Genomic DNA, 72,089 nt, shown 5'->3' on the forward strand with positions numbered 1-72,089 from the left:
CCAAATGGTCACTATGGCCAGCACTGTGCCATCCGAAGCCAGGAGCTGGGTGCTTCCTCCTGGTCTCCCATGCAGGTGCAGGGACCAAGCTCCTGGGCCATCCTCCACTGCCCTCCCGGGCCACAGCAGAGAGCTGGACTGGAAGAGGAGCAACTGGGACTAGAACCCGGTGCCCATATGGGTTGCCAGCACTGCAGGGGGAGGATTAGCCAAGTGAGCCATGGCGCCATTCCCTATCTTTTTTTTTTTTTTAAGATTTTTTTTTAATTTATTTATTTAAGTTTTTTGAAGTCAGAGTTACACAGAGAAAGGAGAGGCTGAGAGAGAGAGAGGTCTTCCATCCGATGGTTCACTCCCCAAATGGCCATAACAGCTAGAGCTGAGCCAATCTGAAACCAGGAACCAGGAGCCTCCTCTGGGTCTCCCATGTGGGTACAGGGGTCCAAGGCCTTGGGCCATCTTACACTGCTTTCCCAGGCCATAGCAGAGAGCCGGATTGGAAGAGGAGTAGCTGGGACTAGAACCTGTGCCAACGTGGGATGCCGGCGCTTCATGGCATTAACTTACTGCTCCACAGCGCCTGCCCCAAATCTCATTATTAATGTGTCTACATAGGCATTCTTTTTAATCCCTAGATGAGAAAAATAAAATTTCATACTACCACATTGAATTATCAAAAAAAGTTCTTCCTGAGTTTTTCCTATAGGAAACTACACACCAAACAGTAATTATAAAGATGCAGGAAAAAAAAAAAGTATGACCTTGATTAGGCTGGGATATTTATTTGTTGATGAAAGAGAGAATCGTTAATTACGTAACCAGAAAAATAACTTAAAAAGCACAATTATATTCACTTGATACTCAAAAAGAAAAAAAAAAGTGGGTTGGATTATCAGTTATCTCAACTTGATATTCACTGTGATACGTATACTCTGTCTCTTTGTAACTGTTAAAAAGATTTAAAGTCATGATCACAGCACTTGAAAAGAACAATGCAAGTTCATTTGGGTTAATCTGATATCTTAAAATAGACCATCATAAAAATCACTTCAGAAAGATGAGAATCTATTTTTAAATGCTTCCCTAAAAACTCGGTCTATCATCCTCAGTTTATCAGCCCTGACCAAGAAGAATAAGAATCTCTAATTCTAAATCTAATTTTTAACTCTGTTATTTAATCATACACTTTTATGCTGGCTCTTAGTGGAAATGTGAACTTACTCCTCTCAAACTCTGGAAGTTTTCTTTGACTTTCATGTTTCTTTACCAAGGCCCTTAAAGCATTTGTATTCTTGGTCAATTTGCATCAGAATCATCTTATGTCTGTTAAAATACTGGTACTCAGGCAGGCATTTGGCACAGTGGGTAAAACATAACTTGGAATAACTGACTCTCCTACCTGAGTGCTTGGGTTCCATCCTGGCTCTGCTTCCAATTCTGATTCCAGTTTCCTGCTAATGTGCACTGGTAAGGCAATTTGGGTCCCTGCCGCACATGTTGGAGACACGGAGAATTCAAAATTAGTGACATCAGCTTGTCCCAGCCCTGGTTACTGCAGGCATTTGGAAAGTGGACAAGTGTACAGAATCTCTCTCTCTCTCTCTCTCTCTCTCTCTTTCTCTCTCCTTCCCTCTCTCTCTGCTCTTCAGTTAAAACAAATAATATTTTAATGAAGACATCTACTTAGATAAGAATATCTGGAGGAGATAACATAAAATCTTCCATTTTATTTTATTGCAGAAAGCCAATGATTTAATAATTATTAATGCTGAGAACTACTGTGTCCTGATTACGTATGAATTTAAACTAACCCTTTCATTATCATAATAATTCTATATTCTCATCCATTCATCTCTAGAAACAATGCATTATACTTTTATTGAAGTAGGCAGGTATATAGGTTAAAATCGATTAGGTTTGTGAGCTGGAAGACCATGCCTTCGCCACGCCCCTGTGAGACCTCACGCCCTACCTGATACCTTTGCCATGCCGCTGTGTGACCTCATGCCCCTACCTGGCCACATCTGGGTGCCCACTAGCCAGTCAGGTTAATTAACCACTCCCCTTTGGAAATGGGTTAAAAGCCTGGGACACAGTGTGTCCCAGCCTTCTCTTCTGTTTCCTGGCCTCTTGCCAGGAGGGGGCTGGTTGTAGCCCTGCTCCTCCAGGGCATGTGACCTCCGTGCCACACACACCCTAGGCTTCCTGGCCTAGATGCTCCTCCACGAGGCTGGTTCCTGGCACTCGGTATGAACCCAGATTTGCCCCCCTCTCTCTCTCTTAGGTAAAGCTCTCATTCTTCTATACATCTTTCTCACTAAACAAAGACTTAAAATGTACCATGCTGCCTCGTTTATCTGTGCCGGTATTTAGAATTCTTCTCTAAATATTAAGCAAGAACCCTCTTGGGCTTATTAATATTGGGGATTTATTAATAAGCACATGGTGTTATTGTATGGCACCCCAAATTCCGGTAGCATATGTGGCATCCCGGATGGCACTTCTAGGGAACTTTAAGGGGCCACATTTTGTATAAATTTTAGGGGGTCATTCCCAATATTGTAATGATATCAGCATTCAATTAGAATTGTCCAGAATTGTTGTTCACCGTATAAATCTATGAAGTCATTCAACAAACCCAACACATATCCCTTGTGACCCTTTCCTATTTTTAGAGGCATCAGAGATACAAGAGTAAAGCAAATAACAAATAAGGAATTTACTTTGTAATAAGGAGGGCAACAGACAACAAATAAAACAAATAAACACACTATTTAAGAAGATAAAATGCATTAAGGAAAGTAGTGATGCCAGAAGCAGATTACAATATTAAATAGGCAAGTCAGGGAGCAAATTCCTTTTCAAATTTTTGAATAAAAATTTAAAAGAGATGCAATGAAGAAATGCCCTGAGAAGATGTTCTGGGAAAGAATTCCTGTAGCAGAGAAAATAAACATTACGAAGGCTCTCCATCAAGAATGTCCTCTTAGGCTAGCAGATTAGCACGGGAGGCAGTGTGGTTGGAAGGAAGTGCTAGAGAGAAGCAGGCAGTGTGGTTGGAGAGGCTCTTTGTGCAGGACCTTGGAGGGGGTTAATACAAAAAGACCCGGCTACAGGTTTCATAGGTTTGAAAACCACCTCTCTTCTATTAGTGCCCACTTTCATATGTGCAACCAACTCCACTCACCTGACCTTCAGATTTTTATCCACAGGGTCCTGGCCATCTTCACTTAGATGTTTAATATCTTTTTAGAGTGCAAATGTCCAAAACTGAACTCCTGACTGCTTTCTTCATCCACAAATTTTGTTCTCCCCAGTCTTCCTTTCTCACTTTATGCTAGTATCATTCTTTAATTAGCTTAGACCACTCATTTGCCTTAATAACAACCCTCACCCAATCCAACTAATCCTGTTGGCCCCTAACAATACCAAAAAAAAAAAAAAAAAAAAAAGGAAAAGAAACATTTCTCAGCTCTTCCACTACCATCACTTAAAACTGAAACAGAAGCAACCTGGTTTCACCAAGTTTGAAAAGATTCACATCACTGCTCTATGGAGAACAAATTGCAGAAGGACCAAGGAAGGAAGTAGGGAAACCAAATAGAAGTATTACAATTATAGCTGGGAGAAATGATGGTAACCAGGACCAGGATAAAATTTGTTTATAGTAGCTCCATTCGGGACATGATTTAAAGGGAGATTGAAGAGAATTTTCTGTTTAATTGAATATGATGTATGACAAAGGAGATCATGGCTCCCCTGAGGTAGTTTGGCCTCATTACCTGGAACGATAGCCGTTGCACTGAGACATGGAACACTAGAGGTACACAGGTTTGGGGAAATAAAGATCAATTTTTAGATCAATTGAAGAATATGCCCCTGTGGACAAAATTCTTCAATTGATTTTTCAATTGAACAACTCATCTAGGCACATCAAACTCCTCAATTGTGATTGACTCCTGTAGGTCAAATTTAAACTTTATTTTTTTGGTGGTTTTAATTTTGAGAGAATTTTCATTTCACCTCTCCCAATGAATTGAGGTTTATTTCAGATACTGTACAGCCTATTATTTTTTTCAACTTTTCAAGCATTAAAGCCATTGAGTTCTTGAAGTTGTGTGATTTGTACTTGCATGGTTCCTGAATGCTGTTCATGTTACCCAACTCTGAAGGAGGATAGGGGCTGGTGTTGTGGTACAAATAGTCCAACTGCCACCACATCTCACATCAGAATGCTGGTTCGAGTTCCTGCAACATTGCATATGATCCCCCTCCCCATGAATGCAACTGAGAAACAGCAAATAACTCAAATGCTTGAGTTCCTGCCAACCGAAAGGAGTTCCTGGGTCCTGGCTTTCACATGGCCCAGTCCTGGTTGTTCCAGGTATTTAGGGAGTGAAACAGCAATGAAATACCTCTCTCTCTCTGCATAGGGACTGACATTGTGGCACAGTGATCATTACTTGCAAATCCACAAACTAAGTCACACATTGCAGCCATGCTCCTAAGAGGGAAATATGGTTTGAGACTGACAGATACTACTCATCAACCATCAACCACCTACTAGCTATTTCCTATATCAGAGCAATTTCCTTTTTTTTTTTTTTTTTTTTTTTTTGGACAGGCAGAGTTAGTGAAAGAGAGAGAGACAGAGAGAAAGGTCTTCCTTCTGTTGGTTCACCCCCCCCCCCAATATGGCCTCTATGGCGGACATACCGCGCCAATCTGAAGCCAGGAGCCAGGTGCTTACTCCTGGTCTCCCATGCTGGTGCAGGCCCCAAGCACTTGGGCCATCTTCCACTGCACTCCTGGGCCACAGCAGAGAGCTGGACTGGAAGAGGAGCAACCAGGACAGAACCGGCACCCCAACCGGGACTAGAACCCAGAGTGCCGGCGCCGCAGGCAGAGGATTAGCCTAGTGAGTTGCCGTGGCACTGGCCCAAGAGCAATTTCCTTTTAACTAACACAATGTTCTAATCTTTGGCTTTCTTAACTTTGTTAGTACAAACATTCACAGACAAATTTTTCAGCCAAATATGTCTGAGAGACAAATTATCCAATGGGTCCCAATTCTCATCACATTTAGTTTGGGAATTTAATGCAGCATTCAAGGGCAAATATCAAGTAGCCACATAAAAAAAGGGACCCTCAGTTTAAGGGAGTAGCTCATGTTTGACTGGAGACAGAAAAGGTATCAGAGTAGATGAAGGGAGGAGGAAGTAGTCTAAAGAAGTCTTGGAAATTCCAATTAAGCAGTCTGGTACCAGTCTACCAATTTAATGCTATTTATCAGTCAAGTCAATATACCGCTGAGCATAATTCACTGTCAAATGAATGAATGCAGATTTAGTGACTTTGGTGCTAGTTTCAGTAAAGTGAAGAATAAAAATAATAATCTGATTAGAGTGAATTCAATATAAAATGAAAAGAGAAATTTGTATCTTGCTCAGTTTTGCCACTTATGTGTCATTTAATTAACCTCTCATATATTTTGCAAGTTCTTTTTGATTCACTTAGATCAATTTTAATTTACAGTATAAATATAAATATACACTTTTAATGTTTCCTTTTGTGGATGAGTCAGAAACTGTATTATTAGCAATATTGTGGAAATTTGAAAAATCTATCACATCTTTTAGACAAGAAAATGTTTTTTGCTGATTTTAACCCAGGTTGTATGCATTCATATTTGAAAAAATCTTTTTTTCTTGATCTATGACATGGCAATTTATACCTTAGTTATTTCTCCTGAACTCAGTTAAATTTTTCAATTCTTATAACAACGAAATGCAACATGTACAAAACTAAGTACAACATTGTTTTGTCACAAACTGCCTCCCCATGATTTGTCTCATTCTGTTAAAAGCAGTGTTGTAAGTATCTGAAGACTTTTTAAGTTGAGTAAAATAAATTAAACTCCTATAAAAATATGCAAAAATACACATGGGTACCAACATCTAACCATAATATGTGCAAAATAATGTCCTTGTGTCATCAGTGCAATATGTATTTTAATTCTATTAAAGAGTATAGTGACTGACCATCTTAAAAATTATTCTCACTTGTAGTGGTTAAAAAACATTTTAAACAGCAAAGGTATAAACTCTTGACTATTCAGAATTCTCAGTCTAAGAATAATTCACTTCCAAGTATAATCTTGCTCAAGACTACAGATTAAATGTGTTAGTAACTGAAATAATACAATACTTACAATTCAATTCAAATATTCCGAGTCATGTCCACTTTTATTATTTCAACTGTTTAATTTTCCTCTGGGCACATATATTAATTAATTAATGTGCTGCCCTTCTTTTGTTATGACTTGCTTAGAAAGGTAGAATTATTAATAGAGAGTATTTCCTTTGCTTTAGCATATCTAGGACAAAGACCAAATGCTTGAAATATTAAAAACATCTTATTTTATGGTAAACCTAAAAAGAGTGAGAAATATGCCACAGATAAACTATGTAAAATAAATTTGAGGAGGAAGTGACTCAGAACCTGGATAGGAAAGAAAATTTGCATACACAAAGAAAATGTTTTCACCGTGCAGTTATTTTAAGTATTTGAATAACTGAAGAGCAAAATATAGTGAAATAATAATAATATTGAATAGAATAAGAGTTTGACTGACACAAAAGTATATAATGAGATGAATCAATCTGCCTTAATCTGAAAAACAACTAGTGATGCTCAAAAGTTACAACTTTCATTTTTAAAAATTACATTTGTAAAAGTTTGGGAGATGGAGAATGCTTTAGTAATCAAAGATGAATCATTGACTTTAACATAGCACTCTCATGAATTGAAATTATCCTCGTCTGAAAAGTTTCAAAACCTGTGATTTGGCTACCTAGCTTCTTTTGCTCATCATCTTAACTCTGTGAATATTTTCCATACAGATATGAACAGACCTGACTTATCCATTACACACAGCAGGCAAAGAAAGTCAAAGAAAATGTAATGCTGTAAGATCAGTGTACTATTACATTAACCGTGTTATAATATAATTTTGAATAGTGTCTAATGCAAGAAGGGGCCCATGAAGTCAAAAGTACTCAGGGCTCACAAAAATCATAAAGCAATCCTTGATTGTCAATCATATTACACAAACTAAATCCCATATTTATTCTATTCTCAGATGAAATCAATTTTCCTCCCATCTTTTGCAAGAGGTAAAATTAATTTTTTTAAGATTTACTTTTATTTATTTGAAAGACAGTGTTACAGAGCAAGGTAGAGACAAAGAGAGTGAGGTCTTCCCTCCGCTGGTTCAGTCCCCAAATGGCCGCAAGGCCAGAGCTGAGCTGATCTGAAATAGAAGCCAGGAGCTTCTTCCCGGCCTCCCACATGGGTGCAGGGGTCCCAGAACCTGGGCCATCTTCTACTGCTTTCCCAGGCCATAGCGGAGAGCTGGATTGAAAGAGGAGCAGCTGGGACTAGAACCAGTTTTCATATGGGATGCTGGCTTTAACTAGCTGCGCCACAGCACAGGCCTCTGTTAAATGTCTTTGCCTTGAGTTATCAAGAAGAGCAAAAGGTAAGATCTTATCCTGAAATGTTTCTTCCTGAAGGAAAAGCTTTCGTATGCATTTTTCAAAAAGTTGCATGGCTCATAGATAAAAGAACATTACGTCGAAACTTGCATGGACAGAAGAAGAATTTGATTCCCTTTGTGATAGAGAATAAGCAAGGTGCAATATGCAAAAGTCACTTTTTTATGGATTCATCTGAGATAATACTTCAGCTCTGATGCTTTTAGGTGTGTAAGTTTGCGTGACATAATATTTCTATGTCACTTTTCCTCTTTTAATTATGTGTATAACTAACCACATTTTTATGATATTGAATTGGCAAACTCCAAATACAAACAGACTTTTTCTACAATTTCTCCATAACAACGCTACCCATTGTTCACCAAGATATACAAAACAAAAATAATTATGCTGACCCATGAGTCCCATCTTTCATAGACTAAATGTAATCAGCCATCATATCCTATCAGTTCTGCATTTTCTCATCTACTCTTATGGACTATTTTGTTAGCCTTGAAATAGTTTTCCCAATTGTTGATTCTTTTATTTTATAATCTGCATATCACATATAGAATAGAGTTGTATTTTTAAATGTAAATATAATTATAATATCACCAACGTTTCCAAAATTCTACAGAATATAGAATTCAGAATAAATACAATATCTCTATTAAATCATGGTATATAGCATGACCTTTTCTAACTCTCTGAATTCATTCCATACCTTTCTAGCTATGATATGATTTTAAGGCTTTTATTTAAAATAAAATTTTTTTTGGAATAGTTTCAGGAAAGTTGTGAAGATAGCAGATAGTTCCCATATCTTCCATACTCAGTTCTATTACTGACATTTTACATTGGTATGGATCATTTGTCCCACCAATGAACCAGTGTTGATACACGACTATTATATAAGTCATAAATGACTCAGATGTCTTCACTTTTTACTCAGTGTCTTCTTTCTGCTTTAAGATATTATCCAGGACCTTAGATCACATTTAGTTTCATCTCCTTATAGTCATCTCCTGGTATGAGCATTTCTCAGACTTAACTTGTTTTAATGACTCAAGATTTTGAGGATGACTGGTTAAGTATATTGCAGAATGTTCCTGAAATTGAGCTTTTCCTCGTAAGAAGGCTCCATTATGGATTTTGAGAGAAATACCACAGGGATAATATGTATTTTTGAATCACAGCACATTGCATCATACCATGAGGATGTTTTATATCAATACGATCTACCTTTGTTGATATGAACACTAATCATTTTGCTAATGTTTTGTATTTTTCTCCAAGTTAATCTTATACTCCCCTCCCTTCCTTTCCAGATCACGTTCTTATAAAATATATACTGATGGGAGCTGGCGCTGTGGTCCAGCAGGTTAGCACCCTGGCCTGAAGCACCGGTCTCCCATATGGGCACCGGTTTCCCATATGGGCACCGGTTCTAGTCCTGGTTGCTCCTCTCCCAATCCAGATCTCTGCTATGGCCTGGGAAAACAGTAGAAGATGGCCAAAGTCCTTGGGCCCCTGAACTCATGTTGGAGACCCAGAAAAAGCTCCTGGCTCCTGGCTTTGGATCGGCACAGCTCTGGTCATTGCAGCCATCTGGGGAGTGAACCAGCGGATGGAAGACCCCTCTCTCTGTCTCTACCTCTGTCTATAACTCTTTCAAATAAATAAAATAAATCTTAAGTGTATATATATATATACACATATATTCTGATGGGATGATGGGAATCCCACATTTAAAGATAATACTTTTAAAAGGGAGTTTCACTCAATCTCTTTGAGAGTGAGTTGCCCACATGAAATATTTAAAATCCTTCATGAAGGACTTTTTAACTAGTGTCCTACTTATTAATTTTTGTATTTATATCAATATGCACTCACAGGAACTTTTTGTACTTTTTATTTGGTATTATAACCCAATGCCATTCTTTTTGTCATTCATATAATTCTATTGTTGACATTTTTTTTAGTTCAGTACTGTTTCCCTTTGATATAACCCCATTATTGTTGTGTTTATTCTCTTTTTTGGCACTTCAATTTCCTTACTTTTCTTCTTATAAATTATTTATTTACTTATTTATTTATGGGAAAAACACAGTAACAGACAGAGAAGTAGAGGCAGAACCATCTGCTGATTCACCTGCTACATGGGTGCACCAACCTCGGCTGGGCCTTGCTGAAACCAGGATCCAGTAGCTTCATCCAGGTCTCCCACATGAGGGGAGGGGCCCATGTTCTACTGTTTCCCCACATTAGCAGAGAGCAAGAATGGAAGTGGATTAAGGGGAACTTGAACAGGTACTCCAATATGGGATTTAAGTGTTGCAAGAGGCATTTTAACTCACTGTTAAAATGCTAGCCCCACTTCCTTCCTGACACTGTAAGTTGTTCTAGGCTTCCTGTATGTTACCTGCTCCAATTCTAGGACTGAATGCTTCTCTAAGCAGCTCCAGCCTTTTTTTTTTTTTTTTTTTTTTTTTTTTTTTTTTGAGAATAGTAGTTCAACCCAAAATCTGGGATATACATGTACTTACTGATACTATGGTTTCATTGCTACCCCACCCGCTCAATTGACAGAACAATGCAATAAATGGTATGTGTTCTAATCCATGATTGTGCGTGTATCTATAGTTTCTATTTATTTTGTCTATCAAGGTATGAGTTCATACTGATATCTCCAGCTCAATCCATATGGCTCATTCTAGCCTTCTATCCTTGTTTAATAGTGACCTATATGCACACAGAGTGGTTTCAGAATCCTTAACCTATACTTCTGTGGGAAACAACTTTAACAGTAAAAAACATGCTTATTTCAGTTCCATTCACCTTTAGTATTAGGCTCTACTCACTTTCAAAGTTACTTAGGTAACTTTTCTCCCAACAATTTTCCTTTAGATTATTTCATATGTTTGTTAAGTTAGAATCTTTTATCACAAATAATATGTGAAAATCTGTATACAGACTTACGGCTCACTTTCTGGCAGTAAAGATATCTTTGACAAATACATTGTTCTCTATCAAAACCATTACAGACATGTCTGATTAGATTCATCATCCTAAATATTTTTTGTGTTTCACTTATTCAACTCTCTATCTTCCTCAAATTCCTGGCAAACATCATTTTCTGTGTTTACAGGGTCTATAACTTTGTCTTTGCCAAAGTTTAATTCTTGTTTTTGTTAGCTGGATAGTACCATATTTTATTGCTGAATAGTTTCATTGTATAGGTGTTCTGTAGTTTATCCATTCAATTATTTCTATATTCATCCATTCAAGATATCATTCTCACTTCCAGTTTAAAACTGTTTAAAAAGTGGCATAATCTTTTTGTTCAGAGTTTGAGAAGACATATTTGCCCACTCAATTCAGGAAATACCTAGAGACATCAGTACTGGATCATATGATGGCCTCATTTAGCATTGTGAGAGGCTGACAAATGTTTTCTAAATAGCTTCACCAGTTCTCACTCACAGAAGTAATGACATTTGCAGCAAAAGTAAAAGTTCTTGTTGTTAAACATCTTGCTGGAATTTGCTGTGGTTAGTGTTTGAGATTTTAGTCTTTCTAAGAGATGACCCAGTCCAAGTTCAAAGGCCTCAGAATCTGGAGAACAGTTCTGAGGCTGAAGGCTTGAGGACCTGAGGTGCGCATGTCCCAAAATCTGAACGCCAGCAGACATGGAGTTCTGATATCAACAGGCTGAAGAAGTGTCTCAGGGTCAGTGTGTTAAGCCACCACCTGAACGCTGACATCACAAGTCCAAGATGCTGCATTTCCAATCCAGCTCCCTGTTAATGTGCCTAGGAAAGCAGTTGAAGATGGCCCAAGTGCTTGGGCCCCTGCAACCTTATGGAAGTCCTGGAATAAAGTCCTGGATCCTGGCTTCAGTCCAGCCCAGCCCTGGCCATTGCAGCCATAGGGGGAGTGAACCAGCAGAAAGAAGATATGTCTCTCTGTCTCATCCTCTCATTCAGTAACTCTGCCTTTCATCTAAGTAAATAAATCTGAAGAAGAAGGAGAAAGAGCAGGAGAAGGAGAAGAAAGGAGGAGATCTCATTTGCAGAAGAGAAAGAAAGGAAAATTTACCTTTCCTCTATCTTTCTGTTCTGTGTCCTTAGTTGCTTGGTTCATACCCACACACGTTAGTTGAGGATGGACCTTCTTATTCAGTTTAATGATGCAAATTTCAGTCTCTTCCAGAAACAGCATCATAGGCATCCCCAGGGGTAAAGCTACCCTTTCATCCAGTCAACTGGACACCAAAAATTAACTATCAGAGCACCTAAGTAAACAAGGGGAAACTGATAAAGCTACAAGTAAAATTAACCAGCTGCCTATCATTGTTGGAGACTTAACATCTGTCAATAAATGACAGATCAGACAAGCAGAAATCACCAGGAACATAACATTTGTGCAATACTACACTTAACAAAGCAAGCAGTTTCCTCAAGTTCACATGGAATATTAATCAACATAGTGAACATTCTATGGCATAAAATGTACATTTTCAAACAATAAAAAGGAAAACATTTTACAAATGATGTGTGGGATTGCTATCACATTCAGTAACAAATCAGAGCAATCTCCAATTATTTGGAAATTAAACAATATACTTCTACGTTTCCATGGGACAGAAAGGGAATCTGGCAACAGATAATAGAAAATTTGGATCTAGGGGCCAGCACTGTGGCATAGCAAATAAAGGTACCACCTCTGCCTGTGATGCCAGCATCCCATGTGGAGCCCCGGCTGCTCCACTTCTGATCCAGCTCTCTGCTATGGCCTGGGAATGTAGTAGTCCTTGAGCCCCTGCACCTGTATGGTCCTTGAGCCCCTGCGCCCGTGTGGGAGACCCAGAAGAAGCTGCTGGTTCCTGGCTTCAGATTGGCTCAGCTTGGCCATTTTGGCCACCTGGGAAAGGAACCAGCAGATGGAAGACTGCTCTTTTTCTCTTTGCTTTTGTCTCTCTATAACTCCTCATTTCAAATAAATAAATAAATAAATAAATAAATCTTTAAAAAATTGGATCTAAATTAAAATGAGCATACTACATATCAATACACATAGGATGGAGAAAAAAGTAGTGGTTAAAGGGAATTTATGGCAATATACACACACATTAGAAAAGCAGAACAAATCTACAAAAAGTAAACTTTTCAAGAATAATAAGCAATTATATGTATTATAAAGCCAATATTTTATACAATGCTATACTATAATCACCCAATATATTGTTATATTATTATTTCAAACTGTCATCATTTTGATTAAGAAAAAATTAAATATTGTTCTACCTTCTTTTAACCCTTCTCAAAACTTTTCATTTCTCATGCAGATTCAAGTTTCTGACCTATGTCATTTCCTTCAGTCTAAACAATTTTAATATTTATTTTCAGGTAATTTCTAGTAACACCAAATTATCTCATTTTCTCTTTGTCTTAATATTTGTTTCTGTCTAATTTTACAGAAATTTTTGCTGGACATATAGAATTTATATTGGGGGTAGATTTCAACATGACAAATATTTTATTCCATTCTAATTTAATTGCATGGTTCTACCGAGTTCCTCACAGTTGTTATTCTTGTTCTTTTACCACTAATGTGTGTTGGGTTTTTCTTCCATTTTCCTCCCAGATTTTCTCTTGGTCTTTTGCATTCTACAGTCTGAATGATGTGCCTTGTATGTGTGTAATTGATTTGGGTTCTGGTATTTATCATGACTGATATTCTCTGAATTTCTTGGGTCTGTGATTTAGTGGCCATCATTAATTTTGAAAACTCTTGATCATTTTTACTAGAAATATTTATTGTGCTCTTTTCTCTTTTTCTTCTCCTGTTATTTTAATCATGCATAGTTACACCTTTTGCAAATCCTCCATGATTTCTGGGTATTCTCTTCTGATTTCATTCTTTTAACTCTGTGTTTCAGATTGAAAAGTTTATTACTCTGTATTTGGAGCCTATCAGCTCCCACCTTGTACTCTTTTCTATGGTGGATAACACAATTGTGAACCACAGTCATTCTACTGTGCTGTGAAACACCAGAGCTTCATTTTAATTTCTCTGTCTCTGTTTATATTACACAGCTAATTTGGCATGTTGATTTTTCCATTAGTCCCTGTGCTTATCCAGTATAGTTATTTTAAATTTCCTAACTGAAAATTCCACATTTGTATAATACCTGAGTCTGGCTCTGATGATTGCAGTGTCTCTTAAAAACTATTTTTACTTGCCTAGTGGCAAATTTTAAAATATTTAAAATTTATATTGGGTAAAAGGAACTGAAGTAAAGGAATAGTTAGTGTGAGAATTTATATTAATCTAAAAAGTGGAACACTTTTCATGTGTTATAAGTTTTAAAAAATGATTTATGTGAGAAACAGAGAGCCTATCCACTGATTTAATCCCCAAATGTCCACATCACTGAAATCAGGAATGAGGAAGGCAATTCAGGTCTCCACATGAGTGGCAGGACACCAAGAACTTGGGCTGTCACCAGTGCCTTTCGGTATCTGCAATAGCATGAAGCTAGTTTCAGGAGCTGGAATGAGGGTTAGAAGCCAGGCCCTGTGGTACAGGATTTCGATGTTTTAACCAGCATCTTGCCCACTAGGCTAAATACCGACCTCAAAGATGTAGGCTACTTATTGACTTATTTGTTTCTGTTTATTTGAAAGAAAGAAACAGATAGACTGACAGAGAGAGAAATCTTCCATCTACTGGTTTACTCCCCAAATGCTGTAACAGCCAGGGTTGGGTCAGGCTGATGCTAGAAGCCTGGAACTCAATTCTGATTTCCCTCATGGGGAGTGGGGACTCAAATACTCGAGTCTTCATCTGTTGTCTCCTCTACTGCATTAGCAAGAAGCCAGAATACAGAGCAAGAGTGGGATACAAACCCAGACACTCCAATGGAATCCGTAGCTGTCCCAAGTGGTGCTCACTGCCGAGCCAAAACCCCAACCTGAGGTAGGATGTTTTTAATGTTTGCTGCAAGTATAGGTACAGCTTTAGTTTCCTCTAATTCCTTTGCATTTTCTGTCCACTTTTGCTTTTAAAACTTACTTTTGGATTTGTCAGAGAGTCTATATGTTGTTTTCTTTCCAAAAAGAATCTACTGTTATATTAGGGCCCCGTGAAGATGAAGGGAGAGGGATCTTGCTATAGTCTAATGATTGAATCTCTACCTGTTAGGGAGCCTTGTCTCTGGACTGTGAGCTTCACTAGTCTCTCTCCAATGGTAGACACTTTCCCTGGCCCCTATTCCATTTTTTAGCTCTAAAGTTTGCAGTCTGTTCTCCAATAGATCCAAGACATGTTGTAGTTTTTCAGTTTGGGGGGTGAACCAATGGAAAAGGAAGACCTTTCTCTCTGTCTCTCTCTCTCACTGTCTAACTCTGCCTGTCAAAATAAATAAATAAATAAACCTATCTTTTAAAAAAAGGAATTTTTTTACTTATTAATAGCTTTTACTTATTACAATTAATAGCTTTTACTTATTAGTGTCAACTTGCAAGGTCTTCACATGCTAGAGTTAAAATCAACATAAATACATATAGAAATATATATACAATTGCAATGCATACTTGATTATATTAACAAATATGAAAGCACAGTTATCACAGAATGCCTAATAAATTAAGTCTGATATTCAAAAATTAAACATCAGAGTTTTAATTTCCAACTGGAAGACCGATAAGTTCCTGGTTCACACTGTTAATGTGAGAGCTTCATAACCTCACAGCTATGAGGCATCTCATGCAATACTTGACATATTCAGTCGGTTACTGTGTCTTTTAATCTCAGATATCCAGGAAAGGATGGAGCTGCACTGCACTGTTATCACTGTACTAACTCTACAACTTTTGTGAATTAAGATCCTTTATTATGAGTAATGTCTGTGTAGAGTATTTCTACTAAAATCAATCACTGTTGGGCTGGCATTGTTGTGTAGCAGATTCAGCCACTGCCTGGAACACCAGTATTCCCTATGAAGGCAGTTCGAGTCCAGATGCTCCACTTCAGAGCCGCTCCCTGCTCATGTACCCAGGAGAGGTACCCACATGGAGTTGCAGGCTTCTGGCATTGGCTTGGCTCAGTATTGGCTGTTGCAACTATTTGGGGGAGTGAGTCAGGAGATTGAAGGTTTCTCTGTCCCTCCCTGTCTTTCTGTAACTTCCCCTTTCAAACAAATAACTAAGTCATAATTTCCATCAGTATTTATCATGATTTTCTTCATAGTATGCCTTCACACTATATATGAATATAAATATATCATCAAAAATAAAAGAAATAATATCTATGGAGGCAAAAAAAAGTCACTGCATCATGAATCATGGGAAGTTTATACTTTACATTTATGTAAATTTTATATACATATATTAAGCATGAATAATTTATTTAAATAGCTTGTATAAAAAGAATCTCTTACCTACTTGAAATCAAATTGCTTGATTAGTACACAGTGCAAAATCATGAGAACATCCTTGTATTAATAGAGCATTTTATTCTCTGTATGTTACTTCTTAACTTTGATAAGAAATCACAGATTCCCAAGACATAATTTTGCAAGACTAGTCCCATTAATGCAGGAATTTGGAGTTCTGGAAATAGACTATGAACTGATAATTTGATGCAAAGGTGTGTGAAAAATTAGTTTGGGCAGGATGTGATTGTCCAAACTCCTTATGCCTTCTCCCAGTCCCTAATATAACTTCACTTAACATACCCTGAGCATGTACAGTTTTTAAAAACAATTCTTCCTAAAGCAACACTTATGAGAAAGAATGACAATATTTGTTACATGAGAAGCCTGGTCAGATCAGCTGTCCAACATCTTTAATTACTTAATATTCAGCATATGTATTGATAAAAACATGAGTTATAAGGCACAGAGTATATATCTTTTTATGTCTTAGAATTGCATTACAAACATTTTTGAACTTGAGCTCTGTTAAGAATTTAAATAGTTTATCCTTTCAGATTTATGCCCATGAACTGAATTAACGCACACTCACATACAAAACAACCCAACAAATCTGCTTAATAAATTGTCTCTTGGCAGCTCTGTGTATGGGAAAGAAGGTATTTGTGTGTGTGTGTGTGTGTGTGTGTGTGTGTGTGAAGTGTGTTCAAACAAGTTGGAGCTGACAGGAGAAATTGGAAATAGAAAATTCAAAAATCAGGATTCTTTCAATTACACTTTCCACTTACATGATTATTCTCTGACCCCAAACTTCACAAACTCAGAGAATTTTCTTTTGAATTCCAAATGAGCTTATGAGTATGACCTTAATGAAACACTTTTGACTCTCTTGCTTATGTGTCCAAGGAAATAAACTGAAATGGAGATGGTTTTCCATGCAACTGATTCCAGTCATGAAAGTGTGCTTTTATATCGTATCTTGTGATTTACTTACTCAAGTCTCTATTACAGAAAATTTCATCTAAATATGTATTGATTCACCAGTTCACAATTAAATTTTAAGTTTAAATATATTTCTAGATACTTTTTATGTGAAAACATTATCAAATAAAAAGTCTTGAGGAAAAAGTAAAGTGAAAAATATATTGATTTTAAATATAATTTAAAAGTTTCTTGAAACATGAAATTTTTAATGGAATTTTTGAATTTTTATATTAATCTAAATATATATTAATAATATACTTTTTATTTTTCTAATGAAAACATTATATAGCCTATCAGAAAAGTCACAACATGCTAAAAGAACAAAAAGTAAAAGTATAATTACTTTTAGTGTATATACACATGAATTTGTACATGGATGCATACATGAATTCTGCATTTGTGTATGTATATACAAACAATTCACATATACATATGTATGTATATAGGAACATACCCATATAAATTCGAATATATTCTGCATACATATTCAATATGTATTATGAATCAGATATTACAGAAGTAGTAGCATTTTTCTTTTCACACTGGCCTCTTTGCTGGCAAACCATACAGACCTTTGATTCTTACTATGATGGTAGGCCCTGAATCATAATTTCCAAGACCTGCAAAATGTTTTAGTGTTACGCACACCCTTTTAATAAATAAAGTCCCTTGTGGTGCAGTATTTACCTGTTACACTACTTTTTTTTCTGTTAAAATAAGCTCTGCAGTGAGCATTTTAGTGATTTCATATTCTATAGGCATGTAATTACTGCCTTAATATACACTCACATGTGTCAGCATTCTTAGGTTTCAGGGTATCTTTGGTTTTAATGCTTAAAGTCAACCAAAACACTCAGTTATAAACTATTCAAATTTAACTATATTCTATATTTTATATAAACATACACTTGTTAAAATTTTTAGACTTTACAAATATTTCAATTTGAACATTTCAACATCATTTGAACATAGTTGTCCATTTTGTGGGAAATAATAATAAATGATAAAACATTTACATATGTATATGAATATATATAAATACATATAAATTTAAATTTGTTAAGTCTCCAAAATCCCAAAATGTTACCTTATATTACGTATAAATAGTGATATTCTCTGGGACCTCTCAAATGCTCATTGTGTGTACAACAACAGAGTACTCTCAGCTGCAGCTGCCCACTGGACAGCTGGGCTCATTCTCCAGTTCCATCATTTTCCAGCTCACAGCTCCTCAGTGAAGCTTTTCACTCATGGGTGTCAATAAAATTTTAGATTGCTCTCTCGCATGGCTCTTTGGGATCAATCCAGAACCTATCAATATTAAGTCTGGAATGCCATAAGCTACAAAATTTATAAATAGTTATCCCTTTAAATTTATTTATATCATATTTAGTAAAATATATTCATTCTCTCATCAAACTATAATTTAAATATTAGAAAAATTCACTATTTTTAATCTTGAATAATTTTTTGCAGAAATAAATATGAAGTTTCTCAAGTTGAAAATCTGTGTTTGAGATTTAGATATGAAGAGTCTTATAATATCCAAAATGATATAGTAAAAAAATCGTTTATTATAAAAAAATTTTCTGTACTCATGGACCTTTAATAAGCAATATCTTCTTTCCTAATTTAACTTCTTTTTCAAAACCCAAACACCTTGAATCTTTGAAACAAGACTACAACTCATAAATGTTGCATTTGTTTTCACATCTGGAAAAGAACTAAATCAATAGTTATATTTGGAAGAACAAAAGTTGGACAGTGTATTCCACTGGGTGAAGAAAAAGAAGCTACCGCAAGGTAAAAGTAGATGTTAACAGACTAATGATCATTTTTTAATAACACAGGACCTTTCTGTGAAAAAAATACCAGTATATTTTTTTTCATTACTGTCTTCTCTTTCAGCTAACCTTTGAATGAGAGAAACTTCTGCTGATGTCAAATGACCACAAGGATACTAACAACTGGACTTGGAGCCTGTCGGCCGCTGGTGGGTATATCTCCTTTACCAAGCTGGCTTTCTTCACTACTGCCACTGACCTTGCAAACAGCTCCGACAAAGGTCGGAATGGATTCATTGATCAGCTAGACCAAGCATATGACAGTCTGTGCCTTAATTGAATCCCAAAAGGGGGCAGACTGGGTTTTTATTACAGAGGCCAGCCGATAGCACTCATTAAAAGCTCCACAGACTGTGTGGTTTACTAATTAGTTTATTATACAGACACCTTGACGATGGGCAAAGTTGTCATTTTGCCCTTTATCGCACAGGGGATGTTGTTAAAAGTTTAATCAGCTAACACTGACCAAGTTAGCTTGGCAGGCTGTGGATGGTCATTACTGAGGTCACCCCTGCTGTAGCAATTCTGACAGGGTCACAGCATGAACTTACAATAAAGAGAGTGTTACATAAGGTAGGAGCACACCTGAAAGGGACCCCAGAAAAGAGATGTGCTCTGCGGGGAGTGGGAAACAGATGGGCTGTTAGGACAAGTGAAGCCTTTTAAAGTTTATCTTTGCCTGCCATGTTTAACATATGCTTCCTTAAAAGATGTGGCATACAACAATCACTTTGATATGTTCATCAGAAATAAGATTGTAACAGTTTTTTTGACTTTTTTGGCCAAATATAGGATCAATTGATAAAATTACTGTGATTTATTTAAAGTTTACATAGTTCAAGTGAAGTAGGCAAGATATATTTGGGCTATGAACACTTGCCCTAGATAGACCAAAGAAAGAGTCATAAGATAGTCTATTATTATTGCTGCCCAGGCTATCATTTGAAGCACTGATCAGTACTACAAGGAAATTCTAATTTGCCAGCATTGTTCCATTTATTCTCAACCTCATGCTTTTCTAATGGGTTGCTTCTTCAGATGTATAGTATATAGAGAAAACCTCTTTTTATGTCCAATCAGGGTTACTCAATGAATGAAGGTGAATTCTCCTTATATATTTCAGTAAAAGCTTAGGGGAGATGTTATATTATACAGGAAATGAAAATTCTGGAAAAAATTTGAAACACATGTTTAAATAGATAAAACATTCATCATTTTATGTCCATTTATGACTGTCATAATGACTATATTTTGTGTTTTCAACAGAATTAGTCGTATAGTCACTGTAGTCCAGTTACTAAACTGACCTCATATACTACTGCCTAATTCATGATTTTGGCTTTCTGGACAACATCTTAGGAAGATTTTACTTACAATGTATCTATTTGTGTATGTTAATAGTAAATTTTAGCTCTATAAATGATCTGCTGAGATGTGCTGGTTTAAAAGGAGGTATTTGTATGTTCTCTATATATTGTCTTAGAATATCAAATCTTTAGAGATTTGCATAAACCTGATTAGATGGGTTAGATGATATAAGAATGTATTCATAATCAACAAACTTTTTTAAAGACTTGTTTAAAGTCAGAGGTACAGAGGGAAAGAGAGAGATGAAGTGAGAAATCTATCTGCTGGTTCACTCCCGAGGTGGCTGCATGGCCAGGGCTGGGCCATGTCAAAGCCAGGACCTTCATATGAATCTCCTATGAAGGTGGAAGGGATCCAAACACTTGGGCCATCTTCTGCTGCTTTTCCCAGTCCATTATCAGGGCCTTGGATTGGAAGTAGAGCAGCCGAGGCACAAACTGGGACCTATGTGTGATGCCAGGGTTGCAGGCAGCTTCCTCTGCTATGCCACAATGCTGGCCTCCTATTCAATAAATTTTATTTTGAGTATGCAAAATAATGCGCAATACAGAAAGTCATCTACCCCATTCATTAAAATATTATTTAATAGATTGTGTATTTTTATCCAAACTGGAATTCATCCATGAATCTATGCCTAGTGTTGAGGCTGACTAGAGTTTGTAAAAAGAAGGCGTTTTCATGGTTTCACACTCCTTCAGATTTCCAAGGAAGCTTCCCATGGAGAAAGATTGTGTGTTCAAGCCCACAGAAGAAAATGCTTCATCGTAAACCATTTTGGAAGACAAAATGAATTGCTTGACAGTGGAATTAAAAGTGCTGATCTTCTGTTTACCATTCCTGCCCCATACCCCACAGTGTAAACAGGGCATGAAAGAAGTAATGGGAAACTTTTAGTAAGGTATCTGAAGGTTCATCTTTTCCAAGTCATATCAACAGATCATGTTATTTTATTTTAAGATGTATTTATTATTTATTTGATAGTCAGAATTACAGAGAGAGAGAAGGAGAGGCAGACAGAGAAAGAGAGTCTTCCATCCACTGGTTCACTCCCCAGTTGGTCTCAACAGCAGGAGCTGAGCTGATCCAAGAATGTGTTAGGGGGACCAGTGCTGTGGTGCAGCAATTTAAAGCCCTGGACTGAAGCACTGGCATCCCATATAGGCGCTGGTTCTAGTCCTGGCTGCTCCTCTTCCGATCCAGCTCTCTGCTATGGCCTGGGAAAGCAGTACAAGATGGCCCAAGTCGTTGGGTCCCTGCACCTGTATGGTGAAACCAGAGGAAGCTCCTGGCTCCTGGCTTTGGATCAGCGTAGCTCGGGCCATTGAGGCCATCTGGGGAGTGAACCAGTGGGTGGAAGATCTCTCTCTCTCTCTCTCTCTCTCTGTAACTCTGCCTTTCAAATAAATAAATAAATGTTAAAAAAAAAAAAAAACAACAGAATATTAACCAGTGTTCCGACCTCAAGATAGTTTGGAGTCTCTGCTATCTGAATATTCTGGGATTCCTACTGCGAATATTAACATTACTAAAGAACTTAAATTGGCACTGCTTGCAAAAGCAAATCCGACATTATTTGGAAAATATTCCTAACACAATCTATACTTTTAATCCAAAGGAAAAGATCAAGCCTCTCAAAAATAAACTTATAAACACACACACACATGCAAACCTTTCACTAATAGTGAATTTGACACTGTACAAGATTTAAAAAGACTGAAACCACAACTTTATCTTGTTCAAATATCAGGGTAAATTTTAAAGATAGAATTATTATTAAAATAAATAATAATTATTATTATTAAAATAAAATAATACACTTAAGGGAACTTATAAACTGAGTAAAAGACAAATATATATATATATATAAGAAAAGAAAATGATAAAAAATTTGGAAATAAGAAATTTCAAGAATAAGTATTTAAGTTTTAAAAACATCCATTTACCAGACAAGTGTTTGACCTAGCAGTTAAGATAAGACTTGGGACAGTGCCATCCCATAACAAAATACCTGGGTTCAAGACCTGGCTCTGCTTGCAATTCCAGATTTGTGCTAATGTACACTTAAGTAGGCAGAAAGTGATAGTTCAAATACTTGGGTCTATGCCATACATGTGGGAGACTCAAATGAGTTCCTGGCTCCCATCTTCTGCCTGGCCCAGTTGTGGCCTTTGCTGGCTTTGAGGGAGTGAACATGGAAAAGGAAGATCTCTCTGTCTGTCTTTTTGTCTCTTTCATTCTCTCTCTCCCTGCCTTACAAACAAACAAAAAGATTCACCATCCAACTAAATTAAAATGTGATTAAACACATGGCCTGACATAGATAGTAGAAGAATCAGTGAATCAGTGAATTTTAACTAAACAGAAGGCAAGTCAGAGACAAAATCAGTAGATAGAAAATTATTATTATTATTTTTTGACAGGCAGAGTGGACAGTGAGAGAGAGACAGAGAGAAAGATCTTCCTTTGCCATTGGTTCACCCTCCAATGGCCGCCACGGCCGGTGCACCACACTGATCCGAAGCCAGGAGCCAGGTGCTCCTCCTGGTCTCCCATGGGGTGCAGGGCCCAAGTACTTGGGCCATCCTCCACTGCACTCCGGGCCACAGCAGAGAGCTGGCCTGGAAGAGGGGCAACCGGGACAGAATCTGGCACCCCGACCGGGACTAGAACCCGGTGTGCCAGCGCCGCAAGGTGGAGGATTAGCCTAGTGAGCCACGGCGCCGGCTATAGAAAATTATTTTTAAATACGAACAATAGGAAAAAGATTGAAAAGACAATTAATTTAGTTTTAAAGGAGAAAATAAGGTAGTGAATTATCTGAGGTAATAAAAGTACAAAGAGACAGCTCTAAAATTATCTGGGAAAAGGATAATTGAGAATAACGAGACAAAAATTTTGTCCATTTAGTTTCTTATAGGCTTTTTTTTACTTTTATCACAATAAAACACATCCACTCAATCCAATACCTTGTAATATAGTTTATTTCTTTATTTGTTTAATGCTTACTTCCTATAGAAAATGCAAATGGTACACAATTAGAATTTTTGTCCCTTGTTCATTTAAAAAAAGATTTATTTTACTTATTTGAAAGGCAGAGCTCCAGAGAGAGAGAGATATTTTCCATTAGCTGACTACCCCTAAATATCCACAAAGGTTGGGATTGGGCCAAGCTGAAGCCAGGAGCCTGGACATCCATCCAGGGTTCCCATGTGGGTTGTAGGGGTGCAGGTACTTGGACCACCTTTAACTGCTCTCCCTGGTACATTAGTGGGAGCTGGATTGGAAATGAGCAACTGGAACTTGACCTGCAGCACAATATAAAAGGGGGTGGCTTAACTACTGAGCCATGACACTGGACCCTCCTGTTCATTTATGTCTATCATTCGCTAAGATTTTTGACACAAAATAGACAAACAATTTTAATAATGAATGAAAAAATAAATGATACTACTAAATAAAAATTCAATATATAATTTTATAACTATTATTATATTAATAGAAGTAAAATAAAGGTGTTTTCAGATAAAGATTGAACGTTACTCCTATTTTCATTTTCAGAAAACTTTTATAGAATGTTTTAGGGAAAAATAAATTTTGTAATGGGACCAATATGAGCAACAAGACGGTTAATTTGGAAAATGTTTTGGCAAATCTAAATTATGGAGTTTATAAACTAAAATTAATACTTGTAACAGCAAGGTAGAACTGAGTAAGTAGCCCTGCATTATACATCAAGGAGTAATTATAGAGAGATCAAAAAGTCTAAGTGACTTGCCTCATTCCAGAAGATTTTAAAGATACTGGTTCCCTGTAGGTTTGATTGTGTAACCTCCAGGTCACTGGTGGAGATAAGCAAAACTTAATCATTCCTATAAGAAACAGGAAAGAGTAAATTTTTAAAAATGCAAAATCAAAAGCACATACTGAGTGGCTGGTGTTGTGGCATAACAGATAAAGCTTCTGTCTGGGACACCAGCACATACATGGGCAAACATACTTGTTTGAGTGCCAGCTGCTCCAGTGCTGGTCCAGCTCCCTGCTAATAGATAAGTAGTGGAAGATGGTCCGAGTGCTTGAGCCTCTGGAAGGCTCACGTTTATATATAAAATTGTAATTTATTGGGTAACACTTTATACTTGTAAATATAGTGTGTCTTTTATAATTTTAGAATAAATCGAATGTAATTTGATGTTGAACAATGTATATGTAAACTTATCTTTTGGGAATTTCATCATTTCTATTATATATTCAATATATCTTCATTCTTTGCACCATTCATTCTAAATGTAGAAAGTAGACATCATTCTGCTCATTCCTAATCAACTATGATCAGTGCATTGATAATATCATATAGTAAACATCTTAGGAGGTAAAACCCTTAATTAGGTGTGACACGGAATACTGGCAATAAGCATTCCTCTATTTTTAAGATTTATTTTATTTGTTCGAAAGGTAGAGTCACAAAGAGAAAGAGATAGAAAGAAAGAGATCTTCTATCTGTTGGTTTACTCTACAAATGGCCAAAACAATTGGGGTTGGGCCAGGCTGAAGCCAGGAGCCTGGAAATCCATCCAGGTCTCCTACATGGGTAGCAGAGGTCCAAGCACCTTATTCCGAATCCTTTTGCTGGTTTGCTGGGATTTTTAGCAGGGAGCTCGATCCTAAGCAGAGCAGCCTGGACCTGAACTGACACTCTGATATGGGATGGCAGCATCACAGGTGGCAGCTTAATCAGCTAGGCCGAAATGTGCAGGTCCCAAAGCATTTCTTTTCAACCCAGGAGTTAATCAGTTTTCACTGAAGTGCTAAGTAAACACTTCTTAAATTTGAGTACTGTTTTATGATTTAAGAAGATTATTTCTGACTAATGGATAAATGTAGCACATTTTAATAACTAAGAAAATTGGTTTTAGTATTAATATTGTCTCAACAATTCTCTTGGCATCTGATATTCTGAAAGAAAATTCTGTATTTTCAGCTGTGTTTTTGAAATCATTTTAATTTTTAACACAGATAGAAATAATTCTTTCATTAGGTTGACAGTAACAGGAATTTTAATTTCCTGATGTGCAGTTTGTGCTGAGATTGGCATCCACCAGTTTACTGTTATTTTTTCACAGTAAGTGTTTTCTTGTGTGGTAAAAATATTTTAATGACTCTGACAATAAATAGTCAGTACAGTAGGAATGGGTAGAAACCAATAACAGGAGTCTGGAAGAAAGGAAGAGCAAGAAACTTGTAGGAAATTGGCAAGAGACATGGAAGTCGTATGTTATGTTGGAAAGGGTAGGCTGATAGGAATCAAGTTAAAACTGAAAGAAATTCAGATAAGGGTAAATGGGAGAAACATAATGCCTGGGCACAAGAGTTTTTTTTTTTTTTTTTTTTTTTTTTTTTTTTATTAATTGAGCATGTTGGTAAGATATTTGCTGTAAATATTATTCTGTGTTCAAATTCTTAGTCTCCGAAACACTGAAGATAGTAGTAGGTGGATGCTGAAATAAAGCAAAATTCTGTAGTTTTTCTACATGAAAAAACTATCAAAAAAGTAACCGAAGCCACATGATATCTAATCAGAACTTGAACAAAGAGCAAAAAGTGCTTAAATTAAACACATTTCAGTGTACTTTAGGGTCTTAGGAGTTGTAAACCCATGGATATTACTTTAATTGACCTACAGATTAAATGAACTTTTATCAAAATCCTGACCCAAAACATCAATTTAGAAGAATATGAGTATACCCACATGCTGCCACATGATAGAAAGTGTTTAGGAAGGAGACAGATGTGAGATGCCACACATTAGCAACAAATCATGATGCTGTAATTACTAAGATTCTGTGATGCTGTCAAATTAAGAGACAAGCAAATCAGTGACATTGAATACAGAACCAAAATTGAAGCACACCTTATATGAGAACTTAGTACAAGGTAGAGGTAACATTTTTATATTCATTGAAAAAAATGTGATTTTCTCTCTAATAAATTATTTTGGAGTCTTTATACATTTGCTGTGAATACAAAATTAGGTAACTATTTATCTCAAGATTCCCAAGCCCCGATTGTATAGAAAATGAATCTTAAGATGGGTAAGGTCATAATTTTTGTGTTTGAAAATCATTCTAAGTGACTAAACAATGTGCAGTATGCTAATGAAAGTATTCTTAGATTTGAGAAAAATGAATGCACACACATTTTTTTCCAGTTGAGAATAAAAGTAACATAGTTAAACAGCAAGTACAAGGATATAAATAACCTGTTACATAAAAGAAAAGCAAACACTGCCCATGATAAAGAATTATTAAAAAAAGAAAAAAGCAAGATTCTGATTTAAAAAATGTTTTTCTAGGGAATAAAAACAATGTCACAGTCATTGCACATAGAAATGTAAACACATAAATAGATGCTCCACTCCACAAGTCAAATTATCAAAAAACGAAATTTTACATTTTTACATGTGCTAATAATGCCCTTAAATATTTTTTAAAATGTTCAAATTCCAATATTCACAAAAATGTGATAAATTATTACAGAAATTGAGTATTGGTGTGAGTCTAAAACTAAATGACTTCTGGGAAGCATTTGAATATAAACTTAGCAATATTTCTTAAAAATATTGTGTGTATGGAAACTTGACTCACTAATTCCTCAGTTAATTTATCTTTAATTATTCATTGAAAAAAAGCTCAAATATTTATGTAAAACTATTATTCACAATTATGTTCATCATAATGGAGAAACTGAAATTATTTTAATATTATCTAGAACTCATTAAAATGCCCAAAGTTATGTATTAACCAAATACTCTCTAATACATCTATAATTCAAAATACTAAGTAGCCACTTAAAAAGGAGAGGAAAATACAAAATAACTTAAATATTGTTAACATATAATAGTAAGTGAAAAAACATAAAACAGTGTGACTCATAATTTTCTAAAATCTGTAATTCTCTTTTTAAATCTTTATCAGATGCATTTTGTCATCATATAAGTAAACTGTATTTTAAATTGCGCATGTATGTGGATGTGAGCCAAAGATATTCTTATAGAACCACTGAATGAATGGCAAATAAAACCAAATTCTAATACTCAATTATCCATTTTGGGTTTGTCGCAAATTTTTACATGGAGAGTACATTCCATTAAGGTTTCAGATCAGTTAAACACTTTGAAAAATTCTTATTAATAGTTTGAAAGTATGATTATGAATGACATTGGCTTAATTTAAGATGTGTCTATTTTAAATCTGTGTCTGGTTTACCAGGAAAAATCACCTCTGCTGAATTTACAAATCGGCTTTATAAATTCATCTGCTACTTTTTCCATGTCCTCTGGTTTTTGGCTACAATGAGGAAGGTGTCCTGCAAACATCTTACTGCATTGTGATGCTTTAACATCTAATAATCTAATGTGAATTGGTGCTGTAGTTATCTACATGAGAATATTCAGAAACAAAACCAAATACTGCATGAAGCGATCTAGATGACTCAGAAGGTGGGCATTCTTCCATATGGCTTAGAAATAAAGCCATGGCCTGAGCTGGCCTTTATGAACATAAAGTCTAGCTAACTACAGCTCTTCTATGATTACAAGATAAATATTAATGATGTATCTCCTTTATTGTGCCTGTTTACAAGGAATTTAATGCTCCAATAACCATATGAAGCTGAAATATAGTGGTCTGGGAAATAAAAGTAAACTTGTTTACTTTTTAATATTAATATATGCTTAATGATTATAGTAACTTTTTAAATCGAAGCACTCAACCAAGATTAGCTGAGTCTTATTTAATCTGATACTGGTAATTATATTTATTTTTGTACTCTATATAGAGACCATTTTTTCCTCTGTATTCACTGTGCCTTTTTTATGGCATTGATCAATTTGCATGCAATAGACTACTTGTTACTCAAATACCTAATGGTTTACATATTTTGTTCTATACTGGAGTTAAAACCCTTTGGGGATAGTGGTGTCCTCACAGGTCTGCTACAAGGTGCCTGTCAACTGGGGTCTTCTAATTTTTGGTTTTCATTTTGTAGGTAGGAATCAAAGTCACCTAGTCACAAACATAAAAAATAATTGGCATATGGAGCAATCAGTTCAATGTATCTATATCTATATATATCTATATATATATATAAAGAAAGTTTAGCTATGATTCTATTTCTACTCCTGAAGATCCATTTAAGATTTATTTAATAATCTCATAATGACAAAACTATGTTGATAGCCTTCGCTCTTGGGCTCTTTGAGTTAGTCCGGTTGTTGGCGATTACCGAGGCAGCTGCAGGCTCGTCCGGTGTAGCCCGCGCGTCTCTGCCTCATTCATCGGCGTGGCCCTGATGGTGCGGGAGGCTCTGGACTCCTGAAACTCTGGAGCGAATTTGAGATTTTCTTCACGTGCGTGGCCTAGAAGATGAATTCTTCCTCCTCTACTATGAATGAAGAACCTGATGCTCTATCAGTAGTTAACCAGCTACGAGATCTAGCAGCAGATCCATTAAATAGACGAGCCATCGTCCGGGACCAGGGATGTCTGCCTGGCCTTATTCTGTTTATGGACCATCCCAACCCCCCTGTGGTCCACTGGGCTTTGCTCGCTCTTCAATACTTGGCGGAATGCCGTGCAAACAGAGAGAAGATGAAGGGGGAACTGGGTATGATATTGAGTTTACAAAATGTTATACAGAAAACTACAACTCCAGGAGAAACAAAACTCCTGGCCTCTGCAATCTATGACATTTTTCAGTCCTCTAATATGGCAGATGGCGATAGCTTCAGTGAAATGAATTCACGTCGAAGGAAATCTCAGTTTTTTCTGGGAACTACAAACAAGCGTGCAAAACAGTGGTTTTGCATATAGATGGTCTTGATGATACGTCTCAAAGAAATCTATGTGAAGAGGCTTTGTTAAAAATTAAAGGTGTTATTAGCTTTACTTTTCAAATGGCTGTTCAAAGATGTGTGGTGCGAATCCGTTCAGATTTGAAGGCGGAGGCTGTGGCATCAGCGATAGCATCAACCAAGGTTATGAAAGCTCAGCAAGTTGTGAAAAGTGGAAGTGGAGAAGAGATGCTGGTCCCGCTCCAGGATACTCCTGTGGAAGTAGAGCAGAACGCAGAGCTGCCTGACTACCTGCCGGAGGATGAGAGTGCCACCAAGGAGCAGGACACAGCAGTGTCCCCGGTCCGCTCACACCCGGAGGGTGGAACTAGCTGGCTGAGCACAGCGGCAAACTTTTTATCCAGGTCATTTTACTGGTGACTTCAACTTCACTTTGGGGCTCAAGGACAGTGTGAACCAACAAGGGGCCAGTTTTCCATTGTTGTGGTGACCTGTGGGGAACAGCCCGGACTGGACTGAGTTACTGGAATTAAGACTTATTCTATGCATCTGCTCTCCCCCAATATGGCGCTGGGAGAGAAGTAAACAGCTTCCGCATAGCTGCCTCCAGTTCAACCAATAAACTGTAGGACTTGCTCCTGATTGGAGGAGAGCAGCGTACTCGGCGTGTGGGCAGCCGAGTTAGGATTGGCGGAGGAGGACTATAAAGGAGGAGAGAGACGGCATGCACCAGGAACATCTAAGGGGAACATCTAGCTGAAGGAACACCTGTGCAGCCCCCGAGAAGAGCCGGCCGGCGGTGTGCCGCTCCCCTGCGGAAGTGGGGAAAGTGGCAGGGGGAACTGCCCTTCCACGGAGGTGGAAGGGATAGTAGCCAACCCGGGAAGAACCAGCAGCAAACCCGGGGAGGGCCGAGCAGACGAAAGAACAGCGCAGGGTCCTGTGTCGTTCCTCCACGAAGAGGGGGAGCGACAGTGACCTGTCAAGTGCAATTTGCAATAAGTTATCATGAAAAAGTTTTTAGATTACAGGATTGCGTATGCTGCATTTACATTTGATTGGACATTTTACCCCACTGGGTGATAAAAAGGACAGAGGCTACAGGTGGAATTGCTTTGTTCCTGAAGGTATTTTGGTTTTATTTTCTTTTGTTTCGTTGCCTCATTTTTTAAAAACATGGGTCCACTGTTGAAACCAAACCTGTATGTGCAGTTTTACGTTTCATTTTACATGAAGCATGTGATTAGGAAAACTTACTTTCTCCTCAAGCCTCAAGACGTATCTGAAGAGAAGTTTCTAAGTAGCTCAAGTTGTGCATGAATTACTGAACATTTTTCTCTGCTTTTCATGAGCAGTACTTGCTTTGATACTCTTCACTGACAATTGAAAACATTTTTTGTTTATCCCCTTTTGTGCCTCTTTTTATTTTGCCAACCATTTTTGTAGAAAGGACATTACTAATGACATTTTGCAAATTCAAATATAATTATTTGAACAGTCTCCCCCCCAAAATTTTTGCAACTTATTTGCTGTTATTTCAACAAGATTAATACCATATCAGTCAAAAAGAAGGAAGTATGTATTTTAGCAAAGTGCTTTTTGGAGACCATTTGAATGTGACCAGATGTGGTTCCTGTTGACTGCTGTTCACTTTGGTTTATATCAGATCTTGAGAGTTAAGTCCACCATGATATTGCAAGCACTTATAAATGGTCTCTAGGCCTTACTTTGTGATTACATACTATCTCCCGCTAGACAAAAATAGTAGTAGTAAAGAACTGACAAACTTGAAAAAGGAAAACACAAATCAAATGCCTGTAATGCCACAGTGCCACTTTGGAAGAGTTGAACTTAGATGGTTGCCTAGCAGAAGCCTGTTCAGTAGGCATTTCTTTGTATTGCCTTTTGTGAATTTATTATGAAAATGCTGCAGTGATATTCAGTAAAAAAAAAAGAGACCCAAATTATTGCTTAATTTTTTTTCCCAAATTATTGCTTATAAAAAAAATAAAACCAGCATTGGTCATTTAATCTTGTTTCCCATGTCCAGCCAGAAAAAGAAAACTTTAGTTAAGGTAAGATATATTATACACACACATATATTTTTTTGGTAGATAGAAGCTAATTAATTGTGTGAAATGCTTTATTAAATTTCTAAAATATTTGGCAACTAAAATTTTCTTTTTGGAAATTCACCTAAATCCAAATACATTTTAAAGTTAATATGATTGAAAACTAATAACAAGAAATTTAAATTCCTTTTTTATAACATGTAGAGCTGCTATTTTACTACTTGGAGAATGTGAAGTGCAAATTGTACCCAGGAGGGTTTCCGTCCATTTTCATCACTTCTCTTTTAGAGACTGTTAAAAACATCCAGTATTACTTGGAGAAAAATAATTGTAAACTACCATCAACAAGGAGAGTCTAGATTTTGTTAACATTGTGACCTTCTAGAGGGAGAGGCATCGCGGGTGTGAAGAACGGTGCTTTTTCATGTATCTGGTCTCTGATCCAAGGTACACACACAAACAGGAAATAGAAGCATTCAGGGCACATACTGCTCTAAGTGTAGAATGTGATTTGCGCCAGGACCAGATGTGTTGAAAAAAGAAAACAAAACCACCTCCTTTCTATAGCCATTAAAGCAAAGTTTACTGTTCTAACAAGTTTGCATTTTAGTTTGCATTGCCACACATCTGCTTATTTAAAAAAATCTACTTCCATTTGGTAGAAATGGTTCAGTACAAGTGAGTATTACAGCTTGATGTTTGTGAGTTCTATTCCAGATCTTATAGAGCAGTTAAGACATCTGTAATGGCATTTTTTTTAAAATATATTGTAAAATAATAAAAGTTAACATAATTAAAAAAACTATGTTGATAACTGATTAAAGATTAGGAATTGGAGAAGAGTGTGATTTTTTAAAAAAATCCTACTAGGGGTTGCTTTCTGATGATAGAAGAGTTCTGTATTTTGATCTATGTGGTGGCTATATAAATGTATATGTGTAATAAAGTTTCATTTTATTTAAAAAGAAAGAGGACTTTAAACTGGTAAAACATAAGTCCTCTTATTTTGTTAATACTGTCATTAGCAATGCCAATTTCTAGTTTGGTAATGTGTTAAAACTATGTAAGATGTTAGTATGGAGAGAAGCAGGATGGCTTGTACCCAGGACCCCTCCATGCTACCACTGCAACTTTATGCAATTTTCATTTTATTTTTGTGATTTTCATTTTGATTTTAAAATAAATTTAAAGGTTAAATAAAAGTTATTGAGTCTAAAATCATGATACATTATAATACCTGAAGTACATAGAAAAATTTTCCTTAGTGTTATCAACTGCCCAATCATTATTCAAATTTCACCAGTTTGTGATTGAATATGATTTTTTCCTCAAAGGTTCATGTGCTAGAATTTTGGTCCTCAAGGGGACAGTGTTGAGGTGGCAGGATCCTTAAGAAGGATTAATGATTCTTGTAGGAATGAGTTAGGTCTCACAGGAATACATTCTCCATTTTGCTGGTCTGGATTAATTATGAGGAGAGTGGATTGCTATAAAGCAGTAGGCTCAGTCTCTTTTCTCTCTCGTAAATGCTCCTTCTGCTCACCAGTTTATCTGCCTTGCTGTGAGCAGCCAAAGGATCCTGCATCATAGCCAGTCCTTTGCTGTTTGAACTTAGCAGTCAACATTGTTATGTATTTCTGTTACGCATCACAAAACACACCAAGCACCAGAGTAAGGGAAAGGGTTTATTGGGGAAAACGCAGCAGACTGGAGGGAAGGGGCGAAGAAGGAAAAGGAGAGTAAGAGAGAAAGAGGAGAGAGAAGAGGAGAGAGGAGTGGAGAGAGGGGAGTGAGAGAGGAGAAGAGGCTAGAGAGAGTGAGCAGGAGAGAAGAGAGAAGCCAAGAGAGCCAGGTGTTCAGGAACAGGTCCTTTTAAAACGTTGCTGGAGGGCAGGCAGGGAAGCAGGAGCAGTGAATCCCATTAGGATGGGGGTGGAGCTTGGCACCAGTGGTTGGGCCCTGTGGCCACCTGGCTTTCAGCAATGGTGGCAGGAGCTAGGGCCTCAGATGTAAATCACGGTGTAGATCGTGCCACAGATAAAACTGCGCTATTTTCCTAACAAATGTGACTCAAATAATCCACATTTCTTTAACAATGACCTAGCCTCAGGTATTTTTTTAAGAAATGTAAAATGGACTAAGACATAGGAAAAGAAAATATCACAGATAATTTTGCTAACTACTGTGAATTTTTCTCCATGAGGTTGTATGAGTATGCAATTTCACTTAGCATTTTAAATCACATCCAAACAGCGTATTTTTTTTTTTTTATTTGACAGGTAGAGTTATAGACAGTGAGAGAGAGAGACAGAGAGAAAAGTCGTCCTTCTGCTGATTCACTCCCCAAATGGCCGGTATGGCCCGTGCTGTGCTGATCCAAAGCCAGGAGCCAGGTGCTTCCTCCTGGTCTCCCATGTGGGTGCAGGGCCCAAGCACTTGGGCCATCCTCCACTGCCTTCCTAGGCCACAGCAGAGAGCTGGACTGGAAGAGGAGCAACCGGGACAGAATCCAGTGCCCCGACCAGGACTAGAACCCGGTGTGCTGGCGCCACAGGTGGAGGAGGATTAGCCTATTGAGCCACGGCACTGGCCAAATTTTCAGATTTTTGCCAATCTGATGATTGAGAAATTTTCACTCATTGTGGGTTCTATTTTTTTTTTAATATTATATTTGAGGGAAAACTTGTTTTCATGTGACTGAAGGCTATTATTATTTTTAAAATATGTATGTATCTACATGGAAGGCAGACTGACAGGGAGCCAGGGAGCCAGCTATTTCACCCAGCTCTCCAAAGTGGGTGGTAGAGATCCAAGTACTTGGGCCTTCACCTGCTGCCTCTCAGGAGCATTAGCAAGAAGCTGAAAGGACAATTAATGGCAGACCTCCATCCCAGCCAGTCAGATAAGTGATGCTAGTGTCCCAAGAGGCATCTAATCACAATGGCTGCCCTTGAGGACTGTTGTTAATATGTAGCGGTACTTTTGTGTGTTTGTTTTCTCTTTTCTTTTGCTTTCTCTTATCTTCCCTTCATCCCCACATTTGTCTCCTGGTGCTTAAGGAAACAGTGAGCTCCAGGCTACATTAAGCAATAAAAGCAAGTCTTAAGAAGGTGAATAATTTAATTTCCAAATTACATTATAATATTCAACATACTCCGTAATCTAAAATACTACAAAACATGTAAAGAAATAATAAATCAAGGTCCATTCATTGAACAATTTCACAAATACTGTCCCTGAGGAAACATAGACTTTGGACTTATTGGATAATGATTTTAAATAAGTATCTTAAATATGCTGTAAAAATTAAAGCAAAGCATGGGTAAGTAGAGAATATCAATAAAGACCTAGATCCTACACAAAGGAAATGAAGAACTAACTACATGATTCCAAAGGCAGGTTTGAGAAGGCAGACAAAAGCATTGTTGAAAATATCGTAACAAGAAAAGTTTATGACCAAATACTTTCACTGGTCAAATTATCAAATGTTTAAAAAGTAAAATGTCACTCATCATTTTTAAGGTCTCAGATAAAACACGAAGGAATGGAACATTTCTTAATTCATTCTATGGGCCCATTACTATGATGACAATAAAACCAGAAAAAGACAACATAGAAGGGAAAAATACATCCAATATTCCTAATTATCATAGATGACAGAGTATTCCACAAAATACTGAAGTCAGCAGTATATTAAAAGGTTACACACCATGACCCACTGGAATTTATGCCAGAATTTCAAGAAAGTGTTCAAAGAAGATATTCAACCACTATAAAACATCATATTAATAAAATGAAGGCAAAGAAAAAACACATTATAGTCTCAACTGACACAGAATAGGTATTAGGCAAGTCCAATGGACATTCATGATAAATACTCTCAGAAAATTAGAAATACAGGGAAAATTCCTCAACATAATAGGGAATTTATGAAAACAAACCACTAACATCATATTCTAGTGAAAGGCTGAAAGGTACCCCTCTAATGTCAGGAACGAGAGAAGGATTCTTGTTTTCACTGTAGCTATTCAGTGCTGCATTGTAGCCAGAAGCATTGTACAAGCAATAAACAGAATCCACCTTGAAAAGGAAGAGATAAAATTATGTCTATTTTCAAGAAATTAGTTGCTATGTGCAGAAAATCTGAAAGAAAGATAATAGAACTAAATAAATTTAGCAAAATACAAGATAAACATACAACAACAGTGTTGTTCCATTCCATTTGCTATGAGCAATCTACAAGAAAATTTAGAGCATAAATGCACCTACAGTAGCATCTAAAAGAAAGTAACACCTAGGAATAAGTGTAATCAAGAAGATGAAAGACTTGCAGATCAAAAATTATAACACATTTCCGAAATGAATCAGAGAAGACTTAAATAAATGGAAAGCCATCCTGTGTTCATAGCTTGGATAGCATATTATTAATATGGAAATGCTACTCAAAGTGATCTGTAAATTCAGTGCAATCACTATTAACACCTAGGTGACTTTTTTTTTCAGAAACAGAAAAATCTGTTCTAACATGTGTATGGAATATTAAGGAATTCTAAACTGCCAAAACAATGTTTAAAATGAAGAACAAAGTTGGAAGACTCACTCAGTACTCCTCATTGAAAGCTTATTACTAAGCTACAAAACTGGGTAATACTGGCAGAAAGACATACATATAGACCAGTGGAATAATACAGGGAATTCAGTAATAAACTCTCAAATGTATTGCTAAATGATTTTTAGTAAGGGTGCTAAGATGATTCAATGGGGGGAAAAATTGTGTCTTCAACAAATGATACAAAGGCACCAGGATATTCAAAAGGAAGAAGGAGGGAGGAAGGGAGGAAGGGAGGAAGGGAGGGAGGGAGGAAGGGAGGGAGGGAGGGAGGGAGGAAAGGTGAAACCAGATTACAGAATAGTAAAAAAAGAAAACTAAAAAAAAAAAAAAAAAATCAACTCAGATTGGATCAGCAATCTAAATACAATAGCTGAAATCATCAGACTCTTAGAAAAACCATAGGGGTAAGTGCCATGCCCGTGGATTTGACAGTATATTCTTAGATATGACACCAAAAAGACAAGCAGCCAAAGAAACAAATAGATAAATTAGAATTTTTGTCCATCAAAGGACATTATCAAGGAAATGAAAAGATATTCTATATAATGGGAGAAATATTTTTAAACCTTGTATCTTATTAGAACCTGGTGTCCATTATACATAAATGTCTTAAACTCAATAGCCAAAAGATAACTTACAAAATAGAGCAAAGTCAGGCTTGTTTTCCAATGACACTATACAAATGGTCAATGAACTCCTGAAATTATGCTCAACATCATTTAGAGAAATATGGGTTAAAACCCACAATGAGTTATTGCACACCGCTAAGATGGATATTGGAAAAACAAAAAAGAAAATAGCACTATTTGGTCGAAGGTTAAAAAGTTAACATTCAACCATTGTCTGTGATGTGAAATGGTTCTACTCAGAATAACAATTTGGCAGTTCCTCATAAATATGTGAGATGTTCCTTTCTTGGGTATATATCCAAAAGAATCACAGAGGAATACTCATGTAAGTGCATGTTCATGCATGTTCATAGCAACATAATTTACAACAAACAAATGTAAGAACTGCCCAAATACATATCAATGAATACTCAGATAAACACATTGGATGATACGATGAGATAAAGTGAGCCATTTAAGGGAATAAAAAACTGATACAGGCTACAACAAGGAAGAACTGCAGTATCATTTTACTAAGTTAAAGCTATCTAACATGAGGGTCACCTATTCTACTAGATGAATATCCAGGGTGGGTAAATCCTTAGAGGCAGAACGAATTAGTGGCTATTAGGGTCAAGCAGGAGGGAAGAATTGGGAGCAGCTGCTTATTGCATGCAGGGTCTTCTTTTAGGGTAGTCAACACGTCTTGAGACTAGACAGAGGCAATGGTTTCACAGCACAGCAAATGTCCTAAATGCTATTGACATTTTCACTTTATAATGATTAACGTTCTGCTTTTGTCATTTTCACATTAGTAAAATAAACAATAACAAATAATTTTGATATATTTGATTATCTACTTTAATAATCCATTTATTATAACTTATCAACTGCAATCCAGGTCAGTCCCTACCTGTCTCAGCTGTATTACCGTAACACTCTCCCAGCTGTCTTTCCCCTTTCACTCATACTTAACCACAGGACTACAAGTTACCATCTTGAAATATATTATGTATTTGATTATGTCATTCCAACAACTGTGCAATGGCTTCCTACCATACACAATAAAATTCAAAATCGGAGCCATTGCCTCTCTGAACAGGTTTCCTCATTACCTGTCTAGCTCATTTTTCCCTTCTCCACCTGCATCAGCTATACTGATCTCCTTATTTTTTGAACATGCGAAATGACTCCTGCTTTGGAGACTGTTCTCTCCTGAGTAGCTGCTTCCAGAGATATCTGTGAGGCTTATATTCTCCTTTATCTGGGTCCCTACTCACAGATCCTCCAATGGAAAGAAATAATAATTTCCATTCCCTATCATTATTTTTACATTATCTTATTGTTTTTTACATTGCAATTATTTCATGCATCATTATACAATATTTGCTTATTTGTTTTCTATCTCCTTTAAATTTGTTTTTAATCCCATCTAATTCTAGAGTCTTAAGAAAAAAGAGTTTAGAGCTGGGGTTGTGGCGTAGTGGTTTAAGCTACCTGTCTCCAGTGCCAGCATCTCATATGGGCACTGTTCGAGTCCTGGCTGCATCACTTCTGACCCAACTCCCTGCTAAAGAGCCTGGGAAAGTAGTGGAAGATGGTAGAAGTACCTGGGCCCCTGCACTTACTTGGGAGACTTGGAAGAAGTTCCTGGCTCTTGGCTTCCCATCTGCCCATCTTCAGCTGTTGTAGCCATATGGGAAGTGAACCAGTGAATGGAAGATCTTTCTTTTTCTCTCTCTCTCTGTAATTCTGCCTTTTAAATAAATAAATAAATATTTAAGATAAAGGAATAAAGATTTTGTTACAACATCCTAAGTATATGTGTTTTGAGTGGAAAGAATGCACAGATTACTTAATAAATATATAAATATTTAATAACTTAAAATTTATATAATGATTGATTTATAAGTTACAGAAGTATAGAAAGAAAAGCATTAAGAGTTCTAAGAGAAATCGTTGCCTTATGTTTCACTTCTTTGATTATTCTATTTTGTTTACCTTCAAATTCTTAAAATATAGGTGAAAGGCATAGATTATAATTTTTATTTTCAACTTTCATGAAGGGATGTTTCCTTGGAAAATTTAGCAGTTATCGTCTTACATTTATAATCAATACTTTTTAGAGTAAGAAAGCTGACTATATGACCTCTCTAAGGTTATTTGGACCTATGTGTTATTGTTGCTCTGCTTACTGTTTTATTTTGTTTCATTCATTTACTTTTTTAAAAAGTAAACTTATTTATATGAGGCCAAAATGATGTCAATATAATTTTAAAATAGTGATGTTCTTAATTTTTATCGTTAGCATCTCTATGGAAAAATTTATATATACATTATAAAAGGTAAGAAAATGCAGCAAATGAAATTCAATACTGTTAATAAGAGTTATTCTTTCCTCATTGTTCTTGAGAAGTCTCACCCAAAGGCAAATATTTAGGCCAACTTATTTTGATCATGGAGGTGCTGACTCAAGTAGGGGATAGTTCTGCTGATAGTATGAAACAACTAAGGAGGTTATCAGGGCCAGAGGAACTTTTATGATCTACCAATTCTTGGATGCCCATGGAGACTCACAGACTTCAGCTGTTTCTCAACACAAGAAAGAAAAAAGAATTCATTTGAGGATCTCACAGATGAAGACATCTTTTGTGGAATTTCTGCAGTTCCTCATTTCACACCAGACCATGGTGAGTGGAGCTGGCCGGACTGTATAATAAGGTGCACTACTCTCTGAAAGAAACTTTCACGAAGAAGAAAAGTTACTGATGAAAGCGGTGGATTGTGTGCATGTGCACTGGTGAGCAGTTGAGGTTTCATCTCGCTTTCAGTGACTGTACAATGAAGGACAACAGGGGAGCAGGCCACAAACCTGAACTCCCTCTGCTCCTTCGCTGAAAGTGAAGAAAGAGCATCAAAGGGAATGAAAGTGACTGAATATCTGACGGAAAAGTATTGTATATTCTTGCTTTGGGTCACAGCCATGGTTTGCATTATAAAGTAAAAGCTTCCTAATATAACATTTATGAACACCTTAGTCTCTACTTATGAGATTGAGAAGTTGTGGAAAATATGTGTGTAGGAGTGATCATTAGCTACCCAAAAATTTATATTATCTTTCCCACTCTGAGGGGTAATGACTAAATCTTTGGTTGCTACTTCTTTCATCAATTATGTTTTGCTTTCATTACATTTGAAAGTTTTTCCTTCTCATAATTGTGCAGTTAAGTGCTTAACAACTCTATAACCTCCAAGTAGTCACCTGCATCACTGAAGAAAACAGTGCCAGGAATTATTTTAAGCATTATTTATTTATTTTTTACTTGTTGTTTGTTGAACTCTCTGTTTACTGGAGCATTAAGCTTTTGACTATTATGTACATTGAAAATAAATTATCTCAAAAAAACAAAAAGATTTTAACTTAAAAAAATTAGTATTTATAAATTAGAAGACTTAATCTTTCATGTTAAACATAGTTCAAATAATGAATAACATTAATTAATTCAAAGGGTTAGCATTAAGTGTGACCTAGTGTGTGTGTGTGTGTGTGTATTATATATATATATATATATATGTTAATACATGATGTAACATTTCTTTTCAAATTGCTCAAGAGATAGCTTATTTTATTTCAGTAAGGTTATGTCTATGACACAAGTATAGGCTGTTATTCAATATCATTTTTCTTGCTTAAAGTCACACAATATAAATAAAATGCTTCCAAAGTGTTTCTATTATTTTTATGTAGTAAGCATTTTTAATTTTCATGAAAACGAAATTACAAGAAATGGTCTTCAGTATTTTGGACTTCTTACTTCTCCACCCTACTCATCAAAGCTTCCACTGCTTTTTCACTTTTTAGATATTTCACATCTGTCATCTAAACATAGCTATAATGCCCATGGGTCAGCTGCTTCTGAATACATGTTCCAAATTCAGGTTTTGATCTTCACATTTTTCTGGGACAAATATCAATACATATTTTCAGAGTGATTCCCTTGTGCCTTTGTTACAGGTAGAAGATATTTATTTTAATTTCTTTCCTTATGGGAATCACAATTGAAAAGACAGGGTGTGGTAATTAGCCAAAGACCCACTTCTATGCTTTTGTTTCTGGACATGACATTTTATTTCAAATGTTTCAGCACTATAATATTTACACAGCAACAAAATACTAGTTTAATAAGCAACAGAACAATTCAGAGAACATTTCATATGTTTTACATTAGGTGTAAAGTTTAATTGAATTCTTGTGATTGTTTTGGTTTCTTCAGATCTTATATTGATGACCCCCCAGTGCACGCAAAAAACAAGCATTGAACACTTGAAATGCTGTATCCATGCTGCTCCTGCCTAGCTAGTTGGGGCTTAAGTAGTTTAATCTAGAAGTATCATTTTCCCATACTCATCAAATTGCACTGCACACACAGATGTTTACTCCAGTTTTCTAGCTAAACCAAAGAATAGGAAGGGAGTGCAAATGGGCTTGCTTTTGTAATTGCATTCTCTCCTGTGATCATTAAATGTGTTTTATCTTTAACATGCTAAAATGCTAAGATATCACATGGGAGTACTAACTCTAGAATTAACCTGCTAAATCTGAGAAAGCCTACAGGTTTGCACTTTAAGGCTTCTGGTAAGATTCTGTTTTCCATGTTATTTTCTAAGAGATATTGTCAAGTTTTATCAGCAGACATTGAGAGGCATTACTTAAACGCTTACATAGGCTAAGAATCAGTGTTCTGTATGTAGAAATTTTGATTGTCTTTTTCAAATAATATATAGGTCAGTTTTCCTTACATTTAATTTTATTACAAAACCCAAGCGAGACAAGGAGAGTAATGATGGGGGGAAAAGATTGAGAACAGAAAATATGATTGATGATTAATAGTACTAGGAGAAATTTAAACACTTCTTTGTATTTAATGAACATAATCTGTGTAGTAATTATCAATTGCTTAATTTTTTTTTACTGAGTGTAAGAATTAATTAAGCTAACTCTGAGAACGTTTGTGAAAGACAAAAGCATACATTGAATTGTTAAGATTAATATATATAGCTAAATTAATCATAATTCATTTCTTAAGAGCTGCTTTTACACTTTCAAAGTATAGTACAATGTCTGTAGTGTCACATATGTTTAAATAATCTGTGGACTACACAAACAAAAGAAAAAATGAAGTTAATTCTTGTTAGTACTCCAATGGCTTCCCTAGTTAAGTATTTCCTTTCTCTGCCACACATTTCCACACCTACCTTACTGTGGGAAGTATACTGCACTGTGAATTCATTTTATAAACAACAAGAAGACTACTACAATGTAAGACAAGGAAAGTAATCGTTATCACTGGGTTATCACAAAACACTTGGACTCTTAGCATCCCAAAATGTTATTATTATTTGATTTCCTACACTGATTTTGTTTGGTTGTTTATTTCTTACTATTGCCTGTTTTTTTTTTTTTTAATTGCCTAAGTTTTTGGAAGTCTGTATGTACTTATAAAACTGTGCTCTACTTCGCCATGTATTCTCTAGCTAAGATTTCTGTTGTTGGTCGATGACCTCTGAGCACATAACTCCTGACATATTAGGCATCTAACTTAGACTGAACAGGAAAAACCTGACTAACCCAAATGGTGTTCCTGTCTTCTAGACCTATGGATTCTTTTGTACACAGTGGCAGAGAAGTTGTCGCATTTTCATCTCATTGAAAATAGGGTGCCATTGAACCCACAGTTTACTCAGACTCTCACAGCTACTTTCCACAACCTGAATGAGCATATGAAATGTAAAATCTCTGGTAAGTGTGTTTGTATGGATATTCTCAGCTTGACACTTGTTGAATCACCCTTTAGAAACATTTTTTACATGTATTTTTTCCTGTTCATCCTGTTCCACCAAAAATTCCTGCTGACAGCCAGCCAAAGGACCCAAGGGACACACCCTCATGCATGCATTTAGAAATGCAGTAATTTGGCTGGCGCCACAGCTCACTAGGCTAATCCTCCACCTTGCGGGTTCTAGTCCCGGTCGGGGCACCGGATTCTGTCCCTGTTGCCCCTCTTCCAGGCCAGCTCTCTGCCAGGGAGTGCAGTGGAGGATGGCCCAAGTGCTTGGGCCCTGCACCCCATGGGAGACCAGGAGAAGTACCTGGCTCCTGCCATCGGATCAGCGCGGTGCGCCAGCCGCAGTGCTCCGGCCGCGGCAGCCATTGGAGGGTGAACCAATGGCAAAGGAAGACCTTCTCTCTGTCTCTCTCTCTCACTATCCACTCTGCCTGTCAAAAAGAAAAAAATTAGAAATGCAGTAATTTGAGAATACCAGCAGCTTACAAAAGTATTACTTATCTATATTATGGTAAATTTTCTGAGGCTGGTTAAGCAGAAACCTACTTGGGATAACTGCCATTAGAAACAAATATGTATCACTCATTCTCCAGCTTCAACCAATTCATAGTTATGTTGGAAGACAATTTTCCATTTTTGGTCAAATTTTTTAGGCAGGGGTAGAGACAACTTATGTTAGGGACTATCATTATCAAGATGTTTACATGGCAAAAGGCTGTGAAAGATAGTAGTCATGCTTATTTTTGTGTCACAACTCAGAATATTAAAAATAATAATGTTTTCTTCTGGGCAAGTATTGAAAAGGTTTACTTGAAAGTCATCGTAGAAGACTGGACTTTCTTCAGTTTTCTGTTCTTCAGCCGAGAAGCAAACCCCCGCATGCATAGCATCTACCTAAATCATTCTGCATGGCACTGGGGACGTTGTAGGCAAGGAGATTCAATGCACACAGTTTTGGAAGCTGTTTTCTGTTTGAATTTATACAATAAAGTCTTTTGGTCCTGACATAGTATCTGTTACCAATATCTATGAAATTATAGCAATTCATTTTTTAAGCTTGAAAAGAAGATAAAATTTCAGATTCCTCACATTTCTTGACAACCTAAAGCTATATTATCAAAATAAACCAGGCAGGGAATTGGCTCAGAGATTAAGATGCCATTTGGAACACCTGCAACAATGTTGGAGTCCCTGGATTCGAGTCATGGCTCCACTTCTAATTCTAGCTTTCTGTTAATGAGCATACTGAGAGACAACACTTGATGGCTCAAGTTTGGGTCCATGCCACCTACGTCAGTAGCCGGGATTGAGTTCTTGACATCTGGATTTGGCCTAGCTCAGCTCTGGTTCTTTTAGGTATTTGTATAGTGAACCAGAATGTGGAAGATATTCTCCCTCATGCAAGCGCTCTCACTTTCATTCTCTTGCTCTCTTTCTTGCCCTCTTTCTCCCTCCCTGTCAAATAGAAGGAAAACAAGTAAATTCATAATTTTATAAATGTCCTTTAATGACAGGGGAATATATGTTATATGGTGCAAGTATTCCTCCAAGTATCTGCACCCAAGGTGATAATGGTTTTTAGTCTAAAAAGTCTCATAAAGGAAGGATCCAGTGGAATCTGATTCTGGTTCCAGTGTACTGTTTTATGTTTATCTTCCAGCCCATGGATGCCTCAATGGGTAGGCATTTGGAAAATTGCGTAATGTCCATATAGCTCCTCTGACGTGACAGTCACGGATATGGATGGTAAGAAAAATAAAGAATAAATATCCACTACAGCATTGCATTTCAAGCAGCAATACACCTATAAAATATTCTTAATAGCATTATATGCCATTAATGCTAAAAAGGACTTAAAACATATGAGAATGTTAATGCTATGACATTATCATTTAAGCTACCATTCAGAGGTGCAAAAGTCAAATGAATATTTGAGAATGATTGAAAATTAACATAAACTTAAATAAAGAGGTGATGGATTTATTGGCACAAATTCATTTTATCATTCACTTAGCAAGTACTTTTAAAAACTAATATTAAGAGGAATCAGAAGATTATGTCCACTTGGTATGGTCAACAATGTACCTTGAATGACATACTTAATTGCTTTATCACAGTTATTGTTTCCTGACAATACTATCTGGGTGTATCTGAGTGTACGTGTCCTATGAGTAGAAGTGTGCAGGACAAGAAGTATATATAAATATAGGTTGAAGTCCCAATACCTCATTCTTGAATATGTGTTATTATTTGGAAATAGAGTCATTGTAAATATAATTAAAGGTTAGGTCATATTGGAATTGGTTGATCCCTTCATCCAGTAAGATGTATCCTTATAAGAAGACAGCCAACAACATTGTGACTTCCAGCTTCCAAAACTGTGAAAGAATAAATTCATGTTGTTTCAATCCACTCAGTTCACGATACCATGTATGGCAACCCAGAAAACTAGTGCACCATCTAACAAAAATCCCCATTGATTTATAATTCTGGTAAGATTGTACTGATCATATCTGAAGACAAGGAAATAACAAGTACCCAGAGAAGCCTTAATACACTGTGTGATGGACATTTGAGAACAAAGTCCAGAAATTTCAGAAATGTTCCTATGCATGAGCTCCCGGCCTCAGAAGCTGACTGGTATTGAAAACACTGTAAGGGGAAAAGAAATTCTTCCAAGAACTGACAAAAAAAGTATGAAAAAGCAGCAGAAAAGAAGAAGCTATTATTTTTATCTTTACAAGTACTTGTGTGTTTAGAATACTTGTTTTCATATATTACTTGTCTGACTCCATTAGACTAAAGAATTATAATCCTCCAAGATATAGGCCATACTTTTTTTATTAGGTAGTGGATAGTATTTATTAGATTCATGAGGTTTAATTTTATGGATTTAACACATATTTGTCTCAAGATTTTATATTATGCCTGTAAGCAATCAATATTTGTTAATGGGTTATTTTATACTCTCAGGATTTACAGATTACATGTAAAAGCATTACACAATTTATGTAATGAAGCATGACATTTCTGAAAGAACTCACATAAGGCATAAGCAAGGTATTGGAAGTCACCCTTAGATCTAAACAGTTGTTTCTGAGAAGAGTGCATGAGAATGTTGCTCTATGACCTAGGCAGGAGTATTTGTCCTTCCACAATGTCTTTGCCTCTTATTACAGTCTGAAAGCAGCACTCTACAGTCCTCCATAGGTTTGTAAGAGGTCACTCTTTCTCTGACTTTCCAGTGGGACAAGAGACAGCAAATTCCAAAAAACAGGCTGACCTTTAACCCTAAAAGCAGCACGGTACTGATTAGAAACACAAGTTGCTTCTTTGGAGGAAAGAAAATGCTTCTTTTGGTATCCTCATTGTGTCTTTCCTAGAGGCAAACCTAGATCAAATTTTAAGAAATCCATAATAGTGATTCTATTATTTAAATTCCAATTACAAAGGTAGAATAGATTAGGTAGAGAAATGTCATTCCCTGCCCACGGCGACATTAGCAATCCCTGTCAAAGGCAGCATTGGAACACAAGCCTCCTTCACAATATTAACAGATGCACTCCTACTTGTCATATTCTATTGCTTACCTAAAACATCTCTTTTGCATATTTAAATAATACATGTATATATATATACATATATATATATATAAAAGGTTAAAGCTACCAGTATATAATCTCATTTTCTATGTCTTATAAGCCAGGCCGTTCCCCACAGTCTCATAAATGATGAGAAAAATTCTTCAAATCATGATACCGTGAATTTAATGTCATGCAAAGTAAGATTTCTTATGCTAAAAGCAGGTGCACCGGTGTGAATATGTGGCAGTCCCATATTGAGGAGCCATATATTTCACAGTTAGGCTCTACACACAGAAATAAACAGCCATATGGCAAACAAAGTTACTTTTTACTGCTTCATTTTATTTGTTTCAAAATAGTGCAATGCCACAAATCCAGAATATTAACAACGCTCCATCTGGAGAAATGTAAGTTTTGGAGCCCTGAACCAGCACGTTAGCTTTCCCACAAAACTTCGGAACTTCAATTGACTGCAAACTTGGAACAAGCTTTATGTCAACCCAGCATGGTGTCCTAATGTAGCGTTAGTGGCTCAATTAAAAACGTGTATGAAGTGGGAAAAGTCATCATTCTGGAAATATTAAAAAGTTGGCCCTCTTACATACAATTCTGGTAGAATGTGTTAGAATGCTTATTAATAAATAGATTTGCAAATGCATTTAGTTTTATTTATGCCTATTTTGCATGAGAAAAAGAAAGACAAGGAGAGTTGTTTGGATATAAATGTTTCATCTTAATTTAGAATCTTAACTGTTTAGATTACGAATAAGTCACTGATGTGTTCCCTATTTTTTTAATACAAGGAATATTTTTACTTATAATTCCTAGACAGAGTATAGGATGCAAAACTGAGCAAAAGTTGACTTCGATAGTAAGGATTTAAAATATAAATATCTCTAATAGGTTATAAAGGGTTTAATTTCTGCTAGATATGTGCTTTATTTGATGAAAAGTTAAAAGCTTTAACTGGAAGTGGTATCTTTCTTTGCTTGACCATTAAAAATAAGAGTGTGAAAGTTGCAAAATGTGGACAATGGGATCAGGAAAATCAATAACAATCAAATGAAAATCAGAGTTATATCTTTAGGAAAATCCCTAGAATATTGCTGATTTATCTTTTTTTGTGTTACCTTTGTTTTCCTTTCAAACATATAAAAGAAATGTAACTGGACTGCATTTTATAATGCACACAATTTAATAGGTATTTGTAAAGTAAATTCACATGAAACAATTTAATAGAATATGTAAGCAAATATAACAAATAAAAATAGAAATTTATGAATACTAAAAAATTACAAAGAACATGTAAATAAATAGAATATTGGCAGAAATGCAGGAGCCTTGTTTAAGTTCCTTGTGATCATAATCCCCTACTCCAATTCCAGAAGAAAAAACTAAACATAATTATTTCTGTGTTCATTGACTTGTATTTAAGGTTTTAGCGTTTATAGATCTATCCCTCCCTGATAGTTTAGCTAAAGATTGGCAGACATTCTCTACAGAGGTCACATAGGAAATATTTTAACTTTGGCAGGCCATGAGGTCTCTGTTCTAATGACTCTGTCATTGTAGCATAAAAATAGCCACAGACAATGTGTAAGAGAATGGGTGTCTCTGTACTGCAATGAAACGGCTTAAAAACAGATGGCAGGCCAGGTTTGATCCTTCAGCCATAGTGCTTACTTCTGGTTTAGCTTTTCTTGCTTGGGTACTTTACATAAACAGAGTCCTAGTTTAGATTTTTGGGTTAAGGTTTTTGTTTTCTCTCTCAACAATGTGATTTTAAACTACATATATTGTAGTAGTTTTTGTAGTAATTGTATTTTGTTTGATTTCCTTGTTTAATATTCCATTACATGAATAATCTGTATTCATTTTTACATTCTATTATTGAAGAATGTTTAAAATTTCTGGCTATGAAAGCACTAGTACACACTCAAGAGTACATATGGATTTGTATACACTTATGGATATAATTATTGGGCCACAGGAAATATGTAACTTCAAATATCCTTGATAATGCCAATCTCTTTCCCAAAGCAGCAGAATCCAAACTCAAATTACACCATCACCAATATGTTTGGGGAACTCTGGTTGTTTCCTAACCTTAAACATAGACAATCTTGGGTAGACTTTTCCATTTGTGCTTGAAAATGTGATTTGTATAGTACACATATCTATTTTTATCCCATCCCACTCACCCAGTTTTTGTTTTGTGTTAGATTTTTCTCTTGTAAACTACTTATATAGTTTTTTTCCCAGTAACACAGCAATTATAATTAAACTAGAATACTTAATCATTCACTGTCAATATAACCATTGCTGAAATTGAAGCAACTATATGATATTGGGCTATTTCTCAACTTTATTTTATTAATGTTCCCCTATTATTTTTTCTTTTTTCTTTGTTTGATTAAGTATTTTTAATAACTTCTTATTTTTTTCCATCTTGTCTATTTGTTGACTAAACCAAATCCTGGGTTAAGTGAAAAGTTTTGGTAACTGGGGAGGAAGTAAGAGAAGCCCTGGTCCTTGGTGTGGAATGTATTTTGCCGCAGATGTCCATGTGTATCACATCTGATTACCAGTCTGGGGGGAACAGTATGATGCTGCTGTTGGCCTCAAGGGCATGGTGGAGGGTCAGTGGTACTTCCACAAACGCACTGCTGTGCTTAGGAAGGGCCACCGAAGTATTGAGCTGGAGCAGCTCCCAAAGGATGGTGCTCAGATATGTGCATGATAGTTGAATCCGTTGGCAGGTCCCATGATGGCTATATTCTGATCAATGGGCTCCAGAAACTGACGAATGATTATGGGGAATTTCTGGATTTCATTCATTTCTTTCAGTGTATGGAATAATTATGTGATGTACTCCTCCCACACCTCCAATATCTCCAGCTCTCTCTGCTCCTGGTAGCACTTGTACATGTCCTCAGAGTTCTAAGGCTCAGGCTCCAGGAAGGACAGGGTTGTCGGGCTGAGACACAGTGATAGAATCCTGAACAATCTCTACCAAGAGGCTTATTTTCTCCTTAGTGACTGAGTCAGCCTGTCAATTACTACCTACTTTCATCCATTGTCTGTTTTTGGAATAAATTATTCTCTCTTCTGTTAGATGTTCCATGCCAAACTTTCCCAATGATATATGCTCAGTAGAAATTCTCTTAGATCTATGAAGAACACTATTTTTGCTGTAGTATGTTTGCATTTACTTCTTTTTTCATAGTTAGTTTATTCACTTGCTTATTTGAAAGGCCAAGTTACAGAGAGAAAGAGGGAAAGATAGAGAGATCCTCCATCCATTAATTCACTCCCCAAATGGCTGCAACAGCTGGGACTGGGCCAAGCTAAAGCCAGGAGCCAGGGGCTTCATCTGGGTCTCCCAAGAGGATGCAAAGGCCCAAGGAGGTAGACCATGTTTCACTGCTTTCCCAGGAACATTAACAGGTAGCTGGATCTGAAGTAGAGCAGCCAGGACTCAAATTGGTTCCCATATGGGATGCCAGTGTTATAGGAGACATCTTAATCTGTTACGCCACAATGCCTGCCACTTGCACCAGGGACATTATAGTTGGAAACCATTTCAAATCAAATTCAAAGCTTTGAGTTTATCTGGTTTAGTCCAGCTATGAATACAAATGATGATAGGGACAAAGATCCTCAGTTTATTCATTTGCTTGCTTGTTTATACTTCACCTACTATGCTCAGCTTCTAAGAAAATTAGTTAGTATCCCCAAGATTGAGAGAAAAGAAAAATCAGTGTCTAATGCTTGTGCATCTTCAGTGGGGAATGGACATTTTATTTCCAGTTTAAGAAGTTTCCTAAAATTCTATTTTTTGTCTTAATTTAAAATTATTTTTGGACAGGCAGAGTTAGACAGTGAGAGAGAGAAACAGAGAGAAAGGTCTTCCTTTTCTGTTGATTCACCCCCTAAAATGGCCGCTACGGCCGGAGCGCTGCGGCCAGCGTGCTGTGCCAATCCAAAGCCAGGAGCCAGGTGCCTCCTCCTGGTCTCCCATGTGGGTTCAAGGCCCAAGCACTTGGGCCATTCTCCATTGCCTTCCTGGGCCACAGCAGAGAGCTGGACTGGAAGAGGAACAACTGGGACAGAATCTGGGTGCTGGTGCCGCAGGTGGAGGATTAGCCAAGTGAACCGCGGTGCCAGCCTTAATTTAAATCTTGATGTCACATACTCATTTTGTCTTAATTTAAATCTTGATGTCAGATACATATGTCAGGCACTTGACCCTGAGATTCTGTCCTTGCATCCAGGATCAGCTTAACTGTTTAATTCTATGAAATTATCTTTGTAATTTCTCATTGACAGTTTGTTCCAAATGATCCAGGTAACTATTATTGGAAATTAAAAAAAAGTCTACAAAAAGTGTTTTATCTAAATTTTAGTAAGTCTAGGGTGAATAAAAATGTTTTGAAGAAATTAATATATTATGAAATAAACTTTAAGTGAATAAAAAACAATAGATTTTTTACTAATCTATAGGAAAATAGTGGGAAATAATTCAATGGATTACTAATGAGCTCAAGGAAATTTAATTAAAAATCAACAAAAATGGAAAATGCATTTTTAAGTTGTGAAATACAATGAAATACATATATTTTGTGAATAATTGTAAAATATTAAGCAAGCTGTTCAGCTCCAACTGAAAATGTATAAACATGGTAGAGAGACATATGAAGATCCAGGCCCAGTCAAAATTTTGCTCAAAATTATGGACATAAATATAAGAGAAATATAAATATAAGAGATGCAAATATGAGATAAATATAAGAGAAATGTAAATATAAGAAACATAACTGTGAGAAAATTGTCCAGTGGGAAGATAAGTCACAATATGAGATGTTGCCATAGAAAATAGATGAAAAATTGCGATACTTTCACCATAGTTGCATCTACATTATTTCCCCCTAATAGAAAGTGATGTAGGCAGGCAGATAGGATAAAATTGATTAAATTTGTGAGCTGGAAGACCACGCCTTCACCACGCCCCCTGTGTGATCTCATGCCCCTCCCTGACCACTCCTGTACACCCACCTGCCAATCAGACTAATTAACCAGCCCTTTTGGAAGTGGATGAAAGGCCTGGGACATGGTGGGCCCAGCCCTTTTTTCCCTTTTTTGCCCTTCTTCGCCATTATTGCCCTTTGTTTCTCTTGTTGCTCTGCACCTTTCAGGTGGGTAGCCTTCGAGCGCCGTGGCCTTCAGGCTGCCCTCTCTCTGCCTTTGCTTTGCTACCTGCACTACAGTTAGCTGCCCGTAACCAAGCGCTTGCTGCATGTGGCTCCTGGCCTGCTCTCTGCTCATTATGGCCCCAACTTTATTTCTGGACTTTCCTTTCTCCCTTAGATGGAGCCCTCACTCTTCTATGCATTTCTCTCACTAAATAAAAAGCTAAAAAAACTTACCATGCTGCCTGGTCTATTTGAGCCAGTATTCAGAATTCTTCTCTGAATTTGTGGCAAGAGCCCACACCTTATTGATATGGGAAATATTGATAAGCAGATCTGTTTCAAAAGAATTGCATCATCTTAAAAATATATAACAAAACAAACACAGCTCTGTAAGTTTAAAGTAGGAAACACATACACAACAGTCACAAATAATCGCACAATAGAGCAGTGATCCCAGCCTTATAACATTATGGAAGTGATCAAAATGCCCTAAAATTCTAGTAAGAGGCACAGTCACAATTACTTCTACTTTTTACTGTCTTCCCATTATTTAAGTTTAAAAAAAAAAAAAAACCAGAAAGCTTTAATTTTCCTGGCTAGAACATGCATTAGATTATTGTCCAGTAGGAAGATATTTAAAAATATGCTGTATATGGCCAGCACCGTGGCTCACTTGGCTAATCCTCCACCTGCAGCGCCAGTATCCCGGGTTCTAGTCCCGGTTGGGGCGCCAGATTCTGTCCCAGTTGCTCCTCTTCCAGTCCAGCTCTCTGCTATGGCCCGGGAAGGCAGTGGAGGATGGCCCAAGTGCTTGGGCCCTGCACTCCATGGGAGACGAGGAGGAGGCACCTGGCTCCTGGCTTCGGATCGGCACAGCACGCCAGCCGCACGGGGGATGAACCAATGGAAAAAGGAAGACCTTTCTCTCTGTCTCTCTCTCTCTCTAACTCTGCCTGTCAAAACAAACAAACAACAAACAAAAATATGCTGTATAACTTGTGTTAAATAATTTCCTACTATTACTCAGCACTAGAGCTTGTAAGCCAAAGAAAATAACAGATTCAATAGCTTATATAATTTTAAAGTAAATATGCCTTGAGTTTGGCGACATTAAAATCAACATATATTTCGCACAACCAGTTAATGGTAGGTACCAGGTGACACATAAATGTGAGGCCATGAACATAACTTTGAACATGGCGTGGTTCCTGCTGTAGACTGAGTGACTCTGCCCCTCAAATTCATATGTTGAAATCTACTACCCAGTGTGATATTAGGGAATGAGGCCTTTGGGAGTTTTTTAGGTACTGCAGGAGGAACCCTCAGGAATGGGATTAGTGCATTTGTAAGAGAGGCCAGAGAGAAGTCATGCCCCTTCCACCATGTGAAATTACTGCAAGAAGATGGCTATATGTGAACCAGGAAGGGGCTGTCACGAACCTACTGGCACGTAGATTTTGGATTCTTCATCCTCCAGCACTGTGACGGATAAAATTTTATCATTTAGCTGAATGGCATTTTGGTTTCTCAGTCTAAAGGGACTAAGATATCCCTAACTTCAAACACTTAAGCTAGATTCTTCAGTCTGCAATATAATGACATTAGGTTAACCACGATTTAAATAAAGAAGAATAAAGCAAGGAAAAATGACGAATTCTACTTGGGATGGAAGGGAACCTCTCACATCAGATACAGACAGTTAACTTGTTTTAAAGGAACAGAAACTAAGTGGGAAGATTTGTGGGTTTAAGGGAGAACCTCATGGTGCTCTGGATTGAGGGCATAACATTCACACAAGAAAGAGTACAATCGCCTGAGGAATTCAAGCTCCCCAAGACAACTTAGTGTAGGTATTAGAGGAGGTGTGAGGAAGGGAGGCACACTGAACGACCTTGGGCAATCATCTGAAGGCAGGTACCGACAGAGTCTGACAGAGATGGGTGTTTAGCACTTGTTTAACGCTTCACTAATTCAATTAGAATGACATTTAGAAAGTTGACTTTTGGTGGTCAGAAAAAGGTCCTCATAGCTCCAGAGAGCTACAGAAACATCCGCTGCGATGAAGCTGAAGCACTGCATTTTTCCAGAAGCAGATAAAATATGGTTTACTCAAATATCAAAGAGGCAACGGAGGACAAAAGAGAAGTTAAGCAATCAACTTGCACAGGTGAAATTATAGAGTTACAGGTTTGCCCGTGATGCATCTGTGAATCATCTTCTTGTGGCTTACATGAAGATAGAGAGACTGACCCACCAGGACTGGTGAAAGCAAACCTAACAGCAGTGTGAAACCATGTAAGTATACCCTGACAAAGTAAGCACAGCAAGAAATTGTGCACCTTTTATTCATTAAGAATAAAGCAAAAGATAAAGCAAAATTAAAGAATAATGGAGTGTTTGATGGAATGATCAAGCTAGGGAAAGGATAGGGATGTGTTACCCTCATGAACACATAGAACAGCGAATCAAATGCTATTAAGACCCACATCCCCCCTCCCCTTTTTTTTTATTTGACAGGTAGAGTTAGAGAGAGAGAGAGAGAGAGCTGTTCCTTCCATTGGTTCACTCCCCAAATGGCAGCTGCAGCCAGTGCTGCGCCGATTGGAAGCCAGGAGCCAGGTGCTTCCTCCTGGTCTCACACGTGGGTGCAGGGGCCCAAGCACCTGGGCCATCCCGGGCCACAGCAGAGAGCTGGACTGGAAGAGGAGCAACCGGGACTAGAACCAGTGCCCATATGGATGCCGGCGCCACAGGCGGAGGATTAACCAAGTGAGCCATGGTGCCGGCCCCAAGACCCACATTCTCTAGACTTTGCTTCTCCTCTGCAGGTGGTGGTAGTTGTCTTCATTTCTGTACACATGGTAAAGCAAACTAAGCAACAGAAAAAATGCCACTAATATCTCCTAATCTTTCTTCTAACTTTGATGCCAGGGAGAAGGATGACTTTACCTCATTGAGTCATATCCTGGAAACTCAGGGGAGGGAATATGTGGGAGGCATAGAGAGCACAGAAAAGTATTTTTCACATGAAAGAAGGAGTTTAGATTGAGGCGAACGTGGGGGAAGTGGGTGCTGTTGCCGACACGCTGTCCTGAAAATATCTCAGCAAAACAAAACTTTGATTAGTGTGCAAACTCTTGAGGCCTAGTTTGTAAAACTCTAAGCAAAGAACAGACAGTAAAAACCTCATATTATTGAAGTGCTTACTAGATGTCACGTTTTCTCAGTTTTAGATATCTCATTTCATTTAATCTTCATAGAAATCCCATGCAATAGAAATTATTGCTTTCTCACTTTGCAAATGGAAAAAAAATAAGATATTCAGATGCTAAATAACTTGTCAAAGGTCACATAACTATGAATCCAGGATTTTAACCCAGGTAATAAAAGGTGTGAATTAAAAGTAAGGATATAAGCATTTTGTCAGTCTGAAACGAATATTTTGGTCACACGCCTCTCTACAAGGTTTGACCCCAGGTGTGATACTACTGAATAATTTCACCTATGTCTTGAAGAGAAGAAACATTTGAAATACATCTGGTAATTAGCTCTGAGGGTTGAAATACAAGACTAGAATTTTAATTAAACTAACATTTTAAAAATAATAGATACAAGAAATAAATTTAATGAATCCAATTTACTAAGTGGAAAAGTAAGTTCCCATTATTACAAAATGAACAGATTTCTTAAAAGTTCCTTGGTGATTTCTAATTGATCTACAGTACTTTGCCAACTTTTCTCCTATCACCACAAACACATGGATATATATAATTATGAAACAGTCAAATACTTTATAAACACAGGAAATATGTATCTACCTTATATGTTTTGGAAAGGAGCTATTTAAAACCAAAAATGAAAGGAATTTCTGACAAATGCACTATAATTGGGGCTAGATCAAAGAGAGATATCTATGTTACATACACAAACTATTTCCTTTTAGAAAGGAAAATAATGTAGCTAAGCCTCACTAATTCTATGAGTATAAAAAGGCATAAACTGTGGAGAGGTGTGTCAAGAACAGATGGCATATGTTAAAACTTTCTTTGAAAAAATGAAAGGTGTCTCAAAAATTTTAAGATTTAAAGATTTAGAAGTTAAATAACCCCTGAAAATTATCTATTCACAATTTAAGCAAAAAAAAAAATTAGCTAAGTTTGTACTTACAATTAGAAGAAAGAAAAACAGCATGTTTTCTATTAAAGAGATGTGGCAAATCAGGAATACACAAAGAATAAACTGAAAATAAAAAACAAAAGGTTGAAATTTTTAAAATCTAAGAAGTATAAGCAATATATTTAAATATTGCTACTTTTAACATTTCTACAGACCTCATAGAGATAATAATTACCACATATAGTAAACTACAGTGTCTTTTCCACATAGTCAACACCTTTATTATTTATTTTTCTTGACTATTTTTATTTGTAGACATGCATTGGATTGCAAACATATTCTTTATATCGTTTATCCTATTAATATTTTAAACTTTAAATTTTGTATTTTACAGCTCATACTATAACTTTTTCTTTTTGGACAGGCAGAGTTAGACAGTGAGAGAGAGAGACAGAGAGAAAGGTCTTCCTTCCGTTGGTTCACCCCCCAAATGGCCGCTATGGCTGGCACACCGTGCTGATCTGAAGCCAGGAGCCAGGTGCTTCCTCCTGGTCTCCCATGTGGGTGCAGGGTACAAGCATTTGGGCCATCCTTCACTGCACTCCTGGGCCACAGCAGAGAGCTGGACTGGAAGAGGAGCAACTGGAACAGAATCTGGCGCCCCAACCAGGACTAGAACCCGGGATACTGGCGCTGCAGGTGGAGGATTAGCCTAGTGAGCTGCGGCACTGGCCTCCTACTATAACTTTTAATTCTGCTATTGTATTGTTATTCTCATTGCAGTTTTTGTCTGTATGAATTTTTTTTATTATTTCCACCATTACTCACATATCTTTATGCATTGTGTTGCTGTAGCAGACCCTAGAGATCTTACATATCACACATTTTAAGAATGTCACATATTCTTGTAAAATTGTTTTCTAGATCATGTATCAGATATTTCTTTTTTTAAGATTCATTTTTATTTATTTGAAAGAGTTACAGAGAGAGGTAGAGATAGAGAGAGAGGTCTTCCATCTGCTGGTTCACTCCTCAGATGGCCGCAATGGCTGGAGCTGCACCGATCCGGTGCAGGGCGTTAACCCACTGCGCCACAGCGCCGGCACCCCCTCCCTTTTTTTTAGATATTTCTTAAAAATAAATATTTCATTCCTCTGAATATTGAAAATTATTACAAAGTTATGCTGTTCTTGTATTTATGTTTGTTAGAGGGTAAATTCCTTTCTTCCTAGCACCAGTCAACATGTAAGAGGATGCCTTTTCCTTGTTCTTTGTTGACCTTTTGTTCAGAGATAATCTCCTTTTCAGATTATCTTGTGGGCAGCAGGTTAATGTGTACAGTCTCAGTCTACTTCTGGTCTGGTCGAACAACTCTCGACTGGAACATGGAGGTCATCCATTTTCTATTCTCTGTGTCCATTTCTGTTCTAAACTGATTTAATTGAACATATGAAAAGCAAAAATTGTCTCTAGGGATTCTTTGTCTCTGCTTCTGCTTCAATGGACCTGCAACTTTAACAATCACACCACAATAACACTTCTTTCAAAGATATTTGCTACAGCTTGCATTCTTTGTCACCACCATCACAAGACGATAGCCTGGGTCAGTATTCTGAAAACCCCTACTTTATACATTCAGGTAAGAAGCACAAATGTTAACCAAAATGCAAATTCTTTCTAATTTTTGCCATTTTAAAGTTATAGAGCAAAAGTTTTAAACTAGATATACAGGGCCCAGCACTATGGCATAGCAGGAAAGCTGCCATCTGCAGTCTGACATCCCTTATGGGCGCTGGTTTGAGTCCCAACTGCTCCACTTCCGATCCAGCTCTCTGCTGCGTCCTGGGAAAGCAGTAGAAGATGGTCCAAGTCCTTGTGCCCCAGCACCCATGTGGAAGACCTGGAGGAAGCTCCTGGCTCCTGGCTTCAGATCAGCACAGTTCCAGCCATTGCAGTGAACTGAGGAGTAAACCAGCAGATAGAAGACCTCTCTCTTTCTCTCTGCCTCTTCTTCTCTCTCTGTGTAACTCTGACTTTCAAATAAGTGAATAAATCTTAAAAAAAAAAAAAGACCTCTCTCTCTGTCTCTCCCTTTCTCTGTAACCTTGCTTCTCAAACAAATAAATAAAATACTTTAAAAAAATAAGCTAGATTTACATAGAAGAATTTTAATTGAAGTTTATTTTTATTTCCCCTCCAAATTCCATGCATAAGCCAATCCCATACATAGTAAAATAGACCTTTTAGAGGAAAAGAACAAGAAAGTAACTTTCAAACTTATATTCTCAAAGATATTGATTTTCAACTTCTCTTTCTTTCTGTTTTTTTAACCCTTTATTTTCATTTTATCTGAAAGACAGAGAGAAAGAAAGTGAGAATCTTCCATTTGCTGTTTCATTCCTCAAATGCCTACAACAACCAGGGCCGGGCCAGTCTGAAACCAGAAGCCCAGAATTCAATCCAGATGTCCTGTTTAAGCGGCAGGGACCCAGGTACCCAAGCCTCCCAGGGGGCATATTAGTAGGAATCTGGACCCACAAGTAGAAAAGCTAGATTTGACCCAGATATTCTGTTGTGGATTGTGGGTGCCCCAAACAGTGTCATAGCCACTACACCAAAGTACCTACATGATTACAACTTCTGGTGAAGGATTTATAATCAAGAGGAAACTATTTAATTTTTCAGCTGGCATAATCCATGATAATCTAAGACATTGAAAGAACAATGGGGGATGTGCACATCAGTTCCAGAATATTTTGTGTTTCATGAATTGAATCTAGGACGTGGTGACCCATGAATGTCAAGGATATTTTTCTGTTTGGCTCCACTTAATAATGATTCCTTTTTACATTTTGGTATTATATTGTCTATAAATACCTGTATGTATTATAGAATACCCTCTAAACTGGTGAGGATAATTGCTGTAGAACTCCCAAGTGTGGGTCCACCAAGGTGATGTGCAGCTAGCGTGTCACTGACACCAGGATGGTGGAAGGCAGCACAGAATAAGAAGTTGGGAAGCTACTGATTGATTAACAGCCTCTCAGAGGGATTAAAGGCAATGAAACATAAAAGGGTTGGGGTACGGGTTTGAGCAGTGCACAATCCACTGGTGTGAAGGTGTTCAATTGGCCCTCAGCATCTGTGGCTTTCCTTTGGTCAACATCAGGAGCATAGCATCTTCTGCTATGATAGAAACGTGGGCTCCTGTCCTCTGGGGCCTATGAGGCACACTGGTGGTTCTTTCATTCATTCTGCTAGCAAGGGGGAGCTCCAGTCATCTGCGGCCTCTCAGCAGATTGGTTATTATTTTGTTTGAACAGGATTGAAGTTACTGGAAAAACATCTCAATTAAAATCTAGTACCAGCATGTTAGTTGTAGGGCTGATACATGAATTACAAGGCCTGCAATATGGAGTCTTGCAGACCAACCAGACCATGTACCAGTCATGTGATTTTCTGAGTTCATCTTTACAAGATGTTACTGGTCAACATCACAGTGAAGACAAAGGAATTGCCAGCTGAGGATTGATAAAGTCTATATCAAGACTCTCAGGAATGAGGCTCAGTTATATCACAAGAGGAAGGATCCTCCTTCCTTTACTCTCTTGCTTAATAAATGGTTTGACGAAAACTTTGGAAGATATTTCAAGAACTTCTAGTGATATAACATTTTGTTCCAGAATTCCTGATAGTTAATTTTAATGGTATTGAGAACCATGTTATAGTTGTGAAATTGTATTTGGAATTACAGATATATTTATTTACATAAGAAAAGTATTTTATGTCTAATGAAATATTACTCACCTTCCTTGAACTATATATAATATATAATATATATTTATGTGAGCTTAAATACTTTCTGAATTATTTTGATAGTCATCTGTATGCATGCCCATCACATGAGAGTATGCTTCTTGTTTTAATGTTGATGGCATTACAAAGTAATAGTCTCAGATTCATTTTATCTCTTTTTCTAATTAAAGCATTGAGAAGTATTGGCCATATTGCAAAGTTCTTGGCCCTCTAACATTCACCTGGGGATGTCCCACTTTATATTTTGAGGTAATAAGCAAAATGGTAACCGAAATGCAAAATTTCTTTCATTTCCTGCCAATGTTTGGATTCTATTTTTGCCAAAGTAGAAGAAAAGTACATTCTACGGGATATGCCTCTCTGGTTGTCACTTCTCCTGCCAGTTTTGCTTTAGCACCATGGAGCTGTGACAGCAGATGGACTCCCCAAGTTAGCACTTGGAATCAAAAGGTGTTTAGAGGACTGTGGTGGTAAGTGCAATTCCTTAATGAGAAATTATAAAGAAGGAGAAAAGGAAAGAAACCTTTTAAATTGTGCAACTAAAAAGCAAATTTGAATCCTTCAGCAAGCATTTTGTGTATGTTTTTCAGATTGTGAGTTTGGGATAAAACGATTACTGAGTCTGCTTCCAAAATCCAATACTCAATTCTCAGGCCACCTCTTGTCACCATTTAGCACAATTGATGTCTCTTCCTTCTAAAAACTTTCCTCATGTTTCCTATCTCACCTGGGTATGACTCTTCAGTGTCCTTTCTGGAACTCCACTCTATAAATCGTACATTTTGGAATAATCCAGAGCCCAGTCTTCTGATCTCTTTATTTTCTAGGTAATCTCATGTAGCCATCTGGCTCTAAACAGCTTTTATATTGATTCCAAAATTTAATTATCATTAATTTATTTTTATTTTATTTGGGAAAGAAATACAAAGTCAGAGAGAGGGGGAGAGAGAAAGAGAAAGAAAGAGATCTTCTACCCACTGGTTGACTCCCCATATATCTGAAATAGCCAGAGCTGGAGCAGACCACAGTCAGGATTCCAGAACTCAACCAGGGTGTCTATGTGGTGGTGGGGACCCACAAACTTGAGCCATCACCCGCTACTTCCCAGAGTGTGCATTAGCGGAAAGCCGTATCAGAACTGGATAAACTGGAATTAGAATCAGACTTCTGATATGGGATGTGAACAAACCAAGCGGTGACTGAACCAGTGTGTCACATGGCCAGCACTGACTCCAAAATTTATATTTTTAGTTCAAATTCAATATGAGATACAGACTTGACTTTTTGAAAACTGAAATATTCACTTGGAAACCTGCTCAGTAATTCAAAAGTGTAAGTCCAGAAGATCTACTTCCTTTTATAGTGCTTATTTAAATGCCATATTGTCATAAACTCGAAGGATTGATGAACTCTAAGTTCAACCCTGTATTTTAGTTTTTGAACGTGTATGTAGCAAATTATAAACTGTGAGATTTAAATATGCCTTTTGGTATATTGTTACCCCTAAGTTTTTGATTTCTAGGAATTAAAGCACTATACTTCCCATATTTTATAAAATTTGAAAGGACAGTTATTTTAAAAAAATGCATTATGGAGATTTACAGTTTCTTTACTGACAGACTAGTAGTCATCACTTTTACAATCACAACCAGAAAATAGCTGAATAAAGGAAAAATCAGCAATTTTCTTCGATGCATTAGATAATTGAGGTCAAAGGGCAAAGCCATTGTGTGAAAACTGTAGAAACAAGAAAATATAGAGAATTACAAATTCCGCAGATCAGAGGCTGCTGGAGCTGATAACCGCTAGGAAAACTGCAAGAACACTTCACAGGTGACCGGAGACTTGCTGAGGATGGAGGGTGAACTGCTGGAACTCTGCAACTCCAGGCAGCTGGCCTCCAGGCGAGCACCTACAGTTTCCTGAGATGTCCCTCGAGGGCTCCCAGGAGATTTTACCTTATGAAACACAAAAGAATATCCTTTCAGATAGGGGAGGTGAAAAATAACCATTTTGAAATATGCCCAATATGTTCTATTGTCCCCTAGCAAAGGTTTTCCCTAAGGGAAACTACTTTTTCAGAGCCTTATTACCCTCAAGTTTTCTCTTCTCACATAAGAGGAGGAGAAAATAAAAAGGCTAAGAAATCCTTCAGACAGTCCCAGCCCAGGGGTTGTAGCACACTTTAAAAAAATGGATATTAAATACTAAACTCTACAGAACACATCCTCTCCTCAATAATTTGCTACCTAAATAGGTCACCAGGATATGAGTTTTGTACATCCTGTGTAATTGTTGAAGCCTTACCGAATTGATCTAGAAACAGTGTATAGTTAATTACACTTACAGAACAAATGTATTTCAACCTTGAAAACAATACAATAAAACTGGAGGTGACAGAAGTTGAGAAGGTGAAGTGGGAAGGCAAAAGAAAATGTGTTTACTGACGAATAGTATTTGGAGCAATATTCTGAAACACTGTCACATTGTGGCATTCAAAACATGTCTATACTATTAACACTAGGTTAATGAGTGAGGCCATGCACTCACTGCCAAGGCAACTCTCTGTGAGCACTGAATATCCCAGGCCTGACCTGGCAGTCCCAGAAGCTGCTGGGTCAGTATCTCAAGATGTCCACAAACCGTTCATGGCACTCTGGCTAGAAAGTTCTGCTTAAAGTTACAAGTGCAATAAACAGTGACAGTTAAAGTAGTTACACGTAGCTAAAAATAGGCAAGAAGAGAATAGGAGAGTAGTAATCTGTTAACCCTCATCTATTATAAGAGCTTGGCATAAAAAAAGTATATCATTTAAACTCTCAATATAGATCTAGGAAAAATACAGCAATATCAAAATGACTCAGAAAGAAAAATAATATGATGATTTTGCCTGTGAGTAAAGAAGATGAAGAGGGGTAGCAGACACATAATTTCTATTAAAAATATTTTTATGCTCTTTTGTGATTTCTTTGGTCTGGTATGCTCATAACTTTAGATAGTTAACTTATCATCATTTAAAATATAAACCATTGATTTTTATTGTATATGTTCAATGCCAACATTTTAATAAACACAAATTATACACACAGGTGAATGTATGCATAAATGAAAATAACATTAAAGTTTGAACTTTTTAACCAATCTCCAATATTAGTAGTAAAATATAACTTTTAATCACATCCCCAAAGAATTCTACATGTGAATTGTTGAAATTTTACCTCTGATTACCAACTAATTGATTAAAGAAATTAAGACAATTGTCTGTAAAAGTAAATAAAATTATGTCTTTTTCTCCTAATACTACTAGTAATTACCAGCTGAGTTACATGTGAGCTATGTAAAAAATGAATTTTTGACCACACAGAGCCCCACCTACCTTTTCTACCCAATCACAGCACCACCTTCTGGTGACAGGCCCTACTTGGCCCTAGTACTTTGCAGCATTAGACATTCCTGTCAGCTGGTTTCACCTTAATGCAGGACTTAGCAGGAGGCCCAGCCTAATCACGTGTACTATCAACTAGTCATCCTAGAATCCTAGGCCAGGCTGGCTGGTAAAGACCTTTTCTTGCCAAGACTATAAAACTGGAAAGGACAACTAAGTATTCAAATGTACGACACAAATACAAGGATATAAAAAACAAATAATCAGGGAGATACCACAACACCAAAGGAAATTAACATAGTACCACTAACTGGTCATAAATAAATGGAAATCTACAAAGAGCCTGACAAAGAATTTAAAACAGTAATCATAATGAAGCCCAGTGTACCACAAGAGCAAAAAAAAAAAAAGAAAAAAAAAAGAAAAACTGAACAATAATAGGCAGACAATAGATAAGAAATCGAAGGAATCAGTCACAGGAAAAAAAAAAAAAAACTAAAGCAAATCCTAAAGCTAAAAAGTGCAATGGATATATTAGAAAATTCAATAGAAAGTTAGGTTATTGTATCTTGGTGTATACCCAAAGTGTAGATCCGCGGACCCTTCTTGTAGCCTAGATTGGCAAGGACAGCCATGACAGCTGAGTCAATAGGAACAGAAAAGGACCCTAGGGCCATAGTTAAAATCTGATGCTACTTCCTACTGGAACTTGAGGCCACTGGGATGGGCTTGGAGCCTGACACCCTGGGGACAAGCTTATCATGAGTGGACCTGAATCTTGAGTTTTCAAGGGTCAGTTTAGCATGAGGGCCTACTTTGGCAGGCCCAGTGCTTGGGTGCCAGCCCAACCAAGGTGTTCACTGGGATTCAGGGCAAATTCAGATGCTCATCTTCTCCTTCTACACAGAGGAAATTACTCTGAGCAGTGCATGGGCTTTCAAGGAGTAATGAGTGGGTGATGCAATCCTTTAATTCCTGTACTTTTCAATGTGTCTTCCTTTTTATGTCTGTGTTCCACCTGTGTGTTGTAATTTCTCATCTGGAATCTGAAATGCTTATGCAGATATTTTCATTTGTTAATGGTTGCTTATATTTGTGTTTCTGTGAAATAACAAGGGCTATAAACTCCTATTCCACCAGTGTACTACCATACATTTCAGTAAATTTTCAAGTTTTTCGAAGACAGCAGTTTTATGCAGTCCTTAAAAGTTCACTTGTGACATTGCAGTTCCAGCTCTGCTTTCAGTTTCAGCTTTCTACTGGTGTGCACCCTGGGAGGCAGTAAAAGATTGCCCAAGTGCTGGAGTCTGCACTTCATGAGGATGACCTGGAATGAACTTCTGATTTCTGGCTTTGGCCTGGCCCAGCTTTTCTCTCCTTGTTTACTTATTTCAAGTTCTAATGGATTCTTTTCATTCCTCTTGTATAGATGCCATTTCTAATTCTCTGAACATTTAATATGTTTTTATTATTCCCTAGATATTATCTACTGCAATTTCAATAATCTGTTCCTATTTTTATTTATTTATGGAGATTGATTTTTTTTTTTGGTGAGCAGGCATAGTTCTGATAGATTATGATCATTTTCTTAAAGCTAATTTATAATTTATGTTAGAGAAATGTGGGTTTTCAAGGATGTCAACTCAGTGGTTTGGAACTTAAGCAGAATGCCGCCTTTCTAGCTGGTCCACTTTGTGTCTCTTAGCATTGTGTGGTCTCCCAAGTCTCTATGCATCTCATTTCACCAGCAGTATTTCTGTGTCACATCTTAAGAAGTCCTTATATATGTTCAGCTTATTATTCTACTAAAAATACAAAAAATATTATATAGATCTCTTATCTTTCTTATACATATTCTTCTCTCCAGTGTACTACCCCTCAAGCTTCAGATATTTGTATAGTTAAAAATATAGATTCTCTGCTTCCTATTTTTTAAGCTATACCTCACTGCACCATTCTCCTAGACAGTGCATCAAAACACAGGACCCATCTAATTGTATGGCTAATCTTACCTGTTTCCAATGTCTCAAGAGTCTCAGTTGTATGCTGCCTATTATCTAAACTCTCACACAAAATGCATATATTTTGCCAGTTTTACATTTACATTTATATTACCCCCTGTGATCATGAACAAAAGTCCAACATGTTTTATTTAGCTATATATTATTTTTGAAAGAGTTTCTTAAGCTTCAGCTAAACACTTTCACTTTTCTAGACTGTATCTCTCCTTATCATCCAATATTTAAACCATTTTGGAATTTTTACTTCAAATATTTTCAAAAATACCTTGAATACAATAACATAAGACTGATTTCAGTTGTTCCTGGCATTGTATTTTTTTGCTCTTATACATTATGCACAAGAGATTCTTAGATGGTGACTTTTAGATGTGGGGGCATTACCTTGAAATTAATCTGTAATTTTGCAGTCAGATACAAAACTTGAGTCTTTAATAAAGACTGATATCACAAGAAACAAGCTGTGATTATTTTTTAAATCACAATAATGATAATAATTAAATAATTTTGTAATATTCCATTAACTCAGGTCTTGGTTGGAAGAAACAAAAATCGTATTGGGGACAGCACTGTGGTATAGCAGGTTAAGCTGCTGTCTGTGATGCTGCCGTCCATATGGGCGCTAGTTCAAGTCGGGGCTGCTCCACTTCCAATCCAGTTCCTGCTTATTTGCCTAGGAACGAGGTGGAGGATGGTCCAAGTCCTTTGCCCCTGAGCCCATGTGGGAGACCTGGATGAAGCTCCTGTCTCCTGGCTTAGGCCTCATGGGTCCTGGATATAGCAACCATTTGGAGAGTGAACCAGTGAATAGGAATTTCTCTCTCTTTCTCTCTCTCTGCCTCTCTCTCTTTCTGTAACTAGAGCTTACAAAAATATATTTAAAAAAAAAGATTTATAGCCGGTGCCGTGGCTCACTAGGCTAATCCTCCACCTTGCGGCACCGGCACACCTGGTTCTAGTCCTGGTCGGGGCGCCGGATTCTGTCCCCGTTGCCCCTCTTCCAGGCCAGCTCTCTGCTGTGGCCAGGGAGAGCAGTGGAGGATGGCCCAAGTCCTTGGGCCCTGTACCCCATGGGAGACCAGGAGAAGTACCTGGCTCCTGCCATCAGATCAGTGTGGTGCGCCGGCCGCAGTGGCCATTGGAGGGTGAACCAATGGAAAAGGAAAACCTTTCTCTCTGTCTCTCTCTCTCACTGTCCACTCTGCCTGTCAAAAAAAAAAAAAAAGATTTATTTATTTATTTGAGAGGTACAATTACAGGCATAGAGAGGGAGAAACAGGGAGCTGTATCAGAAGTGGAACAGCTGGGACTCGAACCAACACTGATATTGGATGCTTGCACTGAAGGTGGATGCTTAACCTAACATGCCACAGCACTTGCCCAATAAAAATATTTTTAAAAAGAGAATATACAATTTAAAAAATAGTATCTATATAGCCCAAGTTGAGCAAAAGCAGTTGCCACTTTTACAGTAGTCCTCTGTCATTCATGGTTTCCCTTTTTGTGGTTTCAATTGCTAGTGGTGAACTTTAGGCTAAATCATTAAATTGGAAGTTCTAAACAATTCACAAATTCAAATAATTTTTATTTATTATAGTTACTCAATATTATTACTATTAATAATACTATTAACCTCTCTTGGTGTACCTAATTTGTAAGTTACAGTTTATAATACATACATTCATACAGAAAAAAACAGTATATATAGGATTTGGTACTGAAGTGTCAGGCATCACTGGGTCTTAAAATATATTTCTATACCTTAAGGGAGATGCATTTATATGGAGATCAAGGGAATTTCCTGAATTTATTTTGATCAAAACCATTTGATAATAAAACTAAATTTTATTACTAGAGTAAAATATAATCATTAGATTAAAAGTTCCATTTAAATTTTTTGATAATAATTTTTTTAGTTGACCTATTCAAAGCCACAATGTGGAAGAAGGAATTACTATCACAGTTACTTGGAAATTACTTGAAAATGGAAAAGCATCTTGTTCTATTATTCCTCATAGTGTAACCTCCAGACAGTGCCCAGACACTTGGAATTCTTTTTCTTTTACAAGGGTACATGTTTTTCATATGTGTTAAAGTATTAATGGTTACCACTTGATGCTATTTTTTCCTTTGGATACTAGATAGATTGTACTCTGTTTAATTACTTATGCTGTGTGCCAAAAGAACCAGGGCATGGTTTCTTATATAGTCCAAATAAAATGAAAATAAAATTACCTTGCTCTATTTAGTTGGCCCCAAATCTCTATAATAATTGCTTCCAACATTAGATAATGTATTTTCATGCCAGCATTTCAGTATCTATGTATTTTTATATTTTCATAACTCCCTTTTTTTGTTCAAATGGTGTTATGTGTTTGCACATAAATTTTTCTCTTTTCCCTTGTCATGTCTGTTAATCTTTTTCTGTTGTTGCTGCATTTGGCAGTGCAAGTTCAATTTAACTTATGAAAATCAGGCTGTCTATTCTGCTTCATTCATCATCATCAACCAAAATCATCCTGGAATCAAAACTTGTTTTCTATTATCTTGTTATTTTTGGTGATGATATATGGAAGGGGAAGTAGACAGTGGCAGAGCATAGGATTGAACTGTAGTTTATAACAAACATCTGCCTCTGTATCATAACCTTGTGGGATTTGTGCAGACTCTAATCTACAAAATCAAAATTCAGAGAGAAGCTTTTTCTGCCAAATGTTTTTTAGATGCAGAATTCAGGATGTGGGTCATCAAAAGAATATTCAAGTGTCAAATACACATAGATTACTCGTATTGTAGATAATTACAGCAACACTTAAGCACCAAGTATGTCCTAAGAGTAATGAATAACTTAAATTGAATTTGGAAACCTCTACTTTATATTTTGAAGTAACAGACGCAATTTTAATAGATCACAGCACATTTTTGAGAAATGATTTCAGGATCAAGTGCACGAAGAATACTTCTATTTTAGTAGTAACTTCAGAGAGGTCACCATTCAGCTCACTCTTCCGGTAAAAATAAGCAGGAAAACATTCTTAGCCATTTTAAGATTAAATCATGAATGCAAAGTGGATACTTTCTTTTTCTCTGAGATCATAAAGAGAATGCCGAGATGATTCTTGTCTTATATTGACTTAGGTTGTAAGTGGAAGTCATTCAGAATCATTATCCTTTTGTCATGCGGTTTTAAATGTAACAATCGATATACAGATTAAAATGCACTCATTTTAATTATTATACACTGTGTCAATCATGTGAATCCGGATTTTAAAGCAAACTCATTGTCTTGATAGACTTAGGAAAGTTATTGTATTTGGTCATTCATTGTTTAATCCATTCAGCCTTCACAGCTCTTTAAAGATCACCTAGTAACACTGAGAATGCCTAAATTTTAAAGTCATTGATTGATTCAGTGATGACTATTGTTAGCAAATCTACACTATGGAATATCAGATATAACGAACCAACAGCTTTTGAATATATTTGTTATCATTTTTAAAAGATGTATTTATTTATTTGAAAGGCAGAGTTACAGAGAGGCAGAGGCAGAGAGAAAGAAGTCTTCCATCTGCTGGTTCACCCCCCAAATGGCTGCAATGACTGGAGCTGAGCTGATCTGAAGCCAGGAGCCAGGAGCTTCTTCCAGTCTCCCTCGTGGATGCAGGGGCCCAAGCAGTTGGGCATCTTCTACTGCTTTCCCAGGCCACAGCAGAGAGCTGGATCGGAAGAGGAACAGCCAGGACTGGAAGTGGTGCCCATATGGGATGCTGGCACTGCAGGTGGTGGCTTTACCCAGTATGCTAGCCCCTTGTCATTATTTTAATTTGGATGAATATTTCATCCTTTCTACTCTTTTCACATTGCTTTTCTCAACATTAAACTTGAAATTTTACTAAGATGTGCTATAAATGATATACATGACATTTGTTCACCCTAAAAACTGAGTAAATTTTAAAAAAAAATTCTTTAAAATAATTGCATCTGTACACAGGAGAGTTTATAACCCTCCCCATACAAACACTCCGTGTCAGATTTTGCCTTCTCAGGCAGAAGTTCTGACTTTGCTTCTCCAGATTAACTTGAATGAGGAACGGGGCGTCCGTTTGGCCTAGATGTTAAGATGCCAGGTGAGATGCCTGCATCTCTTGTCACAGTTTCTTTTCTCTCAATTCCAGGAGAATCAGATTGAGTTCCTGACTTCTGGCTTCAGATTGTCCCTGTCAGAGTGACTGCAGGCATTTGGGGAGTGAAATAGCAGATAGGAATTCTCTGTGCCTCTCTCTCTCTCTCTTTCTCTCTCTCTCTAAAAGAAGAAGGAGAACTTAAAAGAATTAGAGAAAATACTTTTCTATTTGGCATTCAGAAGTAGTCTAAAGAAATATCCACGGCCTTAACCACCTAAAATAAAGCAAATTATTCTAGCTAACATGGCACATTCATACATATAGAACAACCAAGCGTTTTTTGGTTCCTATATTAAAAGGAACAAATAATATTGGATGTCTAAGAAAACAGTTCAGTGGGGGCCAGTTAGCTCAGTTGGTTAGAGTGTGGAGTTGATAAGAAAACAGTTCTAATTGAAATAGGAATACCATTAATTGAACAACATAAAATATGGGGCCAGCATACTGGTTTAGCGGGTAAAGCCGCTGTCTGCACTGTTGGCATCCCATACGGGCACTGCTCCACTTCTGAGCAGATCCCTTCTAATGCACCTGGAAAAGCATCAAAGATGGCTCAAGTGCTTGGGACTCTGCACCCACGTTGGAGATCTGGATGAAGGTCCTGGCTCCTCTCTTCAGCAGTGAACCAGCAAATGGAAGGTGTGTGTGTGTGTGTGTGTGTGTCCTCTCACTGTAATTCTTACTTTCAAATAAATAAATAAATCTCTTAAAAACCTGAAAATGTGTATTTATAAGAAAAAATATATAGAATAGTAACAGTAAAATACTGTATAACTCTAGATGTCAGAAGAAAGAAGAAATTGTATCTAGAATCCAGAATATTATATCTAGAATACAACAGAGAACAATAACTAGCTCTTGGAAATTAATTTTTTTTTAATTTTTGTTTTTATGTACTTAAAATGGTGAGAGAAAGAGAGGAAGAGAGAGATGGAGTGAAGAAGAGAAGAGAGAGAAAGAAATAGAGAGATAGAGGTTGTTCTTCCTTCTCTTCCATCTGTAGGTTCACTCCCCAAATGCCCACAATAGCCAGGGCTGGGCCAGGCTGAAGCTAAGAGTCCAGAACTCAATCTGGGTTTCAGATGCAGTAACAAGGTCCCAAGTGCATGATCCATCATCTGCAAATAGCTGAATCAGAAGCAGAGTAGCCTTGAGTCAAACATGCACTCTAGTATTTGATGTGGGCAATCTAAGTGGCAGCTTAACCTGCTGTGCCACAACTCCAGATCCATAGCTCTTGGTAATTTAATATAGGACTGCCCAAATGAAAAATAGAAAAAATGATTTAGAGTGATTTTAATGATAAAAGAAACCCATCAATTTTTGTAAGAATTGGAATTTTATGAAGGAACAGAAAATATGAAAGAAAGGGCCCATGCTTGACACAGTGGGTTAAGCCATCATCTCTAGCTCCAGCATCACATAAGGGCACTGTTTTGAGTCCTCATGCTCCACTTCCAGTTCAGCTCCCTGCTAATGTGCCCAGGAATACAGCAGAGAATGGCCCAAGTGCTTGGGCCCCTGCACCTATGTGGGAGATGTGGAAGAAACTCCTGGCTTCCATTTGGCCTATCCCCAGGCATTGCAGCCATTGCAGACTGAAGATCGATTTCTCTCTCTCTCTCTCTATCATTTTCTCTATGCACTTATGACTTGTGAATAAATAAATCTTAATAAATCTTTTTAAAAAAGAAAATATCAGGCCGGCGCCGCGGCTCACTAGGCTAATCCTCCGCCTAGCGGCGCCGGCACACCGGGTTCTAGTCCCGGTCGGGGCGCCGGATTCTGTCCTGGTTGCCCCTCTTCCAGCCCAGCCCTCTGCTGTGGCCAGGGAGTGCAGTGGAGGATGGCCCAGGTGCTTGGGCCCTGCACCCCATGGGAGACCAGGAAAAGCACCTGACTCCTGGCTCCTGCCATCGGATCAGCGCGGTGCGCTGGCCGCAGCGCGCCGGCCGCGGCGGCCATTGGAGGGTGAACCAACGGCAAAAGGAAGACCTTTCTCTCTGTCTCTCTCTCTCACTGTCCACTCTGCCTGTCAAAAAAAAAAAAAATATCAAAGAAGAGAAACAAAGAACCAATACCCAATCCAAGAGTTCCAACATTACAACGTTAGGATCTGCAGTAAGTAAAAATAGATAAGATATTGAAGAGAAAATTATCAAAGACATAATACAAGTCAAGATATCAACAGTGAAACATACTCAACTCAGAGAAGGATAACAAGTACTCAGAAAAATAAGTGAAAAATAAAACCTTAATCATACCTAACTGAAATTTCGGAACATAAATAAATAGAAAATCTTGAAAGTTTTAATATATACCACATACAAACTAATTTTTTCATACTAATTTAAAACTTCTCAACATAGAATGTTAATACAGAATTTCATACCCAGGCAAACAACTAATCAGTTATTTGAGATAGATTCAAGTTGGTGTTAGTCATGTAAGAATTCAAGAAATTGAGCTCCTGCCCATTTGTTTCTAAGAGAGCCATTTGAAAATGCAGTCTCATACATTAACAGAATAAACAAATATTTGATCAAACTTAAGATAGCTACAAAAATAAGACCTAGGATAACAGCATTGATTGAGCCGGGCTAAAGAATAATTAGCCCACTATGGATCAGGAAAATTTCAAGTTTTGGATACAGGATATTGAATTACAAACATAAAATAGCCTATATAAATGGGCATTTAGGGAGAATTGATGATTGGGAATTAGGCAAGTACTTCAAGAAAGAGAGACAGAAAACAATCATGGTTTCAAGGAAATACATGAATCTGAGCTATAAAGAAATATAATTATACCCTCTGGCTCTTTGTATGACAATGTTTATATGATCACAATCACATCATCACAATTAGTGATTTAACCAAAAATAGATATATTAAAGTTTATAAAAGACAAGAAAAAGGAGGGATGGCAAAGGGGGATAGAATTATCTCTAGTTACTGGAAGACAAAAAAAAAAACTTACAATTTAAGATTTAGGGGTAAAAAGCTTATAAACACACACACACACACACACACACACACTGTATGTGTAACTCTTAGAAGTATTTGCTAAAGTAGCTGGAATTAAGTTCCTTTTGAGGATAGGACAAAATGGTCAGGAAAATTCACTGAAATTTCCTTCTCTTGTTTTAGTGGGCTCTCAGCCTTCCCTACTGCATTGTTTCTAACTCAGTATCTAATCTTCTGTGATGTCCTTCTTATTGCATGGGAAAATTAGCGGTATTTGGGGGATAACACAGTTTAAGAGAAGGGCTGGGAGCTGGTGTTGTGGGGTAGCAGGTAAAGCCACCAACTGCCCCGGCATACCACATGGGCACAGGTTTGTGTTCCAGCAGCTTTACTTCCTATCCAGCTCCCTACTGATGGCCTGGGAGAGCTGAGGAAGATGACCCAAGTGCTCCGGCCCCTGCCACACAAATGAGAGGCTCAGAAAAATCTCCTGGCTCCTGGCTTTGGCTTGACCCCACCCCAGATGTTTAGGCCATCTAGGGAGTGAACCAGCAGATAGAAGACCTCTCACTTCTTTCTCTCTCTCTGTAATTCTGACTTTCAAATAAATAAATGAATCATATGGAGGGGAGCAGATAGAGAAATTCCAAGGTTCACCTACGTATTTAAAGAA

General features: G+C 37.1%; 1 pseudogene; it reads left to right on the plus strand.

The window, feature by feature from the left end:
* The first annotated feature begins 28,467 nt into the window (after positions 1-28,467).
* On the plus strand, positions 28,468-29,500 carry LOC100339556 (armadillo repeat-containing protein 1 pseudogene; annotated as a pseudogene).
* Positions 29,501-72,089: the final 42,589 nt, after the last annotated feature.

Source organism: Oryctolagus cuniculus, chromosome 9, assembly GCF_051225735.1.
Source record: "Oryctolagus cuniculus isolate XC-2025 breed Fujian yellow rabbit chromosome 9, ASM5122573v1, whole genome shotgun sequence".
NCBI classification, from domain to species: domain Eukaryota; kingdom Metazoa; phylum Chordata; class Mammalia; order Lagomorpha; family Leporidae; genus Oryctolagus; species Oryctolagus cuniculus.